We start from the raw sequence: 54,798 nt of genomic DNA, 5'->3' as shown, positions 1-54,798 counted from the left end.
TCAGACTTTCTACAAGTGGGAGCTCTCCAGCTCCAAGACTGAGCCTGGGGGCTCTAACACCCCTATTTGTCATCGTGAACTCCTGTAGTGAGTCCATCTTCATTCAGCTGCCTGTGGAGACTCAGTACCTTTGAGGAGCAATGCAAACAGTGAATATCTTCAGCAGCAAAGGGCAGCTTTTTCAGAACGAGGCAGCATTTATTTGTTTCCTGGTATCCAGAGCCCGGAAGTCCTTAGGTTAGCCTCACAAAGGCAGGCTCCAGTCAGACACAATGGCCTCCATATGCCATGCTCCTCTGAGGTCCATCTTGGCTCCTCATCTCATGTCTGTCAGAATTTGCTTGTGTTAACATAGGCCTAGTGCACTCTACACACTCAGGCCAGCCTCAGTCACCTTGTGCCAACCCACCTGTGAATGTGTCTGTACTTAAATTTGTCTCTGGCCAGTGTAAGTGCCTCATAACAACGATTCAGTAAAGTCACGTTTCCAACTGGCATGGAGCCACTGTTGGCCTACTTAGTGTACTCAGTCGTAGCCGCATTAGTCTGTAGCTATGCAAATAACAAGCAGGCCTGCAGTACCTTAAAGACTAACAAATTTAGACACTGCACAACCTGTTTCCATCCTAACTGTCCTCCAGCAGCTGTCCCATAATGCCACATTCCCAGCCATGGTGAGGCCTGGTCAGCGTTTTAAATTCCGTTGCCCAGGCCTCAGAGATGGGAAACTGCCTCCCCTCCCAATCAAGTCCCCCTCTGGGTGGTTTTAAGTGCCTTTTCTTGATTGCCCATGTTGGCAAACATATCTATTAGCAGGTTTTCCCGGTTGTGTGTGGTTTCCCCAGCCAGTCACACCAGCTCTGCGCACACAGGGCAGGACTATGCGTGGTCCTGCCTGGAGCAGACAGGATGTATTGGACCTTCTGGGCCTGTGGGGAGAAGAGGCTGCGCAAGCACAGCTCTGGGGTAGCAGTAGAAACGTGGGCATCTACCAGCAGATTGACAGGGGATGTGGGTGATGTGGTATAACAGGAACAGCAGCAGCCCTGTGTGACGATGAAAGAACTTTGCCCGGGCCTGAAAGCACAGAATGAATCGGTTGCTACGCCACAGGTCTGTCATGGACCCAATGAACTGCCCTCTTGTTCCCTGAGAGGAGCCTGAGAGAGGGAGGCCACAACTGGACAGCTCTGGTTTTGTCTGGATTGCCCCCTGTCCGGTACAAGGGGCGGTTTCGTCTGGTACCCCATGGGACACCATTTTGAAGGACATGCCACTTCGCCCCCGCACCGGCCTGACACTGGCTGCACACTGCAGGCTGCTGCAGGGCAGAGTGGGGCACTCTTCAAAATGGCGTCTATGGATGATGTGGCTGTGATGCAGGCAGGGGAGGGCCCAGGCCTCTTGTGGGTGCCAGGAGTGTGTAAGTGCCACCTTAGGCTGAGCGAGAGCCCAAGCTTGGACAGTGAGGCTGAGGGAGAAGAAGAGGAGGCGGCTGGGAGATGAGATAAGCGATTCCAGCCCAGCTGCAAACCAGGACCTGTTTGAGACCCAGTCAGACTCTAACCAGCCCGGCTAGGGGAGCGTGGGCGAAGGGGAAGGGAAGGCTGGCAAGCACGTCCATGCGTTGGTCCGTACAATGTTTGCATTGAGAGGCTGTGCCGGCTCATCCCCAAATGAACAAAAGTATTGACTTTCCATTGTTTTACTCACCTGAGGAGAGGTAGCGTACAGCAAACAGAGGCAGGGTTGTAATCCGCTTTTCATTCACCATTGGAGTTGGGTGAGGCCGTACGCACAGGCCTTTTTTGTGCCTGTACTCACTGGTACTGAGTACTGGTACCTTGGCAGCCCCAGCCCTGGGATTGGCTGGGGGAGGGGTCAGAGAGCTGACTGAGTACCAGCTCCTTTTTTTTGACAAGAAGGCGCTGGATATGCCGAGCCCTTGTGGACACACACAAGGGTGGCATCTTTACTCTCCAGCAAGAGCTTGATGAGACCTGCATAGAGATGCTGTGCAGTCCTCTCCCGAGGATCCCATTTGTTTTCTTCCGGGGTCGGCAGCTTTCCCAGGCCATTCCACAAAGGGCTGGGCTGAAAGCATTGCAGTAAACAGCCTAGCAGCGTGCGGGCGGGGGGGGGGCGGCTTTGGGAGGCCAGTAGCTGCTGTGTTCTCTGTGCCTTTGTGACTCCTCCCGGTGAGATCTCAGCTGAAATCACCACCGCCCGTGGAAATAATGCCACTATTCCCTGCCATTGCCCTGTACTCCCAGGGACCAACATTTCATAGCTTCATGCGACCGATTGGCTCTTGGCCCTTTGCTCCAGCAGGCCGTGCTCACCATGGCTGAGCCCGGCAGATGTTTATGGGAATAAGGGAAGGGAGGTTCGGAAAATGTGTTTCCCTCTCTGCTGTAAATCCAACGGTGCATCAGTACCTTGAGACACCCTGGCCTGGAAACATGCCCCCTCCACCCTGGCTGCACACCTGACCCTGATGAGAAGGAGAAAGAAGACACAGGAGGACATGTTCAGGGATATCCTGCAGGGCAGTGCTGGGTCATACTCCAAGCAAGAGGCCTGGAGGGCCAATATGACTGGGGAGATCATAGTTCCCTAGGCCAAATACGGGACCCCCGGAGGGGGGCGGGCAGCTCCCTGGCTGCCCTGGAACAGTGCTGCCGTCCCACAGGGATGCTCGCCGCATTGCACGGTGGTTGTCCTGTGGAAGGGAGGTGCTTGACAGATGACCCACGCCTCTGGGAACGGGGCTGGCGCCCTGCAGGTGAGAGTCCTGGCTTTTCCTCATGCTACGGGGAGCCAGGAGTGGGGCTGCAAACCCACCAGCTGTGGGGAGCTGTGAACAAGGCTGCAGTCCTGCTGGTGGGGCTCCTGGGTTCTCCCCATGCTTGGGGGAGCAAAGGGGTAGCAGCATCCCCAGTGCAGCTCCCAGCTTCCCTGAGCTGCAGGGAGCCGGGAGTCAGGGAGGCACCTTTGCCTTGGGGCGAGGAGGTTCTCCCTGGATGGAGCGGGGGCTGCTGGGGGACCAGGACCCACTAAAATCTGAGGGGACACACACTACCCCTCTCCATGTGCCTCAACATACCTGCTTCATCACGGACCCTGCTGGCTCCCTCTCTTGCCTGTACACGCGGCTGTCGAGTACGTGCTCTCCGGCCAGCAGCTGTGCCAGTGCCGATCCAGGGAAAGGGCAGCTCAGCAGGGGGCGTGAACACGGGGCAATTAGCTCTTTTGTTAAAATAAGTTGGTATGCCTTCTGGGCGCCTGAAACATGGGATTGTCCCGGCCAAAACAGGACGGCTTGTCACCCTAACTATGACTGACAGCATAGAGATAGGCAGAGAGGCGAGAGAAAAGGTCCAGGAGCCACAGCAGCAGGGAATGCACCGGGACACGTGGGTGCGCCCCCAAATGCTGCAGACCCTGGCTGGCCTGGACTTCCCGCGCTTTGCATCCCTGGAGAACTCCCTGGTCGCCAGGCCCTACATCCTCCAGCGTACATCCTCACAGCGTGCGTTATGATGTTTATGCTCCACAGCAAAGAAAACCACAGCTTCACACACCAACCGTGATATTTGCAGTGACAACAGACCACACTCGTGCGCTCAGATGAACAGAAATGTTTACTCCCTTTCTAATTTTAAATTTTCAGCTCCAAAGTTATAGTAAAATTGCGTATCATTGCACGTTAATTTTCTGCACATCTTTGAATGTGGATTTTCTGCACTGTTTTTCCCCAAATACGAGCATTTTATCATTTTTTGTGGTTCACAAGAAATACTGCAGAGTGCATGGGGCGCCCAAAGCAAATAGCCCTTGTAAGAGCATATGAAGCATGACAGAATTCATAGCTTTGGAAAAATACCCAGCCACATTTATAAATGTACCATAAGCACTACACATTTCTGAGTGGTGCTCAAAGTTCCAAGTCCCCAGCCCATGCCAGCAGAGATGTTACTGTAGCTGACTGTTAGGCTATGTCTAAGCTAACCCCTCCCCCTTTCAAAAGGGGGATGCTAATGAGACACTTCAGGATATGCTAATGAGGTACTGCAACGAATATGCAGTGCCTCATTAGCATAATGGCGGCTGCGGCATTTCGAAGGTGCTGCTTTCGCTCGCTCGTGGCTCGTCTCCACGGGGCCCTTTTCGAAAGGACCCCCCCCACACACTTCAAAAATCCCCTTATTCCTACTTGGGTATAGGAACAAGGGGATTTCGAAGAGTGCGGGGTCCTTTCGAAAAGGGCCCGTGTAGCTGAGCCGCAAGCGATCGAAAGCGGCACTTTCGAAGTGCCACAGCTGCCATTCTGCTAATGAAGCACTGCATATTCATTGCAGTGCTTCATTAGCATATCCTGAAGTGTCTCATTAGCATCCTCCCTTTCAAAAGGGGCCGGGGGGCTAGTGTAGGCATAGCCTTAAAGTGCTCTTTCAAAGTCTCCCTTAACCACGTAGCTCCAACTTTATGTTGGGCTCTTGTAACAGTGTGTGTGCCTCAGGGTGTTCAAAGGTGGCAAACAACCGCTTGCCCTGCACACTGGCAGCAGCTTTCCACCCCCTTTTCCCTCAAATATTGTGCAGGACACAGCAGGCAGCTATAACCATGGGGTATTTTCTCACTGAGCCTCAATCTAGTGAATAAACACTGCAAGAATGCCTTCAATCCACCACATTCGCTAGGCATTCTGCACCAGCTGAGCCAATAGTTAAATCTTTTGTTGGTGCTGTCAAGAAGGCTGGTGTATGGCTCAAGGAGAAAGGCCAAGGAGCAAGGGGTAGGCTGGATCCCCCAGAATCATGACTAGCATTTTAGTATTGCCATTGGTAATGCCCTGGGCTGGAAAGCTGCTTGCAGCTTTCTGAACAGCCCTGTGTTCTTAAAGATTGGCGTGTCTCGCACCATCCCTGAGCAGCCTACGCTGGTATCAGTGGCGCATCACTGCTTGCATAACCATAGAAAAGTAGTCCTTTCGGCAGACGTACTCTGTGGCAAGGTGGGCTGTCTCACCCCACCACAATGCGGGAACCCCACAGCTGCAAGCCAGCCACTATTTCCTGCACATTGCTCAAGAATCAGTCCTGTGTAACACATGATTAATGGCCCTACACAGTTACATGCCAATGGTCTCCAACGCAGAAATGATTTCTCGCTGACTGGTAGCAATCCAGAGTTTCAAGTTTGCAGGATATGATCACCTCTTGCCTGGGGAGAGGGTGGGGGAGGGAACAACAGAATTGCTGGACCCCTGGGCTAGGTGGGGAAGGTGACTTTGTGCTCCTGGAAGGGGCAGAGCCTCAGGTGGAAGGGGCAGGGCTGGTGCAGCCAGCCATCAGCAGCACCCAGACTTTGCCACTCCCCTCCCACCACCTTTTAGCACCACCAGGAGCACACTGCCCAGGGCTCTAGTGGAGATTTAAAGGACTCGGGCCTCCGGCCACTGCTGTGACAATGGTGGCCAGGAGCCCTGAGCCCTTTTGAATTGCTGGGCCTCAGGGCACTTGCCCCTCTGCCCCTCCTGCTGGCAGACCTGCCCCATGGTCAGTTGAAGGCCCAGCTGGGGAAGGCAAACTTCAACCCAGCCCCTTCCACGCCCCCTGCCCCTGTGTCTGCAACCCCCAGCCCTGAACTACATCTCCAGAGCCCTTCGTGTCCTCCTTGCCAGCAGGAGACACAGCCCCACACTTTCCAGCTGTCCAGAGAGCCTGGCAGCCAGAGAGCCGGGCAGCGGTGCCATGGCCCCAGCCATCCCGGGCAGCTGGAGAGCGTAGGCAGTTTTGGGATGGCAGTGCCCCCTCCTTGCTTACATTGTCTGCTGCCCCTTTCTTCTCCCCTATCACTGCAGCTCTCGTTTGGATGGCCCCACAGTGGAAGCAAAGAGAGCCAAGCGCTGTGCACAGAGTCAGGAACGTGGCCGTTCACATCCCAGAGTTCTCAGCTACCGTGCTACAATGCAAGCCCACCAGCCAATACTTGTTTCTCGGGCTCCAAAGCTCCACACCGCCTGCCTGTCAGCTCAGTGAGCCTTGAACTGTTTTTGCCGTGTCCCTCAGCACTTGGTCCTCAGCGAACCAGTCCTGTCCCTGTTGTTGCTGTGCTTCCTGCAGGTGCGCAAACAGAAGAGGGGCGTGCAGCTTGTGTGTACAGGCTTCCTGACAATCGCCTTGAGCTCTGCAGGCTGCGTTCTTCTGTCAGCGGACATGGAAGAGCGCTCTCCGGGGTTTTTAAAAGGTGGCATGAAACTGATGGGAGCCGGGTGGCACTGTGGGCTGGAGAAAGCAGCATGCTGGGAATTTGACCTCTACCTCCCAGAGATCCTGGGGTGAGTCATTTCTGTCTCCCCAGAGGCACCGTGCTGGTTGGCTGCACCCAGGACATGGGAAGCCCACCTGTGGTGCGTCGCACGGCCGGCACAGCACACCTGGTGAATACACGCAGCGCTGGTGCAAGCAGCTAAGCATGCATGGGTCTGAGCGATGTACCCACTGTGGTGGCCGGGCACTGAGGTAACTTGTGATGATCAAAGTTTGTAGTGCAGACATAGCCATCTGCTGCCTTGTCCTTTGCATCGCCTGCCTCCAAACATGGGGTGTTCACAAGTCCAGCCTGCTTTGGCTCCCCAGCCCTTAAATGGCAGTGTCCTGGTGACCGGCACTTGGCTGTAGGTGTTGAATCCAATCAGTTCTCGTCAAAATGTCTGGTCCCTGCAATCCAGATGACCTGTGTAACATTTGCCATGTCTCATTTCCCTTTCCTGTGCCAGAAGTGAATCCACTTGGCTCGGGGGTATAGCACAAGATGCATTAAAAGTAGATGGGTGAACTGAGGCATGCACGTGGGCTGTAAAACTATTACCCCAAATCCCCAAGTCCCCCACGCTAAGCTAGACCGGTTTCCCACGGAGGCTCCGGTCGTGTTTGCATGTTTGCGAAGCCCTCCGCTAGCGCAGTGAGAGTGAGCTCAAGAGAAAAGCCCATTAGGAAATTTCGAAATAAGAGCAGTGTTTGAAGTGTGCTGTAAATGAGACCTGGAGCCACATACTGAATAAGGAGACCAAAACAACCTTTCGAACAGGTGCTTATTAAGTGAGCACGGTCTAGCCTGTCCATGAGGCAGGAAAAAAATGGCTTGAGATTGTGTAATTGTAGGCAGCATTGTGATGTATGTGCACAAAGGGGCTGAATTCATGGTGTGTGGCTGACTGGCCCTTCCTTCTTTGAAGTGCTTGGCTTTGCACCTTAACCGTGATCTTTCAATGCCACGGTGCATATGAGAGATGTAACTTGAAGGGGGCAGCAGCATTGCCCCCTTTCACAGATAGAAAAACTGAGGTACCAAGGAAGGGACTTGCCTGAGGTCACTCAACATGCCAGTGGGTGAAAGAATCCAGAGTCCAGGTTCGCTGAGTCCCATGCCAGTAACTCACTGCCTGGACCACATGGCTTCCCCTTTAAACTCTTGGAGAGCACCCTTTACCGCCTGTCCCATTGCCTGACTCTCTAAGGCTACGTCTACACGTGAAGCCTACATCGAAATAGGCTATTTCGATAAATAACGTCTACACATCCTCCAGGGCCAGCAACATCGATGTTCAACTTCGACGTTGCTCAGCCCAGCGTCGAAATAGGCGCAGCGAGGGAACGTCTACATGCCAAAGTAGCAGACATCGAAATAGGGATGCCAGGCACAGCTGCAGACAGGGTCAACGGGCGGACTAGCGCTTCCGGGGCAACAGCTAGCCGCTCCCTTAAAGGGCCCCTCCCACATACACTCAGCCTGCACAGCACGCGGTCTGAGGAGCCATAGGCACACAGACCCCGGGCGCCGCAGTCATGGACCCCCAGCAGCAACAGCAGCAGCAGCTAGAGGTCCACCCAGCCCTCCCGGCAGGAGCAGGGCTTGCCCTGGCCCATGCCATGTGGGAGGCAGCTGAGTACCTCCTTGCCCCAGGGGAGGAGATGCCCCCAGGGCAGCAGGGCTCAACCCCTACCCCTGCAGCACCCCGCTCCACCTCCCGCCTCACACGCCGGCGGCTGTGGAGCTACCCCACCAGCACCGACTGGTGGGAGCGGCTGGTGCTTGGGGAGTGGGACGACGACCACTGGCTCAGGAACTTCAGGATGAGCCAGCAGACATTCCTGGAGCTGTGCCAGTGGCTCACCCCCGCACTCAGGCACCGGGACACCGCCATGCGGCGTGCCCTCCCTGTGGAGAAACGGGTCGGCATCGCTGTCTGGAAGCTGGCCACTCCGGACAGCTACCGATCCGTGGGCCAGCAGTTTGGTGTCGGAAAGGCCACTGTCGGGGCTGTCTTCATGGAGGTAAGAGAACCCACAGGGGGAGGCCAGGGCAGGGCAGGGGGGCCAGAGCAGGGCAGGGGGGCCAGGGCAGAGCAGGGGGGCCAGGGCAGGGCAGGCCAGGGCAGGGCAGGGAAGGGGAGGGGAGGGCAGGGCAGGGAAGGGGAGGGGAGGGCAGGGCAGGGCCACGCACACCCTGCTCACCCCTCATTGGGGCTGTCCCATGTGCTTTCTCTGCAGGTCGTGCGTGCCATCAACGCCATGCTCCTGCACAGGCTCGTGAGGCTGGGGGACCCACATGCCACTGTCGCCGCCTTTGCCACCCTGGGCTTCCCCAACTGCTTCGGGGCTCTGGATGGGACTCACATCCCCATCCGCGCCCCGCAGCACAGTGGAGGACGATACCTCAATCGGAAGGGCTACCATTCTGTCGTCCTGCAGGCCTTGGTGGACAGCCGGGGACGTTTCCAGGACATTTACGTGGGCTGGCCTGGCAGCACCCACGATGCCCGGGTTTTTCGGAACTCGGGCCTGTGCCGCCGGCTGGAGGCGGGGACCTACATCCTCCAGCGGGAGATCCCTCTGGGGGACACCACCATGCCCTTCTGCGTCATCGCAGATGCGGCATACCCCCTCCGGCCGTGGCTCATGCACCCCTACACGGGCCATCTCTCCGCTAGCCAGGAGCGCTTCAACGAGCGCCTGAACCATGCGCGCCAGGTGGTGGAGCGCTCATTTGGCCGCCTCAAGGGACGCTGGCGATGTCTCCTGACCCGCCTGGATGCGGGCCCCAACAACATCCCCCAGATTGTGGGTGCCTGCTGCGCCCTGCACAACCTCGTGGAGAGCAAGGGGGAGACCTTTCTGCAGGGCTGGGCCGCGGAGGCCGGCAGGGCACACGTGCAGCCACCTGCTGCCCTCAGTCGGCAGGTGGACCCCGAGGGGACCCGGGTCCGGGAGGCCCTGCCGGCCCACTTCGACCAACAGGCCGCGGGGTGAACTCTGCCCAGGCCCCCTACTGCCCGCCCCTTCCTCCACCACACTCCTGCTCCAACGCCCACACCATGGAGCACCCCACCGCCCCCGCCTCCCACTTGTCCTGGACAAATGACAGCACGAACTTGTGGCTGAACGTAAACTTATTTTTTGTCTTTCAGAAACTTTTTTTTTTTTTGGTCAATAAATATATGTCAAACACAAACCAAAAAGTAGGGACAAACGTTCCACAAAAGCAATATGTGCACAAATAAAACAATACAACAAAGCAAACAACTGTGCGCCATCAAAAAAGAAAACCAGGGAGGAGAATGGGGAGAACTATTTACATGGGGGGGACGGGGCAAACGGGGGCACCAAAACAAAAGAGTCCAACTATATACAACAAGGGGGGCCCACGTCCCGGGCCCCTCGCCCCTATAGCCCAGCACTGGGCGTGCCCGGCCGGGAGCCCCGCCGTGCCTGCAGTCTGGTCCGCGGCTGGGTGGGAGCGGGCTGGACCAGAAGGTATCGGTGCCGGCGAGTCTCAGGTGGCTCCAGGGGTCCCTCGGCGCTCTGGCCCTCGCGGGTGGGTGGTGGGGCGATGGCGGACGGCACGGCGACGGCCGGAGCAGCTGGTGGTGGGGCTGCAGGAGCGGGCAGGGCGGGCGATGGGTCGGCCGGCGCGGCATGGGGGGCCAGGTAGTCAACAAGCCGGTTAAATGTCTGCATATAGGCCCCCCATGCCTCCTGGCGCCAGGCCAGCGCCCGCTCCTGCAGCTGGAGGTGCTGCTCCAAGACCTCCAGCTGCCGGCGGAGGATGGCCAGCAGCTGGGGGTCCGTCGCCGTCGCCGGTAGTAGGCGCGGGGTCCGCCGTCTAGCCCTCCGCGGGGCCGGTCATTCCTCGGCTGAGGGGCTGCCCTGGAGTGATGGTCCCGGAGGGCTCTCCGGGACAACTGAGGCCTCGCCGGCGCTCTCTTCCGGTCCTTCGGATGGTGCAGGTGCAGGACACAGGAGAGGAGGGGGGAAAGAAGAATGGAGACAGGCGTTAGTGTGGGCCCCGAGCCGTGGCCTCTGTCCCCACTGCCCTGTGCTGCAGGTTCCCCATCCCCGTCCCCGGGACATGCTGCTGTGATGGATGGGGTTCAGGGGTCCCCCTGCACTGCACCCCGTCCCCTGGTGGGAGCGACTCTCACTTCACCCCACAGGGTCTGAGAGCAGGAGAGCTTTCTTAGCCCACAGATGGCCAGTTTCTGGCAGGAGTGACAGCACCAGCTGTCGGAAGAGACAGTCCTTCCAACCCGTCGTGGGGAGAAGACCCCAAGGGGGGCCCCTCTGGGATGCAGCTTTCCCCCTCCTCTGGCTGGCTGCCTACCAGCTCTCCCTTCCCCTAGCCTCTACCTGTGGCCCCCACCCTCGCCCCCCAATTCCAAGCCAGCTCGGCTCCTCCCTCCTGTTTGTTCAGGGCAGAGGTGTCACCTGCCAGCTGTAGCGCCAGGATCCTCCTTTGGCCCTGGGAGCTCTTCGGCTCTTGTGGCTCATATGTAGCCTGAGTCTCCCTTTGGCACCCCCCCCCACTCCATCACATGCTGCTGCTGCGGGGTGTCCCACCCCCTCCGCCCGGGGGTCCCTCGAGGTTCCGCTCCCCCCTGGCCCGGGGATGGGGCATGGCACTGTCATGCAGGGTGGGGGGGGGGGCAGGGGCTGATGGCTGCAGTGCTGTGAGGGCCATGGCCCTGGTGTCCTTGGGGCCATGGCCATGTGAGCGTGTGGGGGGCCCTGGACACATCTCTGTTACCCCCGCCCCTCAAGCCCAGGGGTGTCCACCAGAGAGGGGTACCTACCTGTGGGTCTGCTCCCACGGTCTGGAGATCCCCGGGGGTCGGAGGCCCTGCTGCTGCTCTGGGATGGCAGGAGGAGGATCTGCAGGCTGGATTCTGTGGAGGAGGAGCCCCCCTCCTCCTCCTCCTGCCGCGATGTCCCGGGGATGGCCTCCGGGGGGGGCCCCCGGGGTGCGGGGCTTGCCTCCGGGGCGGACTCCGGCTGCAGGGTCTGCTGGGCCTCGTCAGCCGAGGTGTCAAGGGTGGCCGGAGGGGAGGAGGTGTGCCGGGAGCCCAGGATGTCCCTGAGCTCCCTGTAAAAGGGGCAAGTGACGGGGGCGGCCCCAGATCGGCTGGCCGCATCCCGCGCCCGGGCATAACCCTGCCGCAGCTCCTTCACCTTACTCCTCACATGATCCGGAGTGCGGGCAGGGTGACCCTGGGCAGCCAGGCCATCGGCCAGCCGAGCAAACACATCCGCGTTCCGCCTCTTGCTCCCCATTACCTGGAGCACCTCCTCCTCGCTCCAGAGCCCCAGCAGGTCCCGCAGCTCGGCCTCCGTCCAGGAGGGGCCCCGCTGCCGCTTCCCAGACTGGCTGGCCCTCTGGCTGGGCTGGCTGCCCTGGCTCCCCTTGGGGGGAGTCCCCTGGGGGCGCTGGGGGGGCTGCTGGCTTGCCATCGCCGCTGGCTGGCTGGGTGGCTGAGGGCTGTGCAGGCTCGCCGCGTGTGCAGGCTGCAGCCTGCACGTTGCCTCAGCTTCCTGCAGAGTCAGGGAGGGGGAGGGGACCTTTAAGGGGCCGCTCCACGCGGCCGCCAGCGAGCTGAGGGGCTGGAGAGAGCGTCTCTCAACCCCCCAGCTGATGGCCGCCATGGAGGACCCGGCAATTTCAACGTTGCGGGACGCGGATCGTCTACACTGTCCCTACTTCGATGTTGAACGTCGAAGTAGGGCGCTATTCCTATCTCCTCATGAGGTTAGCGACTTCGACGTCTCGCCGCCTAACGTCGAAGTTAGTGCCGCTACTTCGAAGTAGTGTGCACGTGTAGACACAGCTTAAGTGCCCCAGGAAGTCCCTCAATTGATGTTTCTACTGACCCTGGAGGTGAAGGATAAACACCCACAAAAGTGTCACTGAACTCCTGGGCTCAGGGCGTGGCTTCCACATGCTGTGCTCAGATCCCCAGGTTGCCTCACCCATCCATAAGAAAGTGATTTGATCCTTGGAGTGATCTTTACACCTTGAGCCTCCTGAACCCCAGGGCCTGCCATAAAGCAAAGTGATTCCACCCTGCCATGGCAAAGTGCCTAGTGCTGCAGGGACTTGTGTGGCTGCCGTGTTAGGGTCCTTCTGCTGGGAGGAGGGCACAGAGCCTTGTGTCCCGTCATGACCCACCTGCCTTCATCAGCTTCTCTCCTGGGTGTGAATTCCAGCGGCTTTCTCAGCAGGGATTCCTGGCATTGTCTGGCAGCAGGTGGGGGCTGACCTCTGGTCTTTTAAAAGCAGCAAGTCAGTCACTTAGGCCCCTCTAGTTCAGCGAGATGGATTGCAACAAACAACCCTCCACTCCCACCCTGGGCAGGAGCCTGCAGGTACCTCTCAGACCAGCAGTGCTGGATGGTTTGTAGCTGGTAAACAAAGCCGAGGGTTGGCGTGGTTATAAGGAAGGCGGAGGGGGCTCATGTCATATTTATAGCATCTAAACAACCCAGGCTCAGTGGCTCATTATAGCCTGTAAACAAACTTGCTGGTTGCAGGGTAAGGGCTGGTGGCTGAAACCACAGGCGGCTCCATGCCTGGTGACCACAGACTCTTGCTGGGGGGTCACTCGTGTCAGCAGGAACTCTTACTCCCAGCTCTCTCCACCAGCCCTGCTGTGCTGTGCTCTGGCTGAGACCTAGCTCCTGTAGCCAGCAAGAGGAGCCTGGGCCGGGAGCCAGGGGCTCTGGAGTTCTCATCCTGGCTTGGCTTCTGACCTGCATCATGAGGGTTACTGAGCTTGTCAGGGCTTGGGAAATGCAGAGCTCTGTCTAGGGGAGAGATTACTGGGGTGTCCCCACTGCTAAGGGAACTCATGGAATAGTCACCAATGCAGCAGCTCCAGGGAGGCAGGGATGCTCTCAAAATACTATTGTTCAGCTGAGGATGGGAGAGTGGAGAAGCCAGATCTGCACTGAGTTGTGGAGAACGAAGGGCTGTTTCATTAAAGCAGTGAACTGGAGTTCAGTCGCTGGTGCTGCCAAGGCCACCTGTGTGCTCTGTCAGTACGGTGGCAGGGGCTCAGGTGCTGTGGACAAGGGACCAGGATGTGTACCTAGGCTGAAACAACACGGTAGCTTGTTGCTGGTTTCATGCAGTGGCAATAACACTCAAATATCTTCCTGATCTTCAGGCATGTGCACTGCCCTGTCCGTCAGACACCCCAGTTGAAGGTCATTTGGGGGGGGTGTCTCTTAGCGAATGCCTTCACCCATTGAGAGCCGGGCGAAGGGAGTGGGGCAGACAGGTGGGAGCAGATGGGAAACAGAAAAGTGTGTCTGTGGTGGGAACTGGGCTTCCAAGAGAAGTCTGTAAGGACCCTGCAGCACAGCTCATACTCCAGAACACTCACTGGGGCACATCCGGCCCCAGTCAGGTCCTGAACACAAAACGTGGCCTGTAAGTCAAGTCAGGGAAAGGGCCACTAAAAGCCAGGCAGGGGCCTGAAGTAGCGCAGAGGCCTCCAAAGTGGTGTCAAATTATAAAAGCAGGCAGCAGGATGGGCGAGCCAAGCGCTGGTGCCCTGTGGCTTGAAGGACTCCTCCTTGCTCGGAAAGCATATTCTAAAACAGACGCAGTCACATCCTGGGGCGAGAGGTTCCGGGGTGCTGGGCCAGAGCAGGGCTGCAGTCCTGGCGGGGGCTGCCGGTTCTCACGTGCCGGAACTGAGAGGACAGTCATATCTGCGGCTGGAGGATCCTGGGTGCTGTGAGAGAGCAGCGGGGATGCAGTCCTGTCTGGGTGCTCCAGGGTCCGGGATGCTGTGCCAGAGCAGAGCAGTGGTGCGTGGGGCTGGCGGTTCCCAGGTGCTGTGCTCCAGCAGAGAAATGCACTTGTGTCCCGGGGCTGATTGTTCCCCGCATCCTGTTGCAGGTTTGCAGTCCCCTTCCTCCATGCAGTCAGATCCTCTTGGGCTGTGGAGTTGGTGCAGCACCATGCACCCAGCTAACCTAGCCCGGCCCCCTTCTGCGGTCCTGGGCCAGCAGAGCGCAGGCTGCTGGATGCCCAGACCTAGGCAGGGAGTGGTGCAGCCAGTTTTTATGCTTCTTCAGCCCCCTGGATCCGGGGAGGTGGAGCCCACAGGGCAGGAGGGGGCGGCACAAGTCTGGCCTCTGCGGGCTGTGGTTTGGGGGGGTCATTCCTGCAGGGGGGGCTCTAGGGCGGTGGGCGCCTCTCTGCCCGTGGGAGGGGCTCTCCGCCCGGGGGCCCGGGAACGTGCCATTGCCGGGGCGGTGGGCCAGGCTGTGCGCCCCCCGGGCCGGCGGGGGGACCCGAGCGGCCCGGCCGGGCCCGGTGACCCGCTCGCTCTGCTCGAGGCTGGCTCGGCGGTTGGTCCCTCCCTCCCACCAGCGCGGCTCTGGGAAGGGGAGAGACACACCCCGCCCGGGCTGAGTTACAAGAGCCCTGCCCTGCGCCGAGCGGCGGCCACTTGGTGCGCTCCGCCGCCGGGACGGGAGCCGACCCTGCGCGCCAGGGAGCTGCCACCGCCGCCAGGAATCCGGAGCGGGCCCGCCGGGCATGGCCGTGCCGGGGAGCTGAGAGCCCCTCACCCGCAGGTAGGCACCGGCCGTGCGCCCTGGGCGCGCTGCGCCAGCGGGGACCCGCCCTGGCACCGGGCCGGCGGAACTTTCTGCCCTCGCCCGTCTGGCGGCTTCGGCGCTCGCCTGGCTCGGGGGCCGGGCGGGGTCTGGCGCTGGGGGCGCTGAGCGGGGCGGGGGAGGGGCTGGGGGGTGCTAGACAGGGGGCCGCGGGCAGGAGGCAGCGGGGTGGGGTCGTGTTTGTGGTGTTCCGACGTGTCGTACTTGTGTGTCTCTGGGGTGTGGCTAGGCGGGGTAGTGTGGGGGGCATGCACGGGCTGTCTCGGGGGTGTATGGAGGCGGGGGTGTAAGGGGGTGTATCTGGGGTGTTTGCAGGCGGGGGTGCATGGGGTGTCTCTGGGGTGTATGCAGGCGGGGGTGCACGGGCTGTCTCGGGGGTGTATGGAGGCGGGGGTGTAAGGGGGTGTCTCTGGGGTGTATGCAGGCGGGGGTGCATGGGGTGTCTCTGGGGTGTATGCAGGCGGGGGTGCATGGGGTGTCTCTGGGGTGTTTGCAGGCGGGGGTGCATGGGGTGTCTCTGGGGTGTTTGCAGGCACAGGTGCATAGGGGTGTCTCTAGGGTGTATGCAGGCGCGGGTGTGTGGGGTGTGGTCTGGGGTGTATGTAAGCAGGGCGCTATGGGCTGTGCAAGCAGGCGGGTGTATGGAGTGTGTATAGGCAAGGACTGTACACTGGGTCTGCTCATAGGTGGCTGTTATAACCAGTGCATTGAAGTTTCCCTGGCTTCAGGCTGGGGCTGGGGGCAGTTTGGCAGGGGCTGGAGCCCGCCGAGCCTGGGCTCTGCTCTGGGGAGCTTTGCCGAGTGGACATGCAGCCACAGTGGTGGAGCTGGCCCGAGCCCCCCTCTGCCCTGGGTGGGGACCCCCCCCCCACTGGAGCTGCTCCAGCCGCCTGTGGAATGTGGTGGTTGGAAAGAGTGACTAATTTAAACCAGGCGTCGCCAGAGGCAGGCCTGTGTGAGACACTGGGGGTGTGCAGAGCCCAGCTGGGGGGGAGCAGGGGGAAAACAGAGCCCCCCCATCATGCAACGTGCATTTGCCCCACCCGAGGCTGGGCTGTGTGTTGCCCTGCAGGGCGCTTAGAGCCGGGCTGGAGAACTCACTTGGCGGCGCGGTGGGCAGCCCAAAGGCGCTGGTGAGCCCCTGGCACTGCAGGCTGGTGGCTAGCTGGGGCGCTGTGCTTAGCTGTACTCAGGGTGTGGCACCTTCTCCATCAGTTTGGAGGCGGCAGTGCTGGGCTCTCCTGGCGCAGCCCTGCAGCCCCAAGGTCTGTCCCAGCCCCTTCCTGGACAGTGACCAAGCCCATGGTAGTAGGGCCAGTCCCTCTGTGCCCCACCCACAGGGAGAGAAGTATCCACCCCCTCTCCCGTTTGCCACTCCCAGCCTACCAGCCTGTTTCAGTTCCACTCGCTACAAAAGTTTGTTTGACTGTTGTTGACACTCAAGATTAACTCCCTGTTTCCGGTGGCAAGGGGCCCAGACCCGTTGGTAGCAGGCCCCAAGTTCATTTCTCAGGGGCTTGTTTTCTGAGCAGAGAGACAGTTTTGTCTGGAAGTCTGGGATCTCAGCGTGCTAGGGCAGCTGAGTCCAGGACAGGAGACAGACCAAATGGAGGTATCAGCCAGACACAAGGACCAGTGTGGGCGAACAGATGGAAAGCTCTGTGCAGGGCAGCCAGGAGTTCAGGGGCTGGGCCGTGGCCCCCGTGGGTTGGCAGCTGGATTGCCTACATGCCATGTGATGATCTGTGTTTCAGCTCTCACAGTGTGGGGATCCTGCTCTTTGCCGGAGGTGCTGTTCTCTGGAGGGTGCGCTTCCTGGCGGGGGGAATTCTCTGGCCTGGCCTGTTGAGCTCAGACTGGGCGAGCAGTAGGGCCCTGCGGGGCTGGAAATCTAGGGAAGCGATAAAATGACAAGCTTATGAGGCTTCTGAAGCGTGGAGAGATGTCAAGTGAGACCCTGGTGTGTTTGGGAGGGGAGAGGGGCCCAATGGATTGGAGTCAGGCTGGGAGATGGGACTTGTGGGTTCTTCCCCCAGCTCTCAGAGGGGAGTGGGGTGTAATGAGTTAAAGTGGGGGTCGGGATGCCTGGGTTCTAGTCCCAGCTGGGGAGGGGAGTGGTGTCCAGTGGTTAGAGCCTGCATCTGCGCGCTTGGGTTCTGTTCCAAAATACATCACGTGCTCTGTGCCTCATTTTGGCCCTTATTAAAATGAGGGTGACAGCCCTGGGGTGAATAAGATGTCACCAAGAGTCACAAAGCACCATTAGGCACGTGCGTACCAGCGAGTAGGGCGATGTCGTGGAGAAGGGGGCATCGACTGAGGTGCAGCGACAGCCCTGGAGCGGAGGCTGTGAGAGAAGCTTGACTCAGGGCCCAGAGCTCCCAAGGCAAGTCTCCACGCAGCTCGGGGTCCCTCTTCCAGCCGGGCATCTCCCCCCCACCGCGGGAGCCGGCCTGCTCGGTGCAGTCTTGTGACACAGAGGCGTTTGCAGAGCGTATCAGGAGGCTAGCAAGCCCTCCCAGGCGTGGGTCTGAATGTGCAGGGGAAGGAGGGGCGAGGCTCTTAGAAGCTCCAATATGTTTCCATGCAGCTCTTTGGTGTCCAGGCCTGATATTAGGCAATCCCGTTATTTACAGAGGGATTTGGGGAGCAACATGTTTGGTCTTGTGCTTCATGTTTGCAAGAGTCAGGCTGGCTCCAGGGCGCCTGCACCCCTGGAAGGATGTGGCAGACTGATGAGGATGCGGGGGGGCACCGTGCGCCCTGCTCTGCTGGCTGTTCAGAGAGGGTTGCAGTCCTGCTCTGACTTTCTCCTTGCCCCGCTGCACAGAGCAGCAGCCCCTGCAGGAGAGGATGCTGAGTGCAAGGGGCCGCTTACATGGACACAGACTGGCTGCCCACCCAGGAACCATTCCCCCTCCGCCGCGGGGACTGCTTTGCTCCTGCCTGTCTGCCTTGTGCAGGCTAGTGCACGGGGCTGCAGTGAGGAGCAGAGAGTGCAGGCCCCGGCAGAGGCCCAGGACCACGCCCTGCTCGTGGTTAGACGGGAGAGTTCTCTGTAAACCCTCTCTCCTTGGGACAAAGAGTCCCGGGCTTGTCTAGAGCTGTAGGTGAGCTGCCTGGATGATGCACCTGGGCTTTTTGTCCCTTTGCCGGGGCTCTTCCCCACCTCTGCAGGCAAGGCAGTGGGGAGCAGGGCCTGGGGGCGGCGTGCAGGGCCTCAGCATAGGTGCTGGCATTAGGGGGTGGTTTCCATCTGACCCAGGGTCTGCAGTTTGGTGTAGAGGCTCTCAGCACCCCTGCGCGATGGACTCGGCTCTCAGGGCAAGTGGGTGGTGAGACTGCGGCAGCTGCCTGGCTCTCACAGCTCACGGCAAGTCGGGGACAGGGAGGTAACCCCGGGCCCCTTCCAAGTGAGTGGGGCAGATGAGACAGGGTGGAGCACAAGAGAGGGTCGGGGAGGAGCCAGATGTCCTGTCCCTTCGCCCCAGCTCCCTCTGGCTCTGGGAACTCTGCTGGGGGAGGCTGAACTGCAGCTCTCTGGCCGGGATGGGGCTGATAGCTCTGCGTGGGCCCTGCCCCAGTGTTGTAACACGGGTTGGTAAATAGCTGGGTGCTGTGGGAGGCTCCAGCCCCAGGAGCAATTACTTCGGTTTCTGCAGCACCCATAAGCTTTACACAGACAAATGAAATCAAGCCCCGTTCCCTGCCTGGGAGAGCTTGTCGTCAGCTGGCAGACAAGCTGCAACCAGTCAGAGCACCACAGTAAGTGTGTGAGGCAGGTTGTTGTCTTGGCCCCTTATCGCCACCGCTTGGGGGGGTGTCTGTCCCAGGTCCTATACAAATGACTATCACGGCAGAGTGCGTGGGTGAGGAGGGGCAAATTGGTGGGGGTTGTGTGCGGGGAGTTGGCAGTGGTGTTTGTGAAGGGGCGGGGGTGTAGAGGGGTGTGCATTTGTGGAGCCTAGTGTTGGTGACATGCACAGGGATTTGCGGTGCATTACTAGGGATGCAGGATGTAGGTGGTGGTTTGGCGTGTGTGTGTGTCCATGTCCCCTGGGGTGTGTGGGTGTGGTTTGGCATGTGTGTACGTGGCGTGTGTGTGAATGGGGTGTGGGGTGTGTGAACCTGTGGGGTTGGGGTGTGTGTACATGGAGGGGGTGGAGGGAAGTGGGGTTTGGGTGTGTGTACATGGAGTATGTGTGAAGGGGTTGGGGCATGTGTATGTGGGGGTTTGGGGTGTGTGTACATGGAGTGTGTGTGAAGGGATTTGAGGTATGTGTACATGGGGGGTGGAAGGAAAGGGGCTTGGGTTCTGTGTACATGGGGGGAGGGAAGTGGGGGTTGGGTTCTGTGTGCAAGGGGGGAGGGAAGCAGGGGTTGGGGTGTGTGTATGTGGGGAGAGGGAAGTGGGGGCTGGGGGGTGTATGTGGTGGGTTGGGTTCTGTGTACGTGGGAGGGAGGGAAGCGGGGGTTGGGGTGAGTGTATGTGGGGGGTTGGGTTCTGTGTACGTGGGAGGGAGGGAAGCGGGGGCTGGGGGGTGTGTATGTGGGGGGTTGGGTTCTGTGTACGTGGGAGGGAGGGAAGCGGGGGCTGGGGTGTGTGTATGTAGGGGGTTGGGTTCTGTGTACGTGGGAGGGAGGGAAGCGGGGGTTGGGGTGTGTGTATGTGGGGAGAGGGAAGTGGGGGCTGGGGGGTGTATGTGGGGGGTTGGGTTCTGTGTACGTGGGAGGGAGGGAAGCAGGGGTTGGGGTGGGTGTATGTGGGGGGTTGGGTTCTGTGTACGTGGGAGGGAGGGAAGCGGGGGCTGGGGGGTGTATGTGGGGGGTTGGGTTCTGTGTACGTGGGAGGGAGGGAAGCGGGGGTTGGGGTGGGTGTATGTGGGGGGTTGGGTTCTGTGTACGTGGGAGGGAGGGAAGCGGGGGCTGGGGGGTGTATGTGGGGGGTTGGGTTCTGTGTACGTGGGAGGGAGGGAAGCGGGGGTTGGGGTGGGAGTATGTGGGGGGTTGAGGTGTGTGTCCTTAGGGGTGGAGGGAAAGTGGGGGTTGGGGTGTGTGTCAAGGTGCACGTGGAACCACTTTCCCGCTTGTGTGCTTGGGGAACAGGTTGTGTGTTAGCCTTTGGGGCGACTCAGCGCCCTCCCCATTCCCGGGGTGTCCGGCTCCCGGCTCCTAGGCCAGGAGGGAGGTAACCAAGAGGCAGAGTTGAGTCTGCTCTGCTTGCCGGTGCCAGGACTGTTCACCGCCCCAGTACCCCCTGCTCTGTGCCCAGGTGTGAAGCAGGCAGCTGGCCGCGTTGGCGTGGGCCGGCCGGCGTCATGCACTTGATATCTGTGCGCAGCATCGAGTCGCTCTGAGCCTCTGCTGCTGCCAGGGAGCTCCCTCCTCTTGGGCTGCCAGTGGCTGGTCTGATCTTGCTACCCTCCATTTTGCCTTCACTTCCCTATGCTCTTGGTGGGCAGAGAAATCCTTCGACACGCGGCAGAATAACGCCCGTCCCCAAAGGAGATGCCCTTAGAGACCTGCCCATCCTTGTGGCATCTGGGCTACACCCTACCCTCACACCCCGCTTGGGGACGGGGCCTGCGGTTCTGCCCATAGCGCAGTGGGAACCAAGGCCCTGAGAGAACCGCTCTGCCCAAGTCACACAGTGAGCCTGTTCTGGAGCAGAGATTGAGCCCAGTTCTCCCCGAGCCCAGCCCAGCGCCCCTCCCTACCAGCCAGCCCTCTTTGCCAGAGACCGCCATTGATTTTAGGTGGCATGTGCTCAGATATTAGGGTGGCGGGCAGCAAAGTCAAAGCCCCAGAGTGGGACAGCGAGGGGCGTGGGGCGGTGTGGCCGGCCGGCCGGACCGATGGATGGATGGATGGAGGGGGTGCAGTGGAGAGAGGACCAAAGGGGTGTGTGAGGAGGATGGGTGGGTCCGTACGGTGACAGGGAAAAGGAGAGGGAGAACAGCAGGTTGCCTCGGGATCCCAATGCAGATGCGGTTGGCGCCAACGTGCTGGGCCGGGTCAGTCGCTGGATTTTGACGGCAGTCATGTGCCTTTCTGGGTTGGTGTTATTGAACTCGCCAGGGAGGTGGCGTTGTTCCCAGGGCCCTAGGGAGGGCTGCTGCTCTGCCTCCCACACAAGCCCCCTTCAGGCCTGGCTCTGACTGGAAAGAGCAGCTTGTCCCTGGGGCACGGAGGCCAGTGCCCCGCCGGGCGCAAAGTGGCACACTGCTGTCAGCCTGGAGCCCCGGCAGCCACACACAGACAGGGGTCGGAAACGTGCAGGACGCCAGGCAAGGAGCACGGAGGGATTCTCATGCACCACGGAGGGGCTGGGCAGGAGCCGGCAGCAGAGCCAGACATGTCCCTGGGGGGCAACGGCAGGTGCTTTCCCAGCCTGCTGCCGCAAGGGGTGTTTCCACGGGGCAGAGCAGAGTCGTCCCTGGGCTCCTTCTGCTACACCAGGAACAGCCACTGCAGGTCCCGTGGCCAGTTGGCGGGGGCTTGGGTCCATGCTCCTGGAAGGGGTGGGGCCTTGAGTGGAAGGGGCGTGGCCTTGGAAGTCAGCCCTTTGCGCCACCCAGCCCTCAGAGCCATGTGGAGTGGCACGCTGGCAGCAGGTCACAGGGGCCTGGGGCTCGGGCCTCTCAGAATACCCGGGCCCTGGTGCATTTGCCCCCTGTTGGTGGGCCTGACTGGAAACAGCTTCTCAGTGCCCTCCTGTCTGGGCTTTCTCCTCATTCCTGGCCTGGTTCTTTGTTTTCCTTCTTGTGCCCACCCCTCTTAGTGTGTGCATGTGTGTGCATCCGTCGGTGTGTGTGCACAGCTGTGGCTGGGTGTGCCTACGTGTGCACGCCTATGCCGGTCCCTGTCTGCGTGTGCACCGGCCCCGTGCGTGCGTGTGTGTGGGCGCGGCTGTCGCGGACAGGGAGGGAGCTGGGTTAGGCTGTGTGCTAACAGAACACAACAGCAGTCATGGAGCACTTTAAAGACCAACAAAATAATTTATGAGGTGATGAGCTCTTGTGGGACAGACCCACTTCTTCAGATCAGAGCCTCGCCAGCCCAGATGCAATATGTAAAGCACATCTATGGCTGGGTGTATATGCGTGGGTCTCTTGGGGTGTGTGTGTGTGTGTGTGTGTGTGTGTGTGAGAGAGAGAGAGAAAGAGAGAGAGAGACTTGGTCTGTGTGAGTGCGTGTGGGTCCCGCGGGTGTGTGTGTGTGTGTGAGAGAGAGAGAGACTTGGTCTGTGGGTGTGTGTGTGTGAAAGAGAGAAACTTGTTCTGTGGGTGTGTGTGTGTGAGAGAGAGAGAAACTTGGTCTGTGGGTGTGTGTGGGTATATGAGAGAGAGACTTGGTCTGTGTGTGTGTGAGAGAGAGAGAGAGAGAGAGACTTGGTCTGTGTGTGTGTGTGTGTGTGTGAGAGAGAGAGAGAGAGAGAGAGACTTGGTCTGTGTGTGTGTGAGAGAGAGAGAGAGAGAGAGAGACTTGGTCTGTGTGTGTGTATGTGTGTGTATATGAGAGAGAGAGACTTGGTGTGTGTGTGTGTGTGTGTGTGTGTGAGAGAGAGAAAGAGAGAGAGACTTGGTCTGTGTGTGTGTATGTATGGGTCCCTCAGTGTGTGTGTGTGCATGTGGACAGGTCCATCCGTGTGTGGGGGGGTGTCCCTCAGTCTGTGCATGCGCGCGTGTGTGGGTGGGTCTCTTGGTCTGTGTGGGTGTGCATGTGTGGGTCTGTCAGTCTGCGTGGGTGGGTGGGTGGGCCCCGTGGTCGGTGTGGATGTGGGTCCCTCGGTCTGTGCAGGTGTGTGTGTGGGTCCTTGCTCAATGCAGGTGTGTGTGTACACCTCTTATGCAGCTGCGTGTGTGACTGAGTGCCCGTGCGTACCCGAGTGCAGGGGTGGGATGTGATGCAGCTGGCGGGTCGCCCCAGGAGGAGGCCTGGCTGCAGCGGCCCTGGGAGCCATTTGTCTGAGTTTGCTGCCGTGTCCAATTAAGCCGGTATGAAGCAGAGCGACCCTGCCGGAGGGAGTGGCGTCCTGCGCTGGGCGAATGCCGTTCCCTCAGATCAAACACAGCCTCTGGGAAGGGCTGTCCAGAACAGGGCTACAGGGCAGCGTGCTAGCCCGGGCTGTGTCACTGCAGCCAGCCGTGCCAACAGGGGCACTGGCCACCTGCCACCTCCGCAGCACCTATGTCCTGGCTTAGGGTGCCCGGGTGGTGCTTCTCCTGCAGAGCCTGCCTGTGCTGGGGTGTGCGAGCCAGGCCCATGCAGCCTCAGGCTCTCCTCTGGCAGGTGGTGAAGCAGCTGTGGGGCACGCTGGGTGTCTGGCAGCTGAAGGCTGTTGCTGTTACAGAGCGGTCTTTGTGGAGGGTCCTTGCCCCGGCACCTTGGCCTGCCTGGTTACTGGCATAGCCAGGAGAGCTGTGAGACAGCTGGTTGAGGGCTTGGAGGTTTCCCCAGCGCCTTGGCAGTGCTGGCAGAGGCTTGGCTGAAGGGACGGTGCGAGCTGACTGGGGGAAGCAGGAATCTCCCCATGAGAGGTTTCGAGCCTTTATCTGTCCCCAGCTGAGAGACCGCAGAGTGGGAGCTACCAGGGCAGGTGGCTGGCGGCTAGACACGCACACAGAAACTGGACTGGAGTCTGGGCTAATCTATCCAGCTTTGCAGGATTCCTCACTCCTCAGTGGGGCAGCCAGGGAGTCCAGAGCAGAGGCCCAGTGGTTGGCTGTAGCTACCTGGCGGTTATGTGGATAGTCCAACATCTGTCTTGTTGCCCCAGAGATGTAGGATGGAGGCTTCTGCATTCCAGGCCTGAGCACAGGAAGAGTGAAAACCACAGGTCCTTGCTCTAAGCATTTCAAGGTGTGGTTTAGCAATGTGTGCATGTCACAGCAGAGGGGTGCTGCCATGCCTTGGCACAGGATGGTCACAGCTGCCAGGCCAGAGCAGAGGGGGGACAGCCCATCTGGGGCTCGAGGCATGGGGTTGTCCTGGAGCAGAGGGGGTCCCTGTCGCATCTTCATGAGTGCGATGCTAGAGCAGAGGAGATGCAGGTGTGTCTGGGACACTGGGTTCGTAGATGCTGTGCCAGAACACGGGGGACACGGTCGTTTCTGACTGGAGATACATTAATGTTATTCTGGAGCAGAGGGGACGTGGCGGTGTGGGACTGGAGGCTGCCCAGCGCTGTTCTGGAGCAAAGGGGACGTGGCGGTTTTGGACTAGAGGCTGCCCAGTGCTGTTCTGGAGCAAAGGGGACGTGGTGGTGTTGGTCTGCAGGCTGCCCAGTGCTGTTCTGGAGCAGAGGGGACGCGGCGGTGTTGGTGTGGAGGTTGCCCAGTGCTGTTCTGGAGCAGAGGGGATGTGGCAGCTTTGGACTGGAGGCTGCCCAGTGCTGTTCTGGAGCAGAGGGGACGCGGCGGTGTTGGTGTGGAGGTTGCCCAGTGCTGTTATGAGCAGAGGGGATGTGGCAGCTTTGGACTGGAGGCTGCCCAGTGCCGTTCTGGAGCAGAGGGGACGTGGCGGTTTTGGACTGGAGGCTGCCCAGTGATGTTCTGGAGCAAAGGGGATGCGGCGGCGTTGGACTGGAGGCTGCCCAGTGCCGTTCTGGAGCAGAGGGGATGCGGCGGCGTTGGACTGGAGGCTGCCCAGTGCCGTTCTGGAGCAGAGGGGACGCGGCGGTGTTGGACTGGAGGCTGCCCAGTGCTGTTCTGGAGCAAAGGGGACATGGTGGTGTTGGACTGGAGGCTGCCCAGTGATGTTCTGGAGCAGAGGGGACGTGGCGGTGTTGGACTGGAGGCTGCCCAGTGCTGTTCTGGAGCAAAGGGGACGCGGCGGCGTTGGACTGGAGGCTGCCCAGTGCTGTTCTGGAGCAGAGGGGATGCGGCGGTTTTGGACTGGAGGCTGCCCAGTGCTGTTCTGGAGCATAGGGGATGCGGTGGTGTTAGACTGGAGGCTGCCCAGTGCTGTTCTGGAGCAGTGGGGACGCGGCGGTGTTGGTGTGGAGGTTGCCCAGTGCTGTTATGGAGCAGAGGGGACGTGGCGCTTTGGACTGGAGGCTGCCCAGTGCTGTTCTGGAGCGGAGGGGACACGGCGGTGGTGGTCTGGAGGCTGCCTAGTGCTGTTCTGGAGCAGAGGGGACGTGGTGGTGTTGGACTAGAGGCTGCCCAGTGCTGTTCTGGAGCAAAGGGGACGTGGTGGTGTTGGACTAGAGGCTGCCCAGTGCTGTTCTGGAGCAAAGGGGATGCGGCGGTGTTGGTCTGGAGGCTGCCCAGTGCTGTTCTGGAGCAGAGGGACGCGGTGGTGTTGGACTGGAGGCTGCCCAGTGCTGTTCTGGAGCAAAGGGGACGTGGTGGTGTTGGACTGGAGGCTGCCCAGTGCTGTTCTGGAGCAAAGGGGACGCAGTGGTGTTGGACTGGAGGCTGCCCAGTGCTGTTCTGGAGCAGAGGGGACGTGGCGGTGTTGGACTGGAGGCTGCCCAGTGCTGTTCTGGAGCAGAGGGACGCGGCGGTGTTGGACTGGAGGCTGCCCAGTGTTGTTCTGGAGCAGAGGGACGCGGCGGTGTTGGACTGGAGGCTGCCCAGTGCTGTTCTGGAGCAGAGGGGATGTGGCGGTGTTGGACTGGAGGCTGCCCAGTGCTGTTCTGGAGCAGAGGGACGCGGCGGTGTTGGACTGGAGGCTGCCCAGTGCTGTTCTGGAGCAGAGGGACGCGGCGGTGTTGGACTGGAGGCTGCCCAGTGTTGTTCTGGAGCAGAGGGACGCGGCGGTGTTGGACTGGAGGCTGCCCAGTGCTGTTCTGGAGCAGAGGGGATGTGGCGGTGTTGGACTGGAGGCTGCCCAGTGCTGTTCTGGAGCAGAGGGACGCGGCGGTGTTGGACTGGAGGCTGCCCAGTGCTGTTCTGGAGCAGAGGGACGCGGCGGTGTTGGACTGGAGCCTGCCCAGTGCTGTTCTGGAGCAGAGGGGATGTGGCGGTGTTGGACTGGAGGCTGCCCAGTGCTGTTCTGGAGCAGAGGGACGCGGCGGAGTTGGACTGGAGGCTGCCCAGTGCTGTTCTGGAGCAGAGGGACGCGGCGGTGTTGGACTGGAGGCTGCCCAGTGCTGTTCTGGAGCAGAGGGGATGTGGCGGTGTTGGACTGGAGGCTGCCTCCCCCACCCTTTGAAATCTCTGGTTGGTCCCCACTGAGGCTGGCGAAGGTCACCAGTGTGTTTGTGCCCCCGCCAGAGATTTTCCGAGATTAGCTGCCATTGGACGCACAACTTCACTCAGCAGATCTTCCCTTTGTATCCTGAGTGGAGGTTTGGGGATGCGCCAGCCTGTCGGCTCTGCAAACAGCAGTAACTGCCAGTGTCCAGCGGGCGTGTTGGGGTGAGCGCCGCTGCTCCCACGCTCCGTGTGTTCTGAATACTGACTGCCTCTGCTGGGCAGCCAGTCTGAGTCCTGCCTCACTTGAGGGCAGCTGGAGCCCCAAAGGTGCCCCCCCCTCACCCGTGAATCTTCCTGATTGCAAGTTGGAGGCCGGTGGTGCAGACTGGCGGCCTGTGATCACTGCTTGTCTTCTGGCCTGGGAGCAGTGTGCAGCTCTCGCCTTTCAGGCTTGGGGATGGTTATGGCAGTGTGATTGGAGCGAATTGGTGTAATGACCTGGCTACTGCAGCAGGCAGGATTTAGCCCAGGGAGGTGCTGAGGAGAGGATGTTAAGGGCCACTGAAGTCTGGAGGAGACCCCCCCCCCCCCGAAGCAGGGATTACAGGGGCTTGGCAGCGGCCTCTCTTGTCTGCCATCAACTGGCTGTGAAGCCAGCTCTTTGCAAGGGTAGAAAACAGATGCAGAGGGATGGGTCAGCCAGCTGGGAAATGCAGCTGCCTCTGGGGCAGGGCAGGGCAGGGCAGGGCAGGGCAGGGCAGAGCGGAGCAGCTGTCTGGGCGTGCAAAGCTGTGCTATGCCGCTGCTGGGCCACCAACCGCTCCCTGTCCCCAGCCGCTGGGAGGAGAGAGGGTTGCCCTGGTCTGGGATGAAACTGACTCTGGGGCTGACACCAGAGAAGTGCCGAGGCCCGGCTGGCCTGAGCTGAGCTCGTGTGTCTGCCCCCCTGCGTGAGTGGGACCGGACACTCTGCACTCACCAGGCCATCTCCGACCCAGCTCTGCAGTGCAGAGAGGAATGGGGCACCGCGCATCCCAACTCAGGGCTGCCTCAGCCACCAACTCGTGCAGGAAGGTCCCAGCTTCATCTGTGCGCTGGGCGCAGCAGGGATGAGAGGTCCGTCTCCTTAAGGCCAGAGCTTCCGAGCTTTGCTCCCTGCCTCTGCTTCACCCTGTTGGAGTCGCTGTGACTGCAATACCGGGATAAGTCCCTGGCTCCTGCTCTCGAGCTCTGTTCTGGCTGCCTGAGCACCTAGAGGTCGGGAGCCCTGTGCTTCAGGCTCATCCTTTGGTGTACAGAAGCAACGCCCAGGGGCCTTCCTGGCCCTAGCAGGAAGCCATGAGAAACTCCAGCTGTCCCTTGGGGCTGGCTGCTGGGGCAGAGCTTTCCCTGGGAGCAAAGGGCCCCAGCCCCTTCTCCGGCTGGTTTTTCTCTACTCAAAATCAGAGGGTAGAAGAGACGCAGCATTGCTGAAGTCTTCTCCTGCACTCAGGCTCCCCTTGCAGGAGGTGTGCCGTGGCGGCCCGTGGCCGGACTAACACAGGCCAAAAGGTCAGTCCTTGCCCCAGACTGCTCGCACCCTAAGTACAACCGGGGGTCGGGGGGGCGCAGGATAGAGACAGACCAACGGGGGATCAGCGTGGGTCAGCACCGGCAATGTCTAGCCCCCGGCTGCTTCTTGGTTTGTTTGGGAGCCAGCCTTTCCTATGGGCCACCCCGGGGGTTCTTTGAAATCTGAACACTCACAGCCCCACGTGGAAATAAAGGCTCCAGGGCTTGGGACAGGTGGGAGGAGGAGCTGAAATGTCTGACACAAGCACAGTGGGCAAGGGAGGAAGACAGGAGGCCAGGATAGGAGCCGAGCCTTCGTCCCCTTTCCCAGCATGCCCAGGTGTGTGTGTGGGGAGCAAGGGGGCTGCAGCCGGAGGGGTAGAAACGATTCCTTTGCGGAGCCCCAGGTGGGACGTTTGGTTTCCCTGCTGCTGTGAGTTCCGTTCTCCTCGCCGAGCGGGAGCCCAGCAGAAGGCCCGTGTGTGGGGCAGAGGCATCTAAAAATATCGAGCACTGAAACACGTGGGGAACCTGAGAACAGTGTCGTCAGCGTGGGGACTATGTGGCTGGCATTGCTACGCAGGATGGCTGTGGGGGTCCCCTTGCCAGGCTGGAGGGACAGGCACTGCTGTGCTGACTGGAAACCTTCCCCTCCTGGAGCTTGGCCTTTGCTGGAGCTGAGTGCGCTGGCGGGAGCTGGACACTTCTCCACCACTTGTCGTAGTGAAAGGGGCTGTGAACCCGCTGGCCTTGGCACTCCCAGTATGACCCTTCTTCATGCCCAGCGCCTTGGGGAAGTCTCCTGTGGTCTGTGCTGGGAGTGCAGGGAATACACAGCCTTTCCCCTGCTGCGCTGCCTGCAGCTGCCCTGACTTGGCAGTGCCCTGCTCCTCCCCAGGGCTCCCAGTACTGTGGCTCCTGTCTTAGCATCATGCGGGGGACTCACCGCACAGAGTGGAGTACAAGGGCCCAGCCTTCAGGGAGGGGAAGCCCGCAGCGGTGGGGTGAGACCAGGAGGGGTTAGGCTCAAAGCCCACGGGGCCTGTCCTGCAAGGAGGCAGACCAAGCCGGCTGAGCAACTCTCTCTCTGCTTCAGTCCCAGATAGGCTGGACTTTGGGACTGATAGGGCTGGTATCCGGGGCTGAAAGACCCAAGAGGGCTGGCAGAGACTCTTGGCCTCTCCCTCCATTCAGAGCAGCCCTGTTGCATGCTGAGTCACTTCGGCGGCCTCCACGCCCACCCCTCAGGCCTCTCTCTCCTGAGCCACCTGAGAGGAACAAACCAGTTTGTTCTCCACTTTATTGCAGGTTTCCAAATTACTCAGAAACCAAATGGTTCCTAACCCTGTGTGGAGCTGGTGTTGCCCCTGGGCTCTGGGCAGGACAGCAGCGCTACCAGGCTGCTTGGAGAGAGCCTTCCTGGGGCTCCAGAGTGTGATGGCAAAGCAGGAATGGGGACCAGCCAGGGTGCCAGGCCTGGCCAGCCTGAGGTGTCCTGTCACCTTTGGGCTCCGCAGGGAGGGGGTGATCCCAGTTTACAGCATGATCCAGGGAACAGACATTGGCTCCAGGGCCCCCTCCAGAGCAGACTGGTTTGCATTTCTGCTCTCGGGTAGGTACTTTGCCACCCGGGCAGAACACCAGTCCGAAGCTTGTACCAGATCGGAGCTCCTTACGCTATAGAGCGCCAAAGCCTATTAACAGCAGTGCAGCTGCCCTGGTGCAGCACAGTGGGTGACCGAATGGGATGAGGTGTAGTGATGTGTGTGCATGTGCCTTGCAGTGTATGGGTGAGTGTGCACACACCAGTCTCATTATAAAGGGGGCCAGACGCATAACTGTGTGGGACCCACTAAAATTGTTTTTATTTCCTATTTTCCTGCAAGAATGCTGTGGATTGTCAAAGCCAGCACACTGCCCCAGGTGTCTGAGCTGTCGGAAGGCTCACCTGGTTTGAGTTTTAACTGGGGAGGTGGATGTCATGTGGTTCTGACCTGCCCGACAGCATCCCATGAGCTTTGCTTTACGTTGCAAATACTGGACTGGCCTTGGTGGTGCCATGATTCCCCTGGCCTGGGGAGTGGATTGAAAGAATACCTGGACTGGAGACCTGGGCACTGGTCTGGGGAGCTGGCAGGGGCTCAGGTGCAAGCAGCTGCCTTTAGAAAGTTGTCCAGTGGGTCTGAATGTTATCTGTGAGGATCCCAGACCCAGCTAGCAAGTGCTCCGGGGTGGGGAGGGGCGGGTGGCCGATAGGAGTGGGACTGTCTGGGTTACATCTGACAGTAACTTGCAGCACAGCTACTGCTGTTCCCTTCCCAGTGCCCCTAGCAAAGTTTCTGAGCGTGCTGTGTTCAGATCTATGTGCTGCAAGAGCTGCCGGGGTAGTGGGGTTTGTTTTCGGAGGCGTGGGTTAGCCCCAGAGCACTCTGTGCCTTGGTGGCCATTTGGGCGGGGTGTGGCCTTAGAGGGCAGAGGCAGGGATCACCCCATTCTCTGCAGCATGGGCAGTTGTTCCCACCTGTGCAGAGAGGCTGCAAAGTTCTACCAGCCCAGCCGATGGCAATCGGGGCACGGTGGTGTCTGGGGCTCTGAGCTGGAGAGGCGCTGGGCCTTGGCCCCTCCCGCAGAGTTGAGCGGGAGGGAGGAATGCTCAGCGGATTTCATGACCGAGCGCAGCGTTCCAGGGGGCTGCATGCTGGGACAGCTGGTTGGGGGCTTGCACAGCATGGCCTAAGGTCACGACTCCGGGAGCAGATTCTGCGGTACCTGGTCTCCCTTTTTAGTGGCATTATTGTTATAGCCTCTCATCCCATTTTAAGCAAAACATTTGGCTGCCAATGGCTTACTCAGTTCCACAGTCACCTTTACATTTGCATCTTGGCAGCTCTCCTGGTGGCAAGTCCCCCCTTTACCCTTGCACATCCTCCAGGCAGCCCCTAGCTCTGGGTCTCCAGCTTTGTGGTTCCTTCCATTCATTTCCCAGCTCTGCACAAGCCACTCATAAATTTTAAAGCGAGAATGGGCTGATGGAGGATGATGGCGTGTAGGTCGCCAGGGGCCGATGGAGGGCGGTGGCGTGTAGGTCGCCAGGGGCCGATGGAGGGCGGTGGCGTGTAGGTCGCCAGGGGCCGATGCAGGGCGGTGGCGTGTAGGTCGCCAGGGGCCGATGCAGGGCGGTGGCGTGTAGGTCGCCAGGGGCCGATGCAGGGCAGTGGTGTGTAGGTCACCAGGGGCCGATGGAGGGCGGTGGTGTGTAGGTCGCCGGGGCGGATGGAAGGCGGTGGTGTGTTGGTCGCCAGGGGCCGATGGAGGGCGGTGGCGTGTAGGTCGCCAGGGGCCGATGGAGGGCGGTGGCGTGTAGGTCGCCAGGGGCCGATGGAGGATTGTGGCGTGTAGGTCGCCAGGGGCCGATGGAGGATTGTGGCGTGTAGGTCGCCAGGAGCTGATGGAGGGTGGTGGTGTGTAGGTCGCCAGGGGCCGATGGAGGATTGTGGCGTGTAGGTCGCCAGGGGCTGATGGAGGATTGTGGTGTGTAGGTCGCCAGGAGCCGATGGAGGGCGGTGGTGTGTAGGTTGCCAGGGGCCGATGGAGGATTGTGGCGTGTAGGTCGCCAGGGGCCGATGGAGGATTGTGGTGTGTAGGTCGCCAGGAGCCGATGGAGGGCGGTGGTGTGTAGGTCGCCAGGGGCCGATGGAGGATTGTGGTGTGTAGGTCGCCAGGGGCCGATGGAGGATTGTGGTGTGTAGGTTGCCAGGGGCCGATGGAGGATTGTGGTGTGTAGGTCGCCAGCGGCCGATGGAGGGCGGTGACGTGTAGGTCGCCAGGGGCCGATGGAGGATTGTGGCATGTAGGTCGCCAGGGGCCGATGGAGGGTGGTGGTGTGTAGGTCGCCAGGGGCTGATGGAGGGTGGTGGTGTGTAGGTCGCCAGGGGCCGATGGAGGGTGGTGGTGTGTAGGTCGCCAGGGGCTGATGGAGGGTGGTGGCGTGTTGGTTACAAGCCCCTACAAGCCACTTTCCCTGCATTGTGGTAAATTTCTCGTTGCAATTTTGACTCCTGAATTCGGGTGCTTTGGATTCGCCTGGCGCTGACCCATCATGACGCGCTCGGGGCCTCCCACTTGGGTCCCTTGCGGTGGGACCTGAGTGGGTCTGGAGTTGCTGGAAACGGGAAGGTTTCTTTGCCTTGCTGGCTGGGGAAGAGGAAAGGTGGGGCTGCTGGCATGGGCGTTGCCAACACACTAACCAGGGAGCACTAGTGAAGACGCAGCGCCCCCTGGTGGTGACAGCCTCATGGGCAGCCAGGCCTAAGCTCATCCCTCCACCCCGCCCCAACGTTTATATCAGTTCTCTTCCCTCTCTCCTTCCTGCTCAGCAGCGCCTCTGACCAACCAGCAGATTTATAGAGACCAATGGGGCTGGGAAGGTCTAGTTATTCCCATTGCCCCGATTGGCCGTGTCTACACTAGCCCCAAACTTCGAAATTTCGAAGTTTACTAATGAAGCGCTGAAATGCATATTCAGCACTTCATTAGCATGCGGGCGGCCCTGGTGCTTCGAAATTGACGCGCCTCTCTGCCGCGCAGATAGTTGCGACGGGGCTCCTTGTCGAAAGGACCCCGCCTACTTCGAAGTCCCCTTATTCCCATCTGCTCATAGGAGTAAGGGGACTTTGAAGTAGGCGGGGTCCTTTCGAAAAGGAGCCCCGTCGGGACGAGCCGTGTGGTGGCGAGGCGCGTCAATTTCGAAGTGCAGTGGCCACCCGCATGCTAATGAAGTGCTGAATATGCATTTCAGCGCTTCATTAGTAAACTTTGAAATGGCCATTTGCGTGGCCATTTCGAAGTTTTGGGCTAGTGTAGACACGGCCATTAGGAACAATTCATTCAAAAGTGCCACGATTCCAGCTTGTTGCCTGGGCTCTCTCGTTCTCTGCCCTGGGCCATTCTCACACCCTGAGCTCTGCTGGGACATGAGTGAGTGGGATGTGGGCCCGGCTGGTCGCAGGGGTCTGAGGGGAGGGTCTGTGGGCACAGGTAAAGCCTCCAGAAAACCTTCACTTGGTTTGTCCTGCTTGCCCCAGGTCGGGGTTGGTTCACCGTGACGCAAATCTCCTGCCTTTCCACCTCGTTTTTTCAGAATACCTCGGTGGTCTTTTAGGGCGAAATCCATTAAAGTCAAAGGCAAAATGCTCATTGATTTCAGTGGGGCCAGGATTTCTCCCTCAACATTTATTTTCACATTCTGGACATAATCCATTTCAAACAGTGATATTTAGCTCTTCTCAACCGCTTTTCATCTCCCTCCGAAGCACTTAAATAACTGGCACTCGAGCCTCAGTGTCTTCTGCCTTGGATTGTTTTCCGTCGCAGCATGAGTAGGTCAGATACTAGTGGCTTTTATAAGAACCTACAACTGTCTTGTTGGACTCATCCTAGAGTGGACCAGGAAAAGCTAAATGTAAAATACTTACCAACAGGCAGTTTATTAAGAACTTTTTGAATTCTCCATTAGGCTGGGAAACTGAAACGAACTTTACTGAAGGTTGGCAAGCGAAGAGTGGAATTCCTGGGGCGGTTCCAGCCAGGACCAAAGTCCCAGCAAGGTCAGTCAAACAGGATCAACCCATACATCCGTCATCCCTTTAACAAAAAAACATGCTTGATTCTTGTTTTCTCTGTTTCACCTCCTGCAATATCAATGGCAGATGAAATGCAGACTGTGCAAAAAGCCAGCACAAAGCCTGTGCGAGCACCTGCATCCGCATTGTCCAAGCTCTCTATAGAGATGACTTTCACCTGCTGCAGTTTATGCTTTGCGAGGTAGGGGCATGGAAACTGTGCCCAGCCCTTGCCCGTCCAGACTCTCATAGACTCGTAGAATCCTAGGGCTGGAAGAGACCTCAGGAGGTCATCAAGTCCAGCCTCTTGCCTACAGCAGGTCAACTTCCAAAGCTAAACTCCAGAGATAAAAGCAAAAACCCCTGACTATTCTGATCTAACCCCATTGTGTAGACTTCTGGAGTTCAATGCGGCTGCACTCCAGTAGCTGAAGACAGAACTGGGCCCAACGATTACAACTTTGACTTGTAAACTTTTCTGTCGGTGTTGTTTTAAGAATGTAAGAATGCCCAGACTGGGTCAGACCAACGGTCCGTCTAGTCCTCACCCTGTCTTCTGCTACTGGCCAACGCCAGATGCTTCAAAGGCAATGAACAGAAGAGGGCAATTATCAGGTGATCCACCCCCTCTCAGCCAGAGAATCGGGGACACCCAGAGCATGGGGTTGCACCCTGACCATCTTGGCCAATAGCCATTGACGGACCTGTCCTCCATGCGCTTAACCCATTATTTTCCCACCATTTAGATGGAGAAGGAAGAAGAGGAAACAAGGGAGATCCTGCTCCCTAACTGGCAGGGCAGCGGCTCTCACGGAATCACCATCAACCAGACGGAAGATGGCGTCTTTGTGAAGGAGGTGGTGCAGAGTTCCCCTGCAGCCAAAACGGTGAAGGAAGGTGAGGGCAGCACACCGACCCGGAAGCAGCCTGTGTTGCTGCAGGAGGGTGGTGGTGCATTGGGGCCGATGTATTGCGTGAGAGGATGAGGATTGTGGGAAATTCTGATTCCATTTCCCTCGCAGCCCTTATTTCACTGTAATTCTCTCAGTGCTGCTTCTTTAGCTTTCAGGCAGCTTGTTTAGATGGCTCCTCCTGCGTGGGGCTCCTTTCCCTGTTCTCTGCTGATGGACGCTCCTCTCCGTCTCTCCCTGTCTGTTTGCCTCTTCCCTGAGGCGGGGCTTTTCCTGACACCTCAGCTTCTCTCTCCTTCCTGTGCTGTGCTGGCGGCATAGCCTACATGTGATCCGTATTACTGCAGCCTGTGCTGCACAAATACATGGGGAGACAGACCCTGCCTCAGTGAGCTCACCGCCTAAAACTGATAGTGGGTGGGAGGGGAAAAAGAGGCAGCAGCAGGGGAAGGGACTGCCCAGTGTCTGTGTCAGAGCTGGGAATAGTGCCCAGTAACCCTTGCTCCAACTTCCTTGACCCTACAGTACTCCTAGAGCCCTGGGTAGGACCCAGGAGTTGTGACTGTCAGCATGGCCTGCTCAAACTGACTAGATGCCACTGATCTCTCTGCTGGAAACAGAATCCTGGGGCCATCTAGTGCCTTACCCATTGGACAGTGTTGCTTCCACAGCGTGTTTGGGGCCTGCTCCAAGGTGCCAAACCTCCGGCTGCAGAGCTGTCTCACTTTCTGCCTAGAGGCAGGATTTGGTAACCAAGGGCTCCATGTGGTGTTGCAGGGGAGCAGGGCGCAGCCCACAGAGACGTCTGGGGCACCATGGCTGTGGGCCTTTCCTCCAGCCACCTGGAAATGCAGTAGGGAACTAGCAGTACGGGGGGTAGCAAGAGTTTTCTGATTAATCCCTCTAGGTTTCTGCCAGCAGATCACAGCTGTGAGCTGAGCGCTGGCAAAGTTGTCCCTGTGGAGGCTGCAAGGCCCTTGATATTTTGATCGGCCCTGTGTGTGACCAGGTGAGATGTGTTTATTGCTGGGGCCCTGGCTTGCCAGCGCCATTCACTCCGTTCTCTCTGTGTCTGCAGGGGATCAGATTGTGAGCGCCACCATCTATTTTGACAACCTGCAGTCTGGCGAGGTCACACAGCTGCTGAACAGCATGGGCCACCACACGGTGGGGCTGCGGCTGCAGCGAAAGGGGGACAAGTCTCCATTGCCGGGACAGTCATGGTCACACGATGTGTTCTCACCTAGGAGCCAGGAAGTTGTTCTGGTGAGTGAGTGAGGGATGCATGCTCCCAGCGTGAGGATGATGGGAGGGAAAGGGAAGGCTGCCCAAGCATTCCTGCAAACTGCTCCAGATGGAGAGCTAAATGGAATTATTCCACTGCAGAATTCTGGCTGCCACCTCTGATGTCAGGAATCCTCCCAGCCAGAGAGGGTATTGCAGAAAGATGCCTAATACCCCTGAGAGGTCACTGAGGAGGTGGGGAGGAAAGCAGGGCGAGCGAGGCATACTGAGTTAGCTTCTTGGTGGGGGCAGCAGCTCTTGTGAATGTGCAGCTGCCTGCAGCAAAGAGCAACACGACTCAGGGTGACTTGACCCTTTGCCACAGCAACACCCCTGAACAAAGGAGATGCAAACTGCAACTCTTCAGGAGGGAGTCAATTCCAATGATTATCTGCATATGTTACTTTGCGGCAGCACTAGCCAGTCTCCCCCTTCTCCTTCGCATCTCTCCGTGGGGCGCTCCGATGTTAAGCAATGTCTCTTATTTCCAGAGTGGGGATGATGAAGAGTACAGGAGAATTTACACAACGAAAATTAAACCACGTCTGAAGTCGGAAGATGCAGCAGAAGCTGAACACACAGAAAGCAGAACCATTACCGTCACCAAAAAGGTCACAGCGTACACTGTAGATGTCACTGGACATGAGGGGGTGAAGGAGATTGACATCAGCAGCCCTGAATTTAAAGTTAAGATTCCGAGCCATCAACTCACCCATATAGCCACAACGGAAATTGAAAAAGAACCTGCGAAAACTGTGATCAAAATACCGCAGGTGGATTTGTCTGGGAAAACAATACAAACAACAGACTTTAGTGTGGGGGTTAAAGGTAGACCTGGTGGCATCTCATATTCTGGACCAACAGTTGAATCATCAACCAAAAGGCTGGACATTGGTGCCCCTGACGTGTCCGGAATTGAAGCAAATGGTCAGAGGGGAAACCTGGATACAAATATTCATATTACAGGCCCTAAAGTAATTGAAAAAAGGGGCAATTTGGGCATAGATGTGAAAACCAAAGTTCCAGGAGGCAAACTGCCACAATTGGATATTTCCGGCTCCCAGATAAGAAGTGAAACAGAAGGTCCCAAAGTTGATGTATCATTTTCAAAAGTCAAGGGTCCCTCAGTTGACATTTCTGGCCCTAAGATTCAAGGAGATATCAAAGCACCAGGGGTGGATGTGCCTACTTCCAGCATTGAATGTGATATGCAGGACATTAAAGCTCCAGGAATTGACATTGGAAAAATAAAATTGCCTGTAATGAAGATGCCTAAATTTGGCATCTCGCCTGCAGCTTCTGATATTGATGTTCAAGCACCACAAGCAGGTGTAGATATTTACGCACCAAAGATACAGGCTCCTCCCCTGGATATTACAGGGGAAGGTGTTGACATTGCAAAGCCAGACGTGGGTTTGGCTCTCAAAGGACCTCAGTTGAAGGGCACAGTAGAAGTGTCCTCTCCAACACTAGAAGGCCCCACAGTTGGTGTGAAGGGCCCAAAGATTGATCTTGCGGCTCCCGATATTGATATTCAGGGTGGTGAAAGCAAAATAAAATTGCCCTCAATGAAATTTCCTAAATTTACTGCATCAGATTTCAAAGGGGAAGGTTCTGGTGTGGATGTGACTCTTCCAAAAGGGGAAGTTGCTGTTGCTGGTCCGAAGGTAGACATCAGCATGCCAGATACAGACACTGGAAGAGAGTGGAAAGTCCCCAAATTCAGGAAGCCTGAATTAATTAGCCAGACACCAAAAATCTCTATGTCAGATGTGGACCTGAGTCTGAAAGGCCCTAACCTGAAGGGAGATGTGGGTATTTCAGGGCCCAGCATCAAAGGGGATCTGAAAGGGCCCACTGTGGACATTAAAGGCCCGAAACTAGACATTGACACTCCTGGCATTGACCTTGTAAGTCCTGAAGGTCAGCTGAAAGGACCCACATTCTCAGTGCCTTCTTGGAAAACTTCACCGTCAAAAGTATCCGTGCCGGATGTGGATGTGACTCTGAAAGGGCCTAAACTGAAGGGAGACGTGGATGTTTCTGTTCCACAGATAGGAGGAGATTTAAAGGGACCTCAGATTGACATCAAAGGTCCCAAACTAGGTATAGATGCTCCTGACATTGACACTAAAGGGCCAGAAGGACACCTGAAAGGCCCCAAATTTAAGATGCCTGAAATGCACATCAAGACCCCTAAAATCTCCATGCCTGACATCGATTTGAATCTGAAGAGTCCTAAACTGAAAGGCGATGTGGATGTTTCAGTGCCAGAGCTGAAAGGGGAGTTGAAGGCTCCTGGAATTGACATTAAAGGACCCAAAGTGGACATTGATGTGCCAGATGTGGATGTCCACGGCCCAGATGGTAAACTGAAAATGCCTAAACTGAAAATGCCAAAGTTCAGTGCGCCTGGGCTGAAAGGGGAAGCACCAGATGTGGATGTTACACTTCCAAAGGGGGAGGTGGATATTTCCGTTCCCAAGCTACAAACTGATGCTCCAGGTCTGGATGTTGAAGGACCCGAGGGAAAAGTAAAAGGCCCCAAATTTAAGATGCCTGAAATGCACGTCAAGACACCAAAAATCTCCATGCCAGACATTGGTTTGAATTTGAAGAGTCCTAAACTGAAAGGAGACATGGATGTCTCTGTTCCAAAAATAAAAGGTGATTTGAAAGGTCCTGAATTAGACCTTAAAGGCCCCAAAGTTGACCTTGATGCACCAGCTGTGGATCTTCATGGCCCTGAGGGTAAGCTGAAAATGCCTAAATTGAAAATGCCTAAATTTGGTGTGCCTGGGCTGAAAGGGGAGGGACCAGGTGTGGATGTTACACTTCCAAAGGGGGAGGTGGATATTTCTGGTCCCAAGATAGACATTGATGCTCCAGGTTTGGACATTGAAGGGCCAGAAGGACACCTGAAAGGCCCCAAATTTAAGATGCCTGAAATGCACATCAAGACCCCTAAAATCTCCATGCCTGACATCAATTTGAATCTGAAGAGTCCTAAACTGAAAGGCGATGTGGATGTTTCAGTGCCAGAGCTGAAAGGGGAGTTGAAGGCTCCTGGAATTGACATTAAAGGACCCAAAATGGACCTTGATGCACCAGATGTGGATATCCACGGCCCAGATGGTAAACTGAAAATGCCTAAACTGAAAATGCCGAAATTTGGTGTACCTGGGCTGAAAGGGGAGGGACCAGACATAGATATAACACTGCCAAAAGGGGATGTGGGTATTTCCGGTCCCAAATTAGACACTGATATCTCTGTTCCAAAGATGGAAGGTGATTTGAAGGGACCCAGCATTGACATTAAGGGTCCCCAAATTGGTATTGAAGGTCCCCAAATGGATATAGACATGCCTGATGTGGACTTGGAATGTCCGGAAGACAAACTTAAAGGCCCCAAATTTAGGATGCCTAAAATGAACATTAAGGCCCCCAAATTTTCCATGTCAGATGTTGACCTGAATCTGAAGGCACCTAAACTGAAAGGAGAAGTGGATGTTTCTGTTCCAAAGATGGGAGGTGATTTTAAAGGACCCAGCATTGACATTAAAGGACCCACAGCTGGTACTGATGTTCCTGATATTGACCTTGAATGTCCAGAAGCCAAACTGAAAATGCCAAAAATGAAGTTTCCAAAGTTTGGCACGTCTGGATTGAAAGAAGAGAGCCCTGACATGGATGTGTGCCTTCCTAAGGGAAAGGTGGATATTTCTGGTCCCAAAGTGGATATTGACACTCCAGATTTGGACATTGAAGGACCGGAAGTTAAAATGAAAGGCCCCAAATTTAAGGTGCCTGAAATGCACATCAAGACTCCTAAAATCTCCATGCCAGACATTAACCTAAATTTGAAAGGTCCCAAACTGAAAGGAGACATAGATGTTTCCATTCCAAATGTTGAAAGTGGTTTGAAAGGTCCTGATGTTGACATCAAAGCCCCCTCAATAGATATTAATGAACCAGATATTGAACTACCAGGTTTAGGTGGAAAACTGAAAATGCCCAAAATGAAGATGCCTCAGTTTAATGTATCAGGCCCTAAACTGGAAGGACCTGATATAGATGTAACCCTGCCACAGGCAGAGGCTGACATTTCAGCCCCCAAGGTAGATATAGAAGCTCCAGAACTGGACATTGAAGGCCCAGAAGGCAAATGGAAAGGACCTAAATTTAAAATGCCTAAACTGAATATTAAAGCACCTAAAATCTCCATGCCAGATGTGGACCTGAATCTCAAGGCACCAAAAGTGAAGGGTGAAATGGACGTCACTGTTCCAAAACTAGAAGGTGATTTGACAGGACCTGACATTGATATAAAAGGGCCAAAACTAGACATTGAGGCTCCTGATGTGGATCTTGAGTGTCCTGAAGGAAAACTGAAAGGACCTAAATTCTCAATGCCTTCTTGGAAAATGTCACCATCAAAAATATCCATGCCCGACGTGGACTTGCATCTAAAAGGGCCCAAACTGAAGGGAGACGTGGATATTTCTGTCCCAAAGATAGAAAGTGACTTGAAGGGACCTGAGGTTGATATAAAAGGCCCCAAACTGGACATAGAAACCCCTGACATCAACATTGAAGGGCCAGAAGGAAAACTCAGAGGTCCCAAATTTAAGATGCCTGAAATGCATATCAAGGCCCCCAAAATCTCTGCTCCTGATGTTGATCTGAATTTAAAAGCCCCTAAAATAAAAGGGGAGGTGGATCTCTCAGCTCCTAAACTGGAAGGTGATTTGAAAGGTCCAGATATTGATTTCAAAGGACCCAAAGTTGATATTGATGCACCAGATGTGGATATTCATGGCACAGAGGGTAAATTCAGAATGCCCAAATTCAAAATGCCCAAATTCAGCATACCTGGATTCAAAGGGGAAGGACCAGAGGTGGATGTCAAGCTTCCAAAAGAGGAAGTGGATATTTCTGGTCCCAGTATAGACATTGATGCTCCAGAATTGGATATTGAGGGTCCAGAAGGAAAGCTGAAAGGTCCCAAATTTAAGATGCCTGAAATGAACATCAAAGCACCAAAAATATCCATGCCAGACATTGACTTAAACTTAAAAGGTCCCAAAATGAAGGGAGATGTGGATGTTTCTGTTCCAAAGATAGAAGGTGACTTGAAGAGTCCAGAATTTCACGTCCAAGGCCCCAAAGTTGACATTGATGTACCAGATGTGGATCTTCATGGCCCAGAGGGTAAATTCAAAATGCCTAAATTCAAAATGCCCAAATTTAGCATGCCTGGCATCAAAGGGGAAGGACCAGAGGTGGATGTGAAGCTACCAAAGGGGGGGGTGGATATATCTGGGCCCAAGGTAGACTTAGATGCTCCAGATGTGAACCTTGAATGTCCAGAGGCAAAGCTGAAAGGCCCCAAATTTAAGATGCCTGAAATGCACATCAAGGCACCTAAAATCTCAATGCCAGACTTTGATTTGAATCTGAAAGGGCCTAAAGTAAAAGGAGACATGGATGTTTCTGCACCAAAGATTGAGGGTGATTTGAAAGGGCCTGAGGTTGATATCAAAGGCCCCAAACTGGATGTTAATGTTCCTGATGTTGATATAGCGGGCCCAGAGGGAAAATTGAAAGGTCCAAAATTTAAGATGCCTGAAATGAATATCAAGGCACCTAAAATCACCATGCCAGATTTTGATTTGAATCTGAAAGGCCCTAAATTGAAGGGGGATGTAGATGTTGATGTACCAAAACTAGAAGGTGATTTGAAAGGACCTCAGGTTGATATCAAAGGTCCCAAAGTGGACATTGATGCTCCTAATGTGGATATTGAAGGTCCTGATGGAAAATGGAAAGGCCCCAAATTTAAGATGCCTGAAATGCACATCAAAGCACCTAAAATCTCCATGCCAGACTTTGATTTGAATCTGAAAGGCCCTAGAGTAAAGGGGGATGTGGATGTTTCTGTGCCAAAGATTGAGGGTGATTTGAAAGGGCCTGAGGTTGATATCAAAGGCCCCAAATTGGATGTTGATGTTCCTGATATTGACATAGAGGGCCCAGAGGGTAAGTTGAAAGGCCCCAGATTTAAGATGCCTGAAATGCACATCAAAGCACCCAAAATCTCCATGCCAGACGTTGATTTGAATTTGAAAGGTCCTAAACTGAAGGGGGATGTGGATGTTTCTGTTCCAAATATTGAGGGTGATTTGAAGGGTCCCGAGTTTGACATCAAAGGCCCCAAGCTGGATGTTGATGTTCGTGATGTGGATCTTCATGGCCCAGAGGGTAAATTCAAAATGCCTAAATTCAAAATGCCCAAATTTGGCATGCCTGGGTTCAAAGGGGAAGGACCAGAGGTGGATGTGAAGCTACCAAAGGGGGATGTGGATATTTCTGGTCCCAAGATAGATATTGATGCTCCAGATTTGGATATTGAAGGTCCTGAAGGAAAGTTGAAAGGACCCAAGTTTAAGATGCCTGAAATGAACATCAAGGCACCTAAAATCTCCATGCCAGACATTGATTTCAATTTGAAAGGCCCTAAACTGAAGGGAGATGTGGACGTTGCTGTACCCAAAACTGAGGGTGAATTGAAGGGTCCCGAGTTTGACATCAAAGGCCCCAAGCTAGATGTTGATGTTCCTGATGTGGATCTTCATGGCCCAGAGGGTAAATTCAAAATGCCTAAATTCAAAATGCCCAAATTTGGCATGCCTGGGTTCAAAGGGGAAGGACCAGAGGTGGATGTGAAGCTTCCAAAAGGGGAGGTGGATATTTCTGGGCCCAAGGTAGACTTAGATGCTCCAGATGTAAACCTTGAATGTCCAGAGGCAAAGCTTAAAGGCCCAAAATTTAAGATGCCTGAAATGCACATCAAGGCACCTAAAATTTCGATGCCAGATGTTGATTTGAATTTGAAAGGCCCTAAACTGAAGGGAGATGTGGATGTTTCTGTACCAAAAGTAGAAGGAGATTTGAAAGGCCCTGAGCTTGATATCAAAGGTCCCAAATTAGACATTGATGCTCCAGAGGTGGATATTGAAGGTCCTGAGGGAAAATGGAAAGGCCCCAAATTTAAGATGCCTGAAATGCACATCAAAGCACCTAAAATCTCCATGCCAGACTTTGATTTGAACCTGAAAGGCCCTAAAGTGAAGGGGGATGTGGATGTTTCTAAACCAAAACTAAAAGGAGATTTGAAAGGGCCTGAGGTTGATATCAAAGGCCCCAAACTGGATGTTGATGTTCCTGATGTTGATATAGAGGGCCCAGATGGAAAATGGAAAGGCCCGAAATTTAAGATGCCTGAAATGCACATCAAGGCACCTAAAATCTCCATGCCAGACTTTGATTTGAACCTTAAAGGCCCTAAAGTGAAGGGGGACGTGGATGTTTCTGTTCCAAAGATAGAAGGGGATTTGAAGGGGCCTGATTTTGACATCAAAGGCCCCAAAGTTGACATTGATGCTCCAGATTTGGATCTTCATGGTCCAGAGGGTAAACTCAAGATGCCTAAATTCAAAATGCCCAAATTTGGAATACCTGGTTTCAAAGGGGAGGGACCAGATGTTGAAGCAAGCCTTCCGAAAGGGGACATTGATTTATCAGGCCCAAAAATAGACATTGAGGCTCCTGATTTTGATATTGAGGGTCCAGAAGGAAAACTGAAAGGTCCTAAATTTAAGATGCCTGAAATGCACATTAAGGCACCCAAAATCTCCATGCCAGACATTGATTTGAATTTGAAAAGCCCTAAACTAAAGGGAGATTTGGATGTTTCTGTTCCAAAAATTGAGGGTGATTTAAAAGGGCCTGATTTTGACATCAGAGGACCCAAAGTTGACATTGATGTACCAGATGTGGATCTTCATGGCCCAGAGGGTAAACTCAAAATGCCTAAATTCAAAATGCCCAAATTTGGCATGCCTGGGATCAAAGGGGAAGGACCAGAGGTGGATGTGAAGCTTCCAAAGGGGGAGGTGGATATATCTGGGCCCAAGGTAGACTTAGATGCTCCAGATGTGAACCTTGAATGTCCAGAGGCAAAGCTGAAAGGCCCCAAATTTAAGATGCCTGAAATGCACATCAAGGCACCTAAAATCTCAATGCCAGACTTTGATTTGAATCTGAAAGGGCCTAAAGTAAAAGGAGACATGGATGTTTCTGCACCAAAGATTGAGGGTGATTTGAAAGGGCCTGAGGTTGATATCAAAGGCCCCAAACTGGATGTTGATGTTCCTGATGTTGATATAGAGGGCCCAGATGGAAAATGGAAAGGCCCGAAATTTAAGATGCCTGAAATGCACATCAAGGCACCTAAAATCTCCATGCCAGACTTTGATTTGAACCTTAAAGGCCCTAAAGTGAAGGGGGACGTGGATGTTTCTGTTCCAAAGATAGAAGGGGATTTGAAGGGGCCTGATTTTGACATCAAAGGCCCCAAAGTTGACATTGATGCACCGGATGTGGATATTGAAGGTCCTGAAGGAAAATGGAAAGGCCCCAAATTTAAGATGCCTGAAATGCACATTAAGGCACCTAAAATCTCCATGCCAGACTTTGATTTGAATCTGAAAGGCCCTAAACTGAAGGGGGACGTGGATGTTTCTGTACCAAAGATTGAAGGTGATTTGAAGGGGCCTGATTTTGACATCAAGGGCCCAAAAGTTGACCTTGATGCACCAGATGTGGATCTTCATGGTCCAGAGGGTAAACTCAAGATGCCTAAATTCAAAATGCCCAAATTTGGAATACCTGGTTTCAAAGGGGAGGGACCAGATGTTGAAGCAAGCCTTCCGAAAGGGGACATTGATTTATCAGGCCCAAAAATAGACATTGAGGCTCCTGATTTCGATATTGAGGGTCCAGAAGGAAAACTGAAAGGTCCTAAATTTAAGATGCCTGAAATGCACATTAAGGCACCCAAAATCTCCATGCCAGACATTGATTTGAATTTGAAAAGCCCTAAACTAAAGGGAGATTTGAATGTTTCTGTTCCAAAAATTGAGGGTGATTTAAAAGGGCCTGATTTTGACATCAAAGGACCCAAAGTTGACCTTGATGCACCAGATGTGGATCTTCATGGCCCAGAGGGTAAACTCAAAATGCCTAAATTCAAAATGCCCAAATTTGGCATGCCTGGGATCAAAGGGGAAGGACCAGAGGTGGATGTGAGGCTTCCAAAGGGGGAGGTGGATATATCTGGGCCCAAGGTAGACATAGATGCTCCAGATGTGAACCTTGAATGTCCAGAGGCAAAGCTGAAAGGCCCCAAATTTAAGATGCCTGAAATGCACATCAAGGCACCTAAAATCTCAATGCCAGACTTTGATTTGAATCTGAAAGGGCCTAAAGTAAAAGGAGACATGGATGTTTCTGTACCAAAGATTGAGGGTGATTTGAGAGGGCCTGAGGTTGATATCAAAGGCCCCAAACTGGATGTTGATGTTCCTGATGTTGATATAGAGGGCCCAGATGGAAAATGGAAAGGCCCGAAATTTAAGATGCCTGAAATGCACATCAAGGCACCTAAAATCTCCATGCCAGACTTTGATTTGAACCTTAAAGGCCCTAAAGTGAAGGGGGACGTGGATGTTTCTGTTCCAAAGATAGAAGGGGATTTGAAGGGGCCTGATTTTGACATCAAAGGCCCCAAAGTTGACATTGATGCTCCAGATGTGGATCTTCATGGCCCAGAGGGTAAACTCAAAATGCCTAAATTCAAAATGCCCAAATTTGGCATCCCTGGGTTCAAAGGGGAAGGCCCTGATGTGGATGTGAAGCTTCCAAAGGGGGAGGTAGATATTTCTGGGCCCTCAGTAGACATAGAGGCCCCAGATTTGAACATCGAAGGTCCTGAAGGAAAGTTGAAAGGTCCCAAATTTAAGATGCCTGAAATGCACATCAAGGCACCCAAAATATCCATGCCAGATGTTGATTTACACTTGAAAGGCCCTAAGCTGAAGGGGGACATGGATGTTTCTGTTCCAAAGATTGAAGGTGATTTGAAAGGGCCTGATTTTGATATCAAAGGTCCCAAAGTTGACCTTGATGCACCAGATGTGGATCTTCATGGTCCAGAGGGTAAACTCAAGATGCCTAAATTCAAAATGCCCAAATTTGGAATGCCCGGGTTCAAAGGGGAGGGACCTGATGTCGATGTAAGTCTTCCGAAAGGGGAGATTGATATCTCAGGCCCAAAAGTGGACATTGATGCTCCCGATTTGGATATTGAGGGTCCCGAAGGAAATCTGAAAGGTCCAAAATTAAAGATGCCTGAAATGCACATCAAGGCACCCAAAATCTCCATGCCAGATGTTGATTTACACTTGAAGGGTCCTAAAGTGAAAGGAGATATGGATGTGTCTCTTCCAAAGATTGAAGGTGATTTGAAGGGGCCTGATTTTGACATCAAAGGCCCCAAGGTTGACCTTGATGCACCAGATGTGGATCTTCATGGTCCAGAGGGTAAACTCAAAATGCCTAAATTCAAAATGCCCAAATTTGGAATGCCCGGGTTCAAAGGGGAGGGACCAGATGTCGATGTAAGCCTGCCGAAAGGCAACATTGATATCTCAGGCCCAAAAGTAGATATTGAGGCGCCTGATTTAGATATTGAGGGTCCAGAAGGAAAACTGAAAGGTCCTAAATTTAAAAAGCCTGATATGCATTTTAATGTTCCTAAAATCTCCATGCCTGATATTGATTTAAATTTGAAGGGTTCTAAGCTGAAGGGAGATATGGATATTGCTGTTCCCAAAGCAGAGGGTGATCTGAAAGGTCCCAGTATTGAAGTGAAAGGACCAGATATGGATCTTGATGTCCCAAAACTTGATATAGAAGGAAAGACCAAAAAATCTAGATTTAAACTTCCTAAATTCAGTTTTTCTGGCCCTAAAGTTCAGACCCCTGATGTGGATGTGAAACTTAAGAAATCAGATATTGATATATCTGGGCCAAAGGTGGATGTGAATGCTCCAGATGTGGACATTCAGGGGAAAGCAAAGGGATCCAAATTTAAAATGCCATTCCTGAGTATTTCATCACCTAAAGTGTCAATGCCAGATGTGGAGTTAAATCTAAAAAGTCCTAAACTGAAAGGAGACTTAGATGTTTCTTGCCCAAAGCTAGAAGGGGATTTAAAAGGGCCTGAAACTGACATCAAAAGCCCCCATATAGAAATGGAGGCACCAGACATCAATATTCATGGCCCAGAAGGTAAACTCAAAATACCCAAACTAAAAATGCCTAAATTCGGCATGACTGGGCTTAAAGGAGATGGACCAGATGTAGATGTAAACCTACCAAAGGGGGAAGTGGATGTTTCAGGTCCCAAGATAGACATTGATGCTCCAGATTTGGAAGTAGAAGGTCCTGAGGGCAAAGTGAAAGGCCCCAAGTTTAAGATGCCTGAAATGCATTTTAATGTTCCTAAAATCTCCATGCCAGACATTGATTTGAATTTGAAAGGCCCTAAATTGAAGGGGGATGTGGATGTTTCAGTTCCAAAATTGGAAGGTGATTTGAAAGGCCCTGAAGTCGATATCAAAGGTCCCAAAGTTGACATAGATGCCCCTGATGTGGAGATTGAAGGTCCAGATGGAAAATGGAAAGGCCCCAAATTTAAGATGCCCGACATGCATTTTAAAGCACCTAAAATCTCCATGCCAGACTTTGATCTGAATTTAAAAGGGCCCAAATTGAAGGGAGATGTGGATGTTTCTGTTCCAAAATTGGAAGGGGATATCAAAGGCCCAGAAGTTGATATTAAAGGTCCCAAATTGGACATAGACGCTCCAGATCTTGACATTGAGGGACCAGAGGGAAAACTGAAGGGTCCTAAATTTAAGATGCCAGAAATGCACATCAAGGCACCTAAAATCTCCATGCCAGATATTGATTTGAATATGAAGGGTCCTAAATTGAAGGGGGATGTGGATGTTTCTGTTCCAAAATTAGAAGGGGATTTGAAGGGCCCAGAAGTTGATATCAAGGGCCCCAACCTGGACCTAGATGCCCCCGATGTGGAGATTGAAGGTCCAGATGGGAAATGGAAAGGCCCCAAATTTAAGATGCCCGACATGCATTTTAAAGCACCTAAAATCTCCATGCCAGACTTTGATCTGAATTTGAAGGGTCCTAAAATCAAGGGAGATATGGATGTTTCCGGACCTAAAGTGGAGGGGGATTTGAAAGGTCCTGAGTTTGATATCAAAGGCCCCAAAGTTGACTTAGATGCCCCTGATATTGATATTGAAGGTCCTGAAGGAAAGTTGAAAGGTCCTAAATTTAAGATGCCTGAAATGCATTTCAATGTTCCTAAAATCTCCATGCCAGACATTGATTTGAATCTGAAAGGACCTAAATTGAAGGGGGATGTGGATGTTTCCGTTCCAAAATTGGAAGGTGATTTGAAAGGCCCTGAAGTCGATATCAAAGGTCCCAAAGTTGACATAGATGCCCCTGATGTGGAGATTGAAGGTCCAGATGGAAAATGGAAAGGCCCCAAATTTAAGATGCCCGACATGCATTTTAAAGCACCTAAAATCTCCATGCCAGACTTTGATCTGAATTTAAAAGGGCCCAAATTGAAGGGAGATGTGGATGTTTCTGTTCCAAAATTGGAAGGGGATATCAAAGGCCCAGAAGTTGATATTAAAGGTCCCAAATTGGACATAGACGCTCCAGATCTTGACATTGAGGGACCAGAGGGAAAACTGAAGGGTCCTAAATTTAAGATGCCAGAGATGCACATCAAGGCACCTAAAATCTCCATGCCAGATATTGATTTGAATTTGAAGGGCCCTAAATTGAAGGGGGATGTGGATGTTTCTGTTCCAAAATTAGAAGGGGATTTGAAAGGCCCAGAAGTTGATATCAAGGGCCCCAAGTTGGACCTAGATGCCCCCGATGTGGAGATTGAAGGTCCAGATGGGAAATGGAAAGGCCCCAGATTTAAGATGCCCGACATGCATTTTAAAGCACCTAAAATCTCCATGCCAGACTTTGATCTGAATTTGAAGGGTCCTAAAATCAAGGGAGATATGGATGTTTCTGGACCTAGTATGGAAGGAGATTTGAAAGGTCCTGAGTTTGATATCAAAGGCCCCAAACTGGATGTTGATGTTCCTGATGTGGATATTCATGGCCCAGAAGGTAAACTGAAAATGCCTAAATTCAAAATGCCCAAATTTGGCATCCCTGGGTTCAAAGGGGAGGGCCCTGATGTGGACGTGAAACTTCCAACGGGGGAGGTGGATATTTCTGCCCCCAAAGTAGACATAGATGCCCCAGATTTGAATATTGAAGGTCCAGAGGGAAAGTTGAAAGGTCCCAAATTTAAGATGCCTGAAATGCATTTTAATGTTCCTAAAATCTCCATGCCAGACGTTGATTTGAATTTGAAAGGTCCTAAACTGCAGGGGGATGTGGATGTTTCTGTTCCAAAAGTAGAAGGGGATTTGAAAGGCCCAGAACTTGATCTCAAAGGTCCTAAAGTGGATGTAGATGTCCCTGATGTGGAGATTGAAGGTCCAGAAGGGAAGTGGAAGGGCCCCAAATTTAAGATGCCCGACATGCATTTTAAAGCACCTAAAATCTCCATGCCAGATTTTGATCTGAATTTAAAGGGGCCCAAATTGAAGGGAGATGTGGATGTTTCTGTTGCAAAAGTGGAAGGAGATTTGAAAGGCCCGGAAGTCGATATTAAAGGTCCCAAATTGGACATAGATACCCCTGATGTGGAAGTTGAGGGCCCAGAAGGAAAATGGAAAGGTCCCAAATTTAAGATGCCTGATATGCATATTAAGGCACCCAAAATATCAATGCCTGATGTGGACTTCAACCGCAAAGGCCCTAAGCTAAAAGGAGACCTAGATATTTCTGCACCTAAGTTGGAAGGGGATTTGAAAGGTCCTGAAATTGATATCAAAGGTCCCAAAGTGGATATTGATGCACCAGACATCGATATTCATGGCCCAGAAGGAAAACTGAAAATGCCCCACATGAAGCTGCCTAAATTCAGCATGCCTGGGTTCAAAGGGGAAGGCCCAGATGTGGATGTAAATGTTTCGGGTCCTAAGGTAGACATTGATGCCCCTGATTTGGATATTGAAGGGCCTGAAGGAAAATGGAAAGGTCCAAAATTTAAGATGCCTGAAATGAATATCAAGGCACCTAAAATATCCATGCCTGACATTGATTTAAATTTAAAAGGGCCTAAAGTTAAAGGAGACATGGATATTTCTGTCCCTAAGACAGAAGGTGATTTAAAAGGTCCTGAGATCGAAATTAAACCCCCCAAAATGTCTGTTGATGTTCCTGATGTTGACATTGAAGGTCCAGAAGGAAAACTGAAAGGTCCTAAATTTAAAATGCCTGAAATGCATATGAAAGCACCCAAAATCTCCATGCCAGATTTTGACTTGAATTTAAAAGGGCCTAAACTGAAGGGAGACATAGATGTTTCTGTTCCAAAGTTAGAAGGGAATTTGAAGGGTCCTGAACTTGACATTAAAGGCCCCAAACTGGACATAGATGCTCCTGATATTGACATTGAAGGGGCTGGAGGAAAACTGAAAGGTCCCAAATTTAAGATGCCTGAAATGCACATCAAAACCCCTCAAATCTCTGTGCCAGATGTAGACCTGAATCTAAAGGCACCTAAACTGAAAGGAGATATAGATCTTTCTGGTCCAAAAATAGAGGGTGATTTGAAAGGTCCAGAATTTGATATCAAAGGACCCAAAGTGGACATTGATGCACCAGAAATTGATATTCATGGTCCTGAGGGAAAACTGAAATTACCCAAAATGAAGCTGCCTAAATTCAGTACTCCTGGGCTCAAGGGGGATGGCGTAGACGTTGATGTAAGTCTTCCAAAGGGAGAGGTTGATATATCAGGTCCCAAGATAGATGTTGGAGCTCCTGATTTGGACATTGAAGGTCCAGAAGGAAAACTGAAAGGGCCAAAACTTAAGATGCCTGAGATGCATTTTAAGACACCTAAAATCTCTATGCCAGATATTGATTTAAATTTGAAAAGTCATAAAATTAAGGGAGACTTTGATGTTTCTCTTCCCAAGATTGAAGGTAATCTTAAAGGTCCTGAAGTTGATATCAAAGGTCCAGAATTTGAAGTTAAAAGTCCTGAGCTTGATGTTGAGTGTCCAGATGTGACCACTGAGGGCCTTGAAGGAAATGTTAAACTTCCCAAATTTAAGAAACCAAAATTTGGGTTTGGAATTAAAAGTCCCAAGACAGAAATCAAATCTCCTGGAGTGGATATTGCTGTCCCAGAAGGCGAACTGAATGTGGAGTCTCCTGATATTGGCATTTCTGGCAAAGGAAAGAAAAGCATATTTAAGATGCCAAAACTTCATATGAGTGGCCCTAAAATTAAAGGAAAGAAGGGTGGATTTGATGTGAATCTACCCAGTGGTGACACTGACATAAATTTGAAATCTTCTGATTTAGATCTGAATGTAACTGGTCCAGATGCAACTATAAAAGGAGATATTAATGTCAAATCCCCCAAAGGAAAGAAACCAATGTTTGGGAAAATCTCCTTTCCAGATGTTGAGTTTGATATTAAGTCACCTAAGTTCAAAGCTGATGCTTCTGTGACAGCTCCTAAAATGGAAGGAGAATTTAAAACACCTGATTTGGAAGTTTCCACACCAGGTATCAAAAGCGACATAAAGTCACCAGGTCTTGACATTACAGCCCCCAATATCAGAACAAATTTCCCTGATGTTAATATTGAAGGCCCTGATATCAACCTTAAGAAACCCAAGGTCCAACTTCCAAGTGGAAATGTTGATATAGTTGGTCCCAAAATGGAAGGTGATCTGAGAATTCCAGGTATTGACGCAAACATTAATGCCCCTGACATCAAACTGAAAGGACCTACAGTGAATTTGCCTTCGGTGGACATCTCTGCTCCTTCATTCTCAGCATCTGATCTTGATATTAACTTGAAAGGACCAAAAGTAAAAGGTGATGTCAGTCTTCCCTCGGGAGAATTGCAAGGTCCAGAAGGAAAACTAAAATTTCCCAAGTTCTCGCTAGGGAAACCAGGTTTGCCTTTGGAAGGAGTGGAGGTGCAGCTCCCCTCAGCAAGCATGGATGTTTCAGCTCCAAGTATCGAAGGAGGTGTCAGTGTTCCTGCAGCTGAAGGACTAGATGCAAAACTGAAGGGACCTGAGGTGACTATGCCATCAGTAAACCTGTCAATGCCCCAAGTCTCTGGGCCTGATTTTGATGTAAACTTGAAAGGACCAAAACTAAAAGGAGACCTGCATGCTTCTAGGGATCTTACAGGTCCAAAGGTGGACATACATGCACCAGATGTTGATATAAAAGGCCTTGGAGGAAAGCTTAAAATGCCCAAGTTTAAATCACCAACTTTGGAGGGACCTCAAGTAGATATGAGCATAGAAGGGGAAACTGGATTTTCTGCCCCGCAAATTGAGGGGGGCAAGAAAATGCCAGGCATGGATATACATGTCAAGGCCCCAGATCTTGGTATCAAAGGGCCTGCAGTGAAAATGCCATCATTAGGTATTTCTGCCCCAGATTTTGATGTAAATTTGAAAGGACCAAAGTTAAAAGGAGATCTTGATCTTTCCGGTGGCATTAAATCCCCCCAGGTGGCTGTAGATGTGCCAGATGTTAACTTGGAAGGGCCAGGGGGCACCATTAAACTTCCTTCTCTGAAGCTCCCGCAGTTTGGCATTTCTAGTCCTCATGTTGAGGGGTCTGGCATGGGTGTGAATATTGAAGGACCACAAATTAAAGGAGACCTTGCCGGCTCAGGGATTGATGGAGAGTTGAAAGGGCCTACAGTTAAAATGCAGCCACTTAAAGTTTCAGCTCCAAAAATCTCCACATCTGATATTGATATGACATTAAAAGGACCAAACCTAAAGGGTGATGTTAATATTGCTGGTGATCTTAAAGGCCCAAAAGTTGGAGTGGAAGCACCAGATATCAGCATTAAAAGTGCAGGTGGAAATATTAAAATGCCTTCAGTTCAACTGCCCAAATGTGATATTTCAGGTTCCCAAGGCATGAAAGTTTCTGGGGTAGGTTTTACTGCTGATGCTCCTGATGTCAGTTTAACAGGTCCTGCCTTCAATGTATCAACTCCGAAAGTTTCTGGGTCGGATTTTGATGTAAATTTGAAAGGGCCTAAAATCAAAGGAGGTTTTGGCATTTCTGGAGACATGAAAGCTCCACAGCTTTCATCCTCTGGTTTTGATGCAGAAATGAAAGTGCCAAATGTTGCAGGTGGTTTTCATGTCTCTGGACCAAAGCTAGAGGGTGGTCTGGAAGGTCCCAAGGTAGGAATCAAAAGTCCTGGCATAGATGTGAATTTTCCACAAAGTAACTTAGAAAGTGCATCAGGAAAAGTGACATTCCCCAAGTTGAAATTGCCGAAATTCGTTTATTCAGGACATGAGGTAACGGGAAGAGAAGTAGGGGTTGATGTTAACTTCCCTCAGCCAGATGCTCGTCTCCAGGTAGGTGGGGTGGAGGCTGAGTGTGAAGAGCCAGATGCCAAACTTAAGAAATCGAAAATTAAAATGCCAAAGTTTAATTTTTCAAAACCTAAAGGCAAAGGTGCCAGTGTTGGCACACCGGAAGCCTCGGTGTCCGTTTCAGGGTCTAAAGGAGATTTGAAAAGTTCCAAGGCAAGTCTAGGTTCTACAGAGGGTGAATTGGAGGGAGGGGACGCCGCTGCCACTTCAGCTAAAGGGAAGTTTTCATTATTTAAAAGCAAAAAGCCACATCATCGGTCATCTTCCTTTAGTGATGAACATTCCTCCCAGTCAACCCCCACTGGCACCCTGGAGTTTGAGTGCAGCTCAGGAGCAGAGAAAGAAAAACAGGCCAAGATGAAATTTGGAACATTTGGGGGGATAGGGTCAAAAACTAAAGGATCTTATGAGGTAACTGGAAGTGATGATGAAACAGGAAAGATGCCAGGGAGTGGGGTCTCGTTAACGGCCAAGAAATCTCGCCTGTCTTCCTCTTCGAGTAATGACAGCGGGACAAAAGGGGGGTTCCGAGTGCCAGTGGTAGAACTGACCGTTGCCAAAAAGAAAGAGTAAAGCATCTGTGTATATATGTCTGTATATATATATATCTTCTGTGTGTCTGTATATAAATTTCATAGCTTCAAATACTTTTCAATCTCAGCAATAAAATGAATGGCACCTAGTGAAATATTAGAGTTTGTGTTGCCTACCCAAAAGAGAGGAGATTTTTAAAAGCAAGTGTCTGTGCCACAGTTCATCTGACGTATTTGAAAGTTTCCTTAAGTTCATGACTTTGGTTTGTGCATTAAATGCTGAGAGCTTAAGTTTACTAGCAAGCTATTTTGATATCCTTTTTATTTTACTGGATATTTTCAGTGTCGGTTTGTGGAAATAATGTTTCCATTTTCATTACCTTTTGGCTTTTATTTGCAGGGCTTACTTTTCTATATTGAGAATGGATATATTGAAAACACTGTAAAATATATAGATACAACTGAAATATGTCACTTTGCCTTATAAAGTGGGGTTTTAAATGATTTGGAGTGTTTATCAGAGAAAACTGTGGTTTCTATTAGCTTTGGTAGTTGTGATGGTGAGAAAAGTACCCCCAGTTTAATTTATAGCTAGAGAACCTGGGCTGCTTATGACAAATGTCATGAAGAAAAACAGAATTTACCAATAAAAAAACTAACCTTTACAGTATATGTTTTGGCTGAATGCAACTGATACCATCTTAGTGGTCGACATATGTTTGTTTCATTATTTGTATTATAAGAGAGGACTTTTCTTAGTTATCATGCAAAAATCTGTGATGGCCACTTTTCTGATATTTGTTATAATTTCTGTTAGCGTATCTTGATTTAAAAAAATCTTTCAGCACTTTAATGGCAAATTAATTGAGAATGTAAGAAGATTGATCTTGTAAAATGCAAATAAACTGTTTATTAACCTTGCTCTTCTGTTGCTTTGCTGTGGTAGGATTTGGGGATTAAAAAGCTCTAGCTGTCTTAGCTCCCATGCCCCAGCACAGGTGGAAAAGCTTCTCAATGCCCAGCTCTCTGCTCCCCTCCCCTGGATCAGCTGGAACTGACCCTACATAGACTCCTCTCACTCACCTGTTTTGGACACAGGTGTTCCAGCTGACGCTCCCCTGCTTTTGCTCCCTCTAATTCCCACGCCCCAAGCTCCTTATTCCTCTACCAGACACAGCCACTCTAGCAGTTTCTTCCTGCAGATACTCATGGAACAGTGTCTGACTCATGCTCCCTTCCCTTCTGGTCCCGGACCACCTGAAGAACTCC

At 53.7% G+C, this 54,798-nt stretch overlaps 2 protein-coding genes across 3 annotated transcripts; one reads left to right on the top strand and one right to left on the bottom strand.

The window, feature by feature from the left end:
* Positions 1 to 9,413: 9,413 nt before the first annotated feature.
* On the bottom strand, positions 9,414 to 16,085 carry LOC142019356 (uncharacterized). Of its 2 annotated transcripts, XR_012647043.1 has the most exons (3): positions 16,071 to 16,085; positions 11,138 to 14,382; positions 9,414 to 10,279 (listed from the first exon to the last, which is right to left on the bottom strand). XR_012647043.1 is itself a non-coding variant. In XM_075006117.1 (2 exons), the coding sequence occupies exons 1-2, from the start codon at positions 11,982 to 11,984 to the stop codon at positions 10,191 to 10,193; spliced, it is 936 nt and encodes a 311-aa protein (XP_074862218.1). In that variant the 5' UTR covers positions 11,985 to 12,514; the 3' UTR covers positions 10,142 to 10,190. The 2 variants fall into 2 exon arrangements, 1 of the variants encoding a protein (XP_074862218.1); XM_075006117.1 differs by lacking the exon at positions 16,071 to 16,085 and having other exon boundaries at positions 10,142 to 10,279; positions 11,138 to 12,514.
* Positions 14,794 to 54,450, top strand: AHNAK (AHNAK nucleoprotein). Its single transcript, XM_075006116.1, has 5 exons — positions 14,794 to 14,927; positions 33,180 to 33,270; positions 34,032 to 34,182; positions 35,275 to 35,462; positions 35,972 to 54,450. The coding sequence occupies exons 3-5, from the start codon at positions 34,032 to 34,034 to the stop codon at positions 53,567 to 53,569; spliced, it is 17,937 nt and encodes a 5,978-aa protein (XP_074862217.1). The 5' UTR covers positions 14,794 to 14,927; positions 33,180 to 33,270; the 3' UTR covers positions 53,570 to 54,450.
* Positions 54,451 to 54,798: the final 348 nt, after the last annotated feature.

Source organism: Carettochelys insculpta, chromosome 11 (assembly GCF_033958435.1).
Source record: "Carettochelys insculpta isolate YL-2023 chromosome 11, ASM3395843v1, whole genome shotgun sequence".
Taxonomy (NCBI): domain Eukaryota; kingdom Metazoa; phylum Chordata; order Testudines; family Carettochelyidae; genus Carettochelys; species Carettochelys insculpta.
This window is presented reverse-complemented; position numbering and strand designations above follow the sequence as displayed.

Coding starts and splice junctions, on each gene's coding strand:
- LOC142019356 (XM_075006117.1), bottom strand. CDS start 11,984: ATGGCGGCCATCAGCTGGGGGGTTGAGAGACGCTCTCTCCAGCCCCTC. Junction 10,280..11,137: donor CCGTGGGAGCAGACCCACAG/GTAGGTACCCCT, acceptor CACCATCCGAAG/GACCGGAAGAGAGCGCCGGC.
- AHNAK (XM_075006116.1), top strand. CDS start 34,032: ATGGAGAAGGAAGAAGAGGAAACAAGGGAGATCCTGCTCCCTAACTGG. Junction 34,183..35,274: donor AGCCAAAACGGTGAAGGAAG/GTGAGGGCAGCA, acceptor CTGTGTCTGCAG/GGGATCAGATTGTGAGCGCC. Junction 35,463..35,971: donor GGAGCCAGGAAGTTGTTCTG/GTGAGTGAGTGA, acceptor TCTTATTTCCAG/AGTGGGGATGATGAAGAGTA.